Raw genomic sequence first — 72,089 nt, 5'->3', positions numbered from 1 at the left:
GATTCAAATCAGGAAACTCTGTGCAGAGACAGGGCACTAGACCACTGCCTATCACATGCACCTTCACACTCAATGCTGTCCCCTAGTGTTTTTGAAGTATTATTTTGTATGTTAGCCTCAAAGTGTAACTGCAGTGGTCTTGGGACTCAAACATACTTACTCAAATATAACTTTGTGCTGAGAGTCTGAGAATTAGACCACAATACCATCACACTCAAAATGTCAACTAGTAGGTTTTAAGTGTTGTTTTGAATGTTTGCCTCGGGTCTTCCATTTTCAGAGACAGAGCACTAGACCACTGGACTGTAACACAGTCAAGTGTCCCATAGCGTTTCTGAATTGTTCTTTTTTGTAAGTTAAAATCACAAACACTGATGAAGGGTGACTAGCTGAAACGTGTCCGTTTGTGCTTGTCCCAGTGAGGCAAATACAATTAATAAAGGACATAGTTGAGTGCTGGCTTCTTCCTTTTGTGATACTGTTTGGCCATGACCCCTAAGCCTCTTTAACCATGAGTGTTGAGTACACTGGTTTCTCTCATTTTGTAAGTTAGTCTCAACATTTAACAGCCAACCGGGACTTGACATGGAAACTCTGTACTGAGAAGCTGCACACTAGAGACTGTCTCCGAGTCCTTTTGAAGTGTTGTTTGCCTTCAAAATGTTGAAGTACTCCAGCATTTAGCGATAGGAGGCCCGGGACTAAAACAAGGAATCCCTGTGCTGAAAGACGGAGCACTACTGGACCTCTAGACCACAGCACCGTAACACTACACAATGTCACCTAATGTCACCTACTGTATTAGTTTTGCATTTAATTTTAAATGAAAAAAAAAAAGACATTTACATTACTTTTATATGTTAAAGGTAGGGTAAGTGATTTGCTTTGGTTAAAATAAGTGTTAAATAGCTCTATATTCTGATAGTACTTGCTATAGAGTTTGTTCAGTAAAAGGAGTCTCCTTGTCTCTCCAGCTCTTTATTAAACAGAAAATGCATTTTCGTTTCAGTTTCAGTTTCATTTCCAATTTTATCCAACCAGGACAGAGAACTCAATCAGGATACAGATTACACAAGTGAAATTGAAAGTGATTACACTAAGAAATTAGCAGACAAAATTGGAACTGGAACACTATACAAATTAAGCTTAAAAATGGGTACTTTCTCCTGATTGGCTGAGATTTTGACACCTACCGAAAAATGTATTTTCTGTTTATTAAAGAGCTGGAGAGACAGGGAGACATCTGTTGCTGAACAAACACTATATATCAATGATTACTATCAGAATGTAGTGCTTTAACCTTTTAACAAAATACTTTTTGTTTTAACCAAAAAATATCACTTACCCTACCTTTAATTACTTTTATGTTATAGTCTCAAAAGTCAACTGCATGAAAAGATGGACTCCTGCAATGCAAATAATGCTATGAAGAGAATAATGATCTGTCTAATATGTCTAAGGTTCGGGCGACTCTCTATTTACTATACTGACCATACAGACATGATATTGACCACATATAGAACACGCATACAGTATTCATACATACAAACAGACATGGACATAAAAACTGAACGCCCATAAATTGACTCTAAATGGCAGAATTATAGCTGTCCATCAGTATGATATCAACTTTGAATGTCGTATAGCCAGACTCTGTCATTATGTTGTCACCCATCTCACATGCCACAACAAAACACATCACATCAGCAACACCATCTACGCACGCACGCATGCGCACACGCACGCACGCACGCACACGCACACGCACACGCACACGCACACGCACACGCACACACACACAATACCAAGCTGATAGATAATATCCTTGTTTAACTGACTTGTAGCGGCTTTATCAGATATTCCTGTCATATGCCCTGAGCTTTTACAGGATGGTAACACAAGCCTGTCACTCACTTCCTGATAGCCATGATTGACTGCTGAGATACACTATCAGTAGACAATTGACAGTCCCGAGACACAGCAACGCCGGACAGAGGCTCCCGGTAAACTGAGGGGGAGGAGGGTTGTCATGGCTGGGTACATTTGAGAGAGTGCACAGGCTTCTGAATGTCCTCTGAAAAGGTACCCGTCTAAATGTGACATGTGTCGTACATTGAGCCGATCATGCAACACTGAACATAATTAGTCCTGTCAGTCAGTTGCAGAGATGCATGCAGTACAGGTTGCCCATTGCAGCTCTGCAAACTCTTCACGTTAAAGCCTCTGACTGCTGTTACTAATTCCAGCTATAATGAAGTCCTGTCGCTTAGAGCTACAGCAATCCTAGGATCATTGTTTACGACGGCAAACCATGAATTTTTCCAATCACTTTCCAACATTCCTTGCATCAAATCCACAGGAAATGATCAGGAATATTATGAGGCGGGTGGACCGCCGCTCGGCTCGGCAATAACATAGGTGGAACACGAAGAATGATTGATGGCAGTTATGCGAGGCCCCAGGAGTGTGGGCGTTGGCTGTCTGGTTACATTAGTCTCGGTCTATGTGTGGGACAGCTAGTGCTGAGGAGAGTAGTGGAAGGTGATGGAGAGTTTTGTTGGAGCCCAGGGCCACAGACTTATAAGTTCCTTTCCCCGTCTATCTGCTCGTCAATCTGACCTGGCTTGCACTGCAGGGCCAGAGATAGCCTACTTCTGCTCTAGAAAACAACGGGTCTCCTTTGTCCGTTGTGTATGTGTGTTTTTACTTCATTGTTGTTTACTTAAGCATAATGCTGGTTGGTAACAGAGAGATGTTGAAGGCAGCATGCCACACAATAAGATTTAGGGCCTATGTTGACAGACTAATGCCAGGGAAATCACCAGCTCATGTTCACAGCTATGCCTTGTCTTGCACCTGCGACCAGGTGTGAAAACCCCACAGGCTGTGTGCGTTGTAGTCAATGTGATATTCCCCTCCAGTATCAACAGTATGACAACATGCAGTGCAGTAACACTGGCAGAGCCCACAGGGGGCGACGTAGACCTCCAGTTAACACTTTCAACCAGGGTCCCTATTTTGGGCATATCAATATGGCCTACATTTATTTGAATATTTGCCTATAATAAGCTTTAAATAGCAAATATAGGAGATCTACCAGCACAATGCAACACACTGTTTGTAGATTGGCTATTTTTGCCACACAATAGCAGGGCACATCAAAGTATGAAATATAGCTTAAAACTAGTCCTCCAGAAAACATGTGTGAGCATATTCTCCTCAGACTGATCTGCCCTGTGACAAAGAGAGACACGGTTCAAACTCCTTGACGTTAATGAAACAGTCAGATCCCCAAAACGTCCCTCAGATCCCCCACAGGCATGAGCTGGAGTTAAGACAACACATAATAACGACAAAAGTGATCCATCACACTGACTGGAAGGGTGAGGAGTGGAGCACCATCTATCCATCAGTGCAGTGCGTGTGTGTGTGTGTGTGTGTGTGTGTGTGTGTGTGTGTGTGTGTGTGTGCGTGCTGCGTGCTGCGTGCGTGCGTGCGTGTGAGAGAGAGAAAGTGTGTGTGTGTGTGTGTGTGTGTGTGTGTGTGTGTGTGTGTGTGTGTGTGTGTGTGTGTGTGTGTGTGTGTGTGTGTGTGTGTGTGCACGCGTGTGCGCGTGTGTGTGTGTGTGTGTGTGTGTGTGTGTGTGAAGGAAGTGACAGTTATTCGTTGTTGCCTACATTCATCAATCTCAGTGTTGTGTCAAACTGTGACTTTCTGTTGGCTGATCCATATGTGTCTCTGTCGATGGGTGTCCAAACTGTCCATGGGATCAGGGTGGTCTCTGGAGCATGTCATAAAGGTTAGTAGAAGAAGAAGAAACCCCGCCAGGCCGGCTTGCCTACCAAGGGCTCGCCTGCAAACTTGGAAGGCAGTCATAGCCATTGGAATGGAATCCGCTAAATATCACTGATACATCTTTATCACATGACTCCAGACATAATGTGTACCGTTGTTGTCACAGGGCAGCCGCAGCTCGTTCCCTATAGACACTAACAGACACTGCACACACAAGTTAACATGGCAGCTTCCAATTAATGACCAACAAGCCGGCTTGGAAGTGACTTTTATTATAAGTGGAGGCATTTGTGTTGTACCACTCCTGTGGTGTTTAGCTGATTAATAGCACAACACTGATGAAGGCTTAACGCCGAAACACGTCCGTTGCTAACTGTTCTGCAGCTTACTACCATGCTTAAAATGCTTAAAATATATAAATAAAAGTACCTTAAAAGGACTGTTCCTTGAGTGCTGGTATTCTCTTATTGCAATAGCTGATTAATAGGACATGTGTGTAGATTAGTTAATTGATTGCTAATCTGTGTACTGGGTGTGGCTCACCCGTTATAAAATGAGACTCCAGATGGAAAGTCTCAATTAGTAACACCACCAAGGGTGGAAAGCATAGCTTGTTTGCAGTTTCTCAAGTGTGTTGTGTTTCTTGTTTCCTTAGTTAGGTAGTGTTAATTTCTTATTTCCAATTTTTTTGGAACATTATTTTTGGCCAGCTTCATTTTTGGTCAAGTTGTCATCTCGTCTCGCTCTGTGAAGACTGCACTGATTTTTAGTGGTGTTTGTGGAGGTAAATAAATATACAAATCCCTGCATTCCTGGACTTGACCATTCTTGGAGTCTTGACCATCCGGCCAACTGTTACAGTATCATGGTCAGTATCATGTCCGTATCATGGTCAGTATGAAGTCAGCATCATGGTTAGTATCATGGTCAGTATCATGGTCAGTATCCCGTCAGTCGCGATCAGTATCATGGTCAGTGTCATGGTCAGTGGCGATTTGAGTGAGTTTTGGACAAACCTTGTTGGAGTAGTAGCTAAAGAGGCCAAACCAAAGTCCAGGTTTAATTCCGGGCAAAAGGTAGCCAGGCAGTGGCAGGCACTCCAGTGACCACTTTTACAATGTTCACGGGAGGGAATCCAGCACTGGACTATTGTTGCTGCACTAGCACACCCCACTGGTTGGTCCTTGCACATTCAACAGGAGGGGGAACAGGGGGACATAGCTTGAACCTAGTCGACTCTGGGATAAACTTTTTTGTTGTTGTTTTCTGATCCAGTCTAGAGATAATCAGCAGATATGGTCATAGCACTCTGTGCTCCCCAAAATAGTTCCCCGGAATAATGTCATAGTGGTAGGGCCTATCCCTAAACCCATGAAATTGTTAGAATCAAGAAAGTTTATTCATACTTCTTGGTATACTTTGTTTGTATGTCCATGTTTTATTCTAATTTGTGGCGACTGGCAAGACAAGGCTACTCGATTCAGCATTTATGTGGGGGAACAATAACATTGCAGCGCCCAACCATACACAGATATTAGTAGGCGGTCTCTATAGCAGTAGCCTCGGTACCCAGGACCCAAACTAGTGAAAATAGCAGATGTTCTTAAACTTTTTTATTATTATTATTATTAATGGAAATTATTAAAATGTTTTCATTGTCTCCGCCAGTATGGTGGAGAGTATGTTTTCGTCTCCGTCCGTCCGTGTGTGTGTCCGTCTCAGCCAAGCTAACATTGGTCAAGCTTCACGTGACACGTGACAATATGCTGTCACCAATGCTTTGATTGGCTAGCGAGACGCATGATGAAATAGAAACCTATAAATAGCACCACGCACTTCAAAAAATCATTTATATTTTTTGAAGTGAGCTTCCATCACTGTGATGACCACTGTTGTTAGCGGCGGTAGTCGCTCTATACCTTTAGGTATAGAGCGACTACTCTATACCTTTAGGTATAGAGCGGATCCTGCTCTATACCTGACTTTGTCCGTGTTCACCGTCAACGTTCTGATTGGTCAGACCCGTCAACGTTCTGATTGGTCAGACCCGTCAACGTTCTGATTGGTCAGACCCGTCAACGTTCTGATTGGTCAGACCCGTCAACGTTCTGATTGGTCAGACCCGTCAACAAAGTGATTGGTCAAGCTTCACGTGACACATGGGTGGACTTAGTACATTTCACCATTGTGTCACTACCGAAACGAAAGTTGGTCACTACCGAAACGAAAGTTAAATCCGAAAAAAACACTAAGTGTGGAGGCCAAAATCGTCCCCCCAAAAACCTGTTAGGAGTCGTTTCAGGCAATTTAGAGTTGATTGGTAGTACTTTCTAGTGACGATTTTTTTGGTCCCTAACATTCATCGAGCTCAGTCTGGACTTAGTACATTTCACCATTGTGTCACTACCGAAACGAAAGTTGGTCACTACCGAAACGAAAGTTAAATCCGAAAAAATCACTAAGTGTGGAGGCCAAAATCGTCCCCCCAAAAACCTGTTAGGAGTACGTTTCAGGCAATTTAGAGTTGATTGGTAGTACTTTGTAGTGACGATTTTTTTGGTCCCTAACATTCATCGAGCTCTGGACTTAGTACATTTCACCATTGTGTCACTACCGAAACGAAAGTTGGTCACTACCGAAACGAAAGTTAAATCCGAAAAAATCACTAAGTGTGGAGGCCAAAATCGTCCCCCCAAAAACCTGTTAGGAGTACGTTTCAGGCAATTTAGAGTTGATTGGTAGTACTTTGTAGGGACGATTTTTTTGGTCCCTAACATTCATCGAGCTCAGTCTGGACTTAGTACATTTCACCATTGTGTCACTACCGAAACGAAAGTTGGTCACTACCGAAACGAAAGTTAAATCCGAAAAAATCCCTAAGTGTGGAGGCCAAAATCGTCCCCCCAAAAACCTGTTAGGAGGACGTTTCAGGCAATTTAGAGTTGATTGGTAGTACTTTGTAGTGACGATTTTTTTGGTCCCTAACATTCATCGAGCTCTACATGGCTATAAACACATTATAAACACATATCGATGACATAATGTATCAAAGGCGCCGCTACCTTCACACAGGGTGTGATTTTTTCTAAATATTTTTTTTTTCTCCGCCAGGAGAGTTTTACCCTCCGTGTGTATGTCCGTCTCAGCCAAGCTAACATTGGTCAAGTGACACGTGACAATTATGTAATATAAATAGGTAAGACAGGATTAATCAGGAACAGTACTGGCGGAGACCTGTGCTCCGAGGAGAACATTTTCTAGTTTTAATTATGAAATACTTGAAAAATACTTTTAATTGTAGATAACATAAAAAATATATTTACTCGCGACTCATAAAAATTGGTCCACGACCCACTGTTTGGGAGCTAGTATGCAGGTTTACACAGGTTGAAATCACAAACACTGAAGGTTGAAAGCATAAAGCAATGCATTCCTCCACAGTGGAAAGCCTGGTGACGCGAGGTCAGCGTGAAGTGTGTGTGAAAAGAAGGAGGCTGGTGACTCCATATGCATTTTAGGACAGTGGTTCTCAACCTGTGGATGTTTTTGGAGGGGGGTTCCCAGATGACAGTGAAAGTTTAGGGACTTTTAAGACCTTTTTAATACTTAAAAAAAGAAAAACTTAAGTACTGCATCAAAAGTAATCAACAATTTATCAGGGTGGGGGTTCCCCAGTTCAAATATGATTATTTGAGGGGGGGGGGGGGGGGGGGGGGGGGGGGGGGGGGGGGGGGCACGGCCCTCTCAACCTGGAAAGGTTGATGAGAACCACTGCTTTTAGGAGACTGTGTGACTGTCTACACCCTCCCTAGGAGGGAAAAATGCAATATATGATTATAAAAACACATACTGAACCCGTATTCCAGCAGGGCGCTACAGCAGTACAGAGCCTGGGAGCCCCTGACAGATAAAGTATAGTTTCTCCTCCCACTATCAGCAAATGATTCATCTCTGAGTTAGCAGCACACTTGTCATAAAAATGTTCATTTGTCACAGCCCTTGTCAACGCACATCTTTGTTAGCTGAACCCCCATCCACCCCTTGAAAAAGAAAAATGATAACATTTATCATGACATGTCTTGGCTGAGCTTTACAAGACAAGCCTGTTCTCATGCAGAAAGAGAGAAAGTGAACCTCCATAATCACCCTCAGTTGAATAACACTGTCAAAGATTGTTTTGTGTGTCTTTGACAGTCACAGAAATGTTAACCAATTAAGCCCTATATGATTTAGATTGCTGTATGTCAAACAGTGAAAATAGCCAAATCACAAGCTCACAATGCATTGGGATGTGCTATACTATCGCCTTGCTATGCTATGCTATGCTATCGCCTCGTAGAACGGCTATTTTAAAAAGTTTCCAAAAATGTTTAGAAAAGTTTAGATATGTATTTTTCTTCAGTTATGTATTATTTTATTATTATCATTTAATTGATATGCCCAAATTGGGACATCAGGTTTAAATAGGCATTGTATCCATCTTTCAAAACACAAGGGCAGTATAACATTTTACTAGTAAAGTAATGAAGGACACACAACAATAGCAGTTGAGTTATATCAACATGATCTATATTTGTTTGAACAGAAGAAGAGGAAACGGTTCCATTATTGTGTTTTCCTCTGTGCTGTAGCTATTTGCTACAGTAAATGAATGCACATGCCGCACAGGATACATTTGTTTCCTTTGTATTGAATTTCATCATTTATATGGTCCATAAATTCATAAATATTACAGAGCTGGAATGTTATCGTATCTGGTGAAAAAACTAAGATGACATGATAAAAGCAGCTAATTGAATTACATCAAAGAACATGGAAAACAGATATTTCACATCATGTGAATACAATAGAATTACAATATTATTCTCTTACAAATACAATAACAAAGAGGGGGAAATAAGAAAAGAACCCAGTCAGTTGCTTTTTAACCAGCTATGGACAAAGACAGACATAGGTGAAACGATTCTTCCGAGAAAGACAACACGATATTATGAGACTTGACAGCTTGTCATGATAAAAGACTCATAGCTCTTCCTAAAAATTGAATTACACGCTAATAATTCACAAATGTCTGACTGTTTTAATGCTGGGAGTATTACTCTGGAATGAACCAAGTGGGAGGACAAGTTTGCTCTAGAAAGATGAAATGATTTCAAAGGTCATTGGTCCTTCATGAGATCCCATGAATGGTTAACCCCATGAACCCTAGTGTCCCTATTCTAGGGCGAATATAGGCAGTTCAAGCTTGCAGTGCATAGCAACGCACAGCTTGTAGATCGGCTATTTTCGGTGAAGAGATTTGGTGTTGAGGGAAATACTAGCGGACCTAGTATACTGTAGAACCCTGGGGAACCCCAGTCAAGTAAGGATATGGGTTTTAAGTTGTTAATGCTCAAAAATAAATAAAGCGAAAAGCTATGACCCTAACCAACCATTGTTTGGTCAATGCAGCTATATCTGCAGCTGCAATCGGGCCATGCGTTGAGCGGTACCAGGGCAATTACACTGTGTGTATACCGAACAATTCATCACACAATTATCCATTATGCATTCAGCCGAGCAGGATGTGCTGCCTGCGCGTTATTGTGTCTCATGGTCCTATAAATGACTGAAATCTGGGGAGCCAGATAAGACCATTGGCCGTGACTAACGGCATCGTCCATTCACAAAATGCTCTAATGAGGTCATTCAGCTGCTGGACATTAAGGGGGGAGAATCAGGAGGCTATCAGGAGAGCTCAGGATGTTGTTTTTACTCCCTGGTAGTAACGTGGTTCCTTCCTCCCCCCCCCAAAAAACAAGTGACAGGCTAAGAAAATGTCAAGGAAAAAGAGAAAGGACATGAGGAGCAGGGGTTTGCATGCTTCTTCAGGGTGTGCGTGCGTGCGTGCGTGCGTGCGTGCGTGCGTTTGTGCGTGCGTGTACTTGTATATTACTATACTTATGAGGGCCAAATGTCCCTGCACAAGGACAGTAGAATTTGAGAAATAGACATTGTCAGTACCATTTTCCTGGTTCTCACAAGATAAATGGTTGTTTGATGAGAAAGGTTTTTAGAGTTACCATTAGGATCAGGTTGGGGTTATGGTTATAATCAGACATTTAGAGGTTAGGTTTAGGGGTTATGGTTGGAGTTATGCCTGATTTATACTTAGTTGGGCCCCAGTGTTATGCACCGAAAATAGCTCCTAAGACACGCTGTGAGCTTGTAAATCGGCAATTTCCAGCTTTAAGTTTTTTTTAAATGTAATTCACAAATTCGCCTTTCTAAAACGTTGATGTCCTCAGAAGTATTGCATTACAAGTGTGTGTGTGTGTGTGTGTGTGTGTGTGTGTGTGTGTGTGTGTGTGTGTGTGTGTGTGTGTGTGTTGAAGGGGGGTGTTTCATGCTCATGCACGAGTACTGCAGGTGTGTATGCGTGTGTGTCTTGTGTAAATAATTGACCACACAGTGCGTATTGTTGTTGTGTGGCTCACAGCTGTGCAGGAAGGAGACCCTCTTTAGGTTATCAGCGGTCTGGCCGGACACTCGACTCGACACGTCACACTGTCCCAAGTACAGCACAGATGTGTAGCTGCGAGGTCGGAGTGTGTTTTCCCTGCCTCCGGAGGGAGAACCCAACAGGAAAAGGCGCCAAAAGGACAGGGACGTGACACAGTAGAAAAGAAGCAAATAAATAAAGACTCTTTCATGTTATGTTAACTCTGGCCTGGGAAACAATTCCTCAAAACCGCAGCTTTTAAGTGAAAACCACAAAGCGACTGAAGTTCATTTGACGGAGCAGGTCAGTGCAGTGGAGGAAAAGTAACTAAGTACATGAATACTGTACTTAAGTACAATTTCGAGGTACTTTTGCATTACTTTTTTATATTTCTACTCCACTACATCATACTGTAGAGGCAAATATTGTACTACTTTTTACTCCTCTACAATTATTTGACAGTTTCAGTTAGGCTACACGTTAATTTGAAAACTTACATTAACCAATTAAGCCTTATACAGTACTTAGGCTATTTTCAAAGATTTAGACAAATGTTGGAAAAATAATAACAACAACAATAATAATAATACTTGTGAAATGGTACACTCTGTACGTACGTACTGACTACTTTTACTTTTGGTACTTTAAGTAAATGTTGAATGTAGGCCTTATACTTGAGAGAGTATTTTACATTGTGGAATTGATACTTTTACTTAAGTAAAAAAGTGGAGTACTTCTTCCACCACTGCTGGATGGAGCAGGGCAGTGCAACATGCTTGTCGGCCCAGCCCTCCCTGCAGGGCAGAAAACAGAAAGTCTGTTGGGCTTCACAGTAGCGAGAGTCACTGTAGGTTGCTAGAACACACTCCAAAGCAATTACGTGTGGATAGAAAACGAGAAAGAAACTCCTAGGCAGTTATATTGTTGAGGCAACCGTAACTAAGGGGAAGTCATACATCGGCATACAATACACAATATAACTGACCATATTAGATATTAGATTTTTATTTTGTGAATTCATCCTTAAAATATGAATACCACCCCTGAAGAGTGTGTGTGTGTGTGCGCGCGCGCGTGCGTGCGTGTGTGCATGCGTGTCTATCTGTTAATACACAATTTTTTGAGAAAGTTGTACATAGACAGCTCGGTGACTATGAAAATCAACAACCTACTTGAAAATGACAAGTTAGGTTTTCAGCCATGCCACAGCACAGAAACAGCTCTAAAGAAAGTCAGTAATGACATTCTTTTAGCAACTGATACAGGACAATAATCCATATTGTTCCTCCTTGAACTTTGTGCTACAGATACAAATGATCATGCCATCCTTATTGACCACCTTAAAGGTTTTGTAGGCATATCAGGCATATCTAAAGTAGTTTGCTTCTTACTTATTTGATTTGTCACAGTGTTTAGTAAGTAGGTAATTCAGTTTCCACCTGAATCTGACAATGATCTATTTTAGGCCCTATATTATTCTCACTCTACATGCATCCACTAGGCAACAGTAAACACGTCATCAATTTCCACTGTTATGCTGATGACACACAACTCTACCTGTCCATTAACTCAGGATTCTGGTTGCCTAACAACGCTCAAAGCCTATTTAGATGATTTACACTGTTGGATGGCTCAAAACATTTTACAGCTAATAATAGCACATCAGAAGTAATTCTAGGCAAGAAACATCTCTAAAATGAAGTATTTTGTAACTCCTGCTGTTCTGCAAAACGTTATCCAAGCATTTAACCCATCTACATTATTGGCACTCTATATACTCAGGCTTCAAAAAGAAAAAACAATCCAGTGTTTACGTTTAATCATTAAACGTAAAGACTGGAAAGACTGGCATTAAACTTTAATGCATGACTTCCTACAGCATAGACCTTTTAACCCCATAAAAGCAGGAGCACAGCCTGAAGTCCTCCGGCAGGGCCCTTCTGGTTGTTCCAAAGTCTAGACTGAAGACAATGCGGTCAGGCCTTTTGCAACCAGGACCCCTAGACTTTGGATTGGCCTGCCTGAGGAGAACAGGCTGGCAAGTTCACAGTTCTCTTTTAAACCACTTCTCAAAACACATTTTCATAGCCTTGCTTTTACAAAATGTACCTGATTAGTTTGTTTTTGTGATATCTTTTTATGCTCTTCTATCATCTTTGATGCAGTGTCAAGCGCTTTGTAACTCTGTTATAGTGCTATATAAATAAAATGTATTATTAGTATACACACACATCATCGAGGGTTCACATTTTATCCACATTTAGATAAGGAATTGCATCTGCAAAGCAAGTAAAATCTACAACAACAAAATGTCTTTGTGTTTGCTTTTTGTGTGTGTGCTTATTTGTGGTTAAGGGTGTGCATAGGCCTACTGTATATGAGAGAGAGAGAGAGAGAGAGAGAGAGAGAGAGAGAGAGAAAGAAAGAGAGAGAAAGAGAGAAAGAGAGAAAGAGAGAGAGAGAGAGAGAGAGAGAGACAGAGAGAGAGAGAATGTGTTTATTTAGTTGCTGTAAACAGCAATTCATAACTCAGTTTGAAAGGGAAGTTGGAGTCACATCCTTACTCTCAAAAATGCAGAATGAAGACAAAGGATGTTTGCTAGATCCTACTGGACTGGGAGAGATAACGTCTCCCTGTGCAGAATGCAAGGAGGAACATCAATCAGGAATTAGGACATGGAGAGTGAATGAAATGAAAATGAAGCGGTGTGCCTCCTCACTGTCAAAACATCAAAGAGCTTCCGCCTCTCGGTAGTGAACTTTTGTGAATGTATCATTTTATTTGTGAATCCTTTAAATCAACACCCTGTGAGATGAAGGTCTTCACGCGTGAAAATTATTATAATATTTGGCAGGAAATAGCTGGCTGTGTTCAGGTGTTGAAATCTTTGTGGTGTTGAAAGCTATGCCCCCGATTACACAGCATCTTAAACACTGTCACAAGCTTGTTATTTAGTGTGAAGGCTCACAAAGTGTAAAGCTTAATTTACACTCTGTCGTACGACAAAGCATAAACCAGGATGAAAGACAAGACAACGGTAGAATTTCGGTTGTCAAAGGCCAAAGGTACTGTATGTCTTTGGCTCAAGACCTTCAGGCATCCTTTGAAGTTTGAACTAGCTGTTAAAACTGTGGTAACAAAGAATAAAAAGTGTTATTCTACAGTTTGTAACCACAGATCTGACTGTAGGGTTGGCAGGACCAATAAAACAATAATACATAGCGCATGTTGTAGCCTACCACTGACAGTGTCACGCTATGCAACGCAAACACAGTAATCATTTTACAGCTTTATGCGACCTGAAATAAGTTCAACAGCATGGAGAGCTGGGGTTTTGGGGGATGTCACAGAGCTCCAGCTGGTATTAACCTGAAACTCCTGCGCCGTAAATTTCAGATCACAGAGACTCTATTAAACAAATGCATCTGGGGGGGGGGGGTGTAAGCCATGCCCACATCAACATTTATTGTTTCACCTCCCCTATGACCTTGACCTTTCTGACCCTAAATTGAATCATCTCTTCAGGGCAGCCTTCTGATCATCCCCACTAAGTTTCATGAATATCTGGCCATCTGTTATCGATTTTGACCCTGAACCTGACTGTGACCTTGACCGTTGAACTTTATGACCCAAAAGTCTGTTTGGGGCAGCTAGTACTGATCATTCTCTGCAACTTTCATGAACATCTCCCAAGTAGTCTTATAGCACGCAAACAAACACAAACATAAACAGACATACGGTATTACAATAATATCCTGCCACACATTGCTGCATGGGCAGGACAGGCATCTCCTCATATCTCCAGGCGCAACTTTGCAAGCTTCCAACATTGTGTCAACACTCTGTCAATCATTGTCATATAATATACTGCCAATAGCTTTGGTTTAAGACTGTACACTAAATCCCAAATTAATGACTTGAACCCTGACTCCCAGCAAACAGATGCACTCCTTCTGGCCACGAAAGAGCTGTAATAAAAATGTAGAATGTCCCTGGAGCAAAGCAAAAAGTATGGATGAGTGTTCAAAATATTGGGCGTTCGGGCGATGCAGAGGTATGTACCTCTACATGTACCTGTCCACCACCACAGAGTTTGAATCCACCACAGTGTAAAAACATAAAAAGAATCCATGACCCAAACATAACAAAGAACACAATGAGTTTTTATTACACACTAAACAAGGCAGATGTTGCTCCGTGGCTGATCTAACAATACAGGACCCCTGCTGCTCTGTATGTGCACATATGGACTTGCTACAGGCATGTACTGTACTATCCACATGAGCATTTAACTACGGTACGATTCAGCTCTCAGTGTGGTAACTGATGATTAGGAATATAATTCATTAAAGTTTGCGTTGAACCTTTATTCCCTCGCAAGTCAGTCTTTGATAAAGCTTTCTCATAAAGAAAAAATCACACCCTGTGTGAAGGAAGCGGTGCCTTTGATTGAGTGGCCTCCTTGGTGGCGCTATAATAGGGCAATGTTGAAATGGTTGCATTTGTGGCCTCAACGTAGTGCAAATATGCGTGCAAAGTTTCACCCTAATCGGACGCTGCATTCATGATTTGCAACATTTTGTTCCAAATGGGTGACTTTGGCATTCTGCAAACTGGAATAATGGCTGTTTAAAGCCCAGCCAATGGGAAGACAGAGGGGACGGGGCTTATGGGAAGACAGAGGGGACGGGGCTTAAGTCAGTTCGTCCCTATTGGTGGTTTTACTCCATGTACAAAATGTGTACTCCGTAGCATGCTGCGAACTGGAGTTATGGCTGTTTAAAGGCCAGCCAATAGGAAGACAGAGGGGGGACCCCTCTTTGATAACCAGTGGTACGTGTGGCCAATGAGAGGAGAGATGGAATAGCCGATCTCCAAGTCCGTGTGTGTGTGTGTGTGTGTGTGTGTGCGTGTGTTTGTATGTGTTGCTTCTTTGCCGTGCTTATACGGACGGACGGACAGACATAACATACGGACGGACGGACACACACACAGACACGGTCAAATGTAGAGCGGTTGGCACCGCTAAAAAGATGTTCAACACTAGTGAGCATCAGTAAATGTGAGAGCTATTGGTTGGTAGGATGTGTTCATATTGAAATAGTTACGCTCAGGGTATAACCATATGTAACTAAGTAACTGTTGCTCAGAGTAGTCTTTAAAAACTACCTTTGTACTTAAAAGTACAAAATATGTGATTTATTATAATTAAAGCTCTGTATTCCGATAATAATCATATAGAGTGTTCATTCAGTAACAGGGGTCTACATGTCATTCCAGCTTTTTAGTAAACAGAAAATACATTTTCAGGTCGGCACACCAATTTGATCCAATCAGGAGAGCGAACCCCACAAAGATCATTATCACAGTGTTCCAGTTCCAAATTCTTTTATTTTCTTTTTATTGTATTTGTTTCATCACTTACAATCTCACTTGTTTGACCTATATCCTGTATGAGTTCTCTCTCCTGAAAATGTTTGGTTAAGAGCTGGAGAGATGGGGAGACCCCATACTGAACAAAAACTATGCAGCAATGATTGCTATCAGAAAATAGAGCTATTTAGCATCTACAAACAAAACAAATATCACTTATCACAAGTATTCTAACTTCTACTCGGTTAACGTTTAAGTCAAATGATAATACTTCTACTTGTGAACGCCTGCTCAGTTGTTCTCCATCTTTTTTGGCTTTGTCTAAGAGGTTGGATGGACAGTCAGTGACAGGCGAGTCTATCCTTATCAGTCAACACCAACTTGTTCAGAAGTAGTCAACCCAGAGAGGCTGCCCAGAGGCTAGCATTAGCCTCTGCATGGGGCCCCATCGCTCTTCACATACTGTAGGTCACTACAAGTGCTTAAAGGGAAGATTACCGGTGATGATACTCATCATCATTATTGTCATCACTCATTGCTCCCACCACCAAAAACAAGCAAACTTCCTGCAGACTGTTAATAATACCCAGTCATAGTTTAAATGTTTTGACAGTATACTAGTCGGGGGTAAAGGTTTATGAGGAAAATACTTCTCTGACACCTCTCTCTACCCCATGCCCTGTTTACCAAAGAACATGAATAATAAATGGTTTACATGCTCAGGAACCACTGCAGAAGAGGAATTCCATTTAAAAGGTGAGGGGAGAGTTTACTGCTGGGAGTGGGATGGCACAGATGTCAACCCAGCGGCTATGTGGATTTACTATGGAGAGAATGACATGAAAACAAGCTGTCTTGTGTGACAGCGTCGGGCCAACATCCTGTAGGCTAAACATAAAGGACGGCTGTTCGGAGCGCACCTCTTTTTTTGTGCCAGAAATTTCCACCCATATGGAGAGATATGGATAAGAAGTGAAAGAGTTTAATTAGTTTATGCATCGAAGGATTAATTCAACCGCACAAATACATTATGTCCATGAGTCTGTTGTGAAATTGGGTTTACAGTATGGTGGTGAATCAATTGGCAGCTGGTCCGGTACTGTATATTGTCCGTCCAAATCCCTCAACAACCTGGTCACATTAGTCATGGGTTTCGGGTTACACATAATACTGTATGTGTGGCTGCCCCAACATGGCTGCTCAGGCCTCACACTCGTGGTTTTCCACGATGACCTCTTCAGCCCGGTCATGCATGCTCTGTGAGGCCATCTCCCCCTGTACACGTGTGTGTGTGTGTGTGTGTGTGTGTGTGTGTGTGTGTGTGTGTGTGTGTGTGTGTGTGTGTGTGTGTGTGTGTGTGTGTGTGTGTGTGTGTGTGTGTGTGTGTGTGTCTGTGTGTGTGTGTGTGTGTGTGTGACCAGTGTGTGTGTGTGTGTGTGTGTGTGTGTGTGTGTGTGTGTGTGTGTGTGTGTGTGTGTGTGTGTGTGTGTGTGTGTGTGTGTGTGTGTGTGTGTGTGTGTGTGTGTGTGTGTGTGTGTCCTTGTGTTACTGTACTCTTTTGGAACAAACATGGGCCTCATGGACTGTTTAGCAAAATTTGTGAGGAGACTTTTTTTTTTTCGTTTTTTTGTGAGACAAGAAAAAAAAATGTTATGGTTAAAAAAGATTTGGGGAGCTAGGCTTACAATTAGGAATTTTTCAGACTGGGGTAAGGGTTATGCATTTTATTTAGAGGTTAGGTTTAGGGGTCGGGTTAGAGTTATATTATGGCCGATGTATACTTAATTGCGTGGCGGTGCACCGAATTAGCCGATCTACAAGCTCACAACAGGTCACAGTGCGATCTGTTGTGAGCTTGTAGATCACAATTGCTGTCCTAAATAAAAATTGCTGTCCTAAAACTTTGATGTCCTCACAAATATAGTAATAAAAATGTGCACGTGCGTGCGTGCGTGCGTGCGTGCGTGCGTGCGTGCGTGTGTGTGTGTGTGTTTCTCATTTACACCATGTGAAGGGGTTAAGGGACTATCAGAACCAGCTTGTATGAATTCCAGAGTTGAGTGCACACATCACTCGTGCCCTGTAAAAACATACAGCAGTGACGCCTATCGCAGCACATCAATAGACCTGAGAAATACTAGAAGGAAAGTAGGTTATCGTTCTTCAGTGTCTAAATACATTGGATTTACCACTCACCCAGAAGTGAAAGTGCTGGATCATTCTTCAGAATTCCAAGATGATTATGTTGTTTATTCAAGCCCTCAAGGTTCAGGGGTTCAAGGTTAGTAAGGCTTCCTTCCCTACTGAGGGAAGAAGAAGAAGAAGAAGAAGAAGAAGAAGAAGAAGAAGAAGAAGAAGAAGAAGAAGAAGAAGAAGAAGAAGAAGAAGAAGAAGAAGAAGAAGAAGAAGAAGAAGAAGAAGAAGAAGAAGAACAACAACAACAACAACAACATGATGTTGTTTTGCTGTTGTTGTTTTTAAATATATATATATTTACCTATGATGGTATGCCAACAATAGGGACACCAGGTTGAAAGTGGTTAAGGGGTGCTTTATAAATGAATAAGAACATGTGTTGAACCTTATCATAAAAGATAAACTGATGCGTGCCATATAGCTATCACCAATGATAAACCACAGCGCTGAGTGGCTAACTGTATCTAAAGGTTTTCAGGTGGAAACTGCTGAATGACCATAAATTATGTCTCAATAGTCTAAAACCGAGACAAATATAGCTTATACTCTTCCTCCTCAACATAGGAAAGCAGGGTTTGTTTCTATACAAAAAGCTAAGTTTAAAATGTAGCCTTTATTTAGTAAGATTGTTAACAAGAGTCTTGCCATTTGATTAGTTAGTCAGTCAGTCCACTTTCCACAGTCTGTTTGCACTCTTCAGACATTCTCCACAAATTTTCCACAGACGTTTACCATTGCACAAGAACTTTTCCATATGGGCACAAAAGGGAAACAGACAGACAGACAGACAGACAGACAGACAGACAGACAGACAGACAGACAGACAGACAGACGGTTACAGCAGGTACTCTGACAACGGGTATAACGGGTATTGCATAACAGGGTGGGGCATGCATTCGCAGCATTCTCTATTTGCATCGTTCCCAAGTAGGCCGGTACCCCACGGGCACCAGTCTAGTGTATGCAAATGCCCAGATGCTTATGAGGGACTCTACAAATCATGATATGTACTGTAATCAATGTTCTGAGCCCTAGAGAACAGTATTCAGGTAGTCTTATCAGTGTTAAACACCAATTTCAAATCCATGAGTTGCAATGTTTAAAGGGAGCAGTGTTGTTGGCCGCGCTCTGTCGGAAGACCTCTTGACTACAGACCAGAAGGTCATGGGATCGAATCTCAGCACAGGGATCTCGGCATCCGAGCAATCTGACTCCCACGACGGGTCTAATAACTTTTTTCGCCTTTAAATGGCCACTACCATTGACAATGCATTGTGCGCTTAAAGTTAAATATTTCAAAAACTACACATGATTTCAAAGTAAAGCATGCATGTCCACAGTAAGGTGGAAACTTTTAAATTGTGAATCAAGTTTATAGGTTAAAGTATGAAGGAACAGCGAGGTGCCAAAGTTTTCAGATGTACGTTTTAAAAGTTAAATATCTCAAAAACTACAAAACATTTCAAAGTAAAAAGTTAAAGTATTTGTGTCCACAGTAAGATGAATTATAAAAAGTGTGAATGAAGTTGTGCTCCTTTAGTTTCTAGTAAGTTTAGATCATATTTACCAGTTCCCTTTTGAGGACATAGGCAGTCTTCCATGTTCAGGGAATTATGCGATGTGAGAGTGCGGACTAGCCAACACCAACTCAGGGCTCCTGGATTGCTGCCCTCCACTCCCTCTGGTCTAGCATCAGGGTCTCACTGCAGACTAGACTCAGCTGTCTACGTAGCTTCCTACAAAATATTATTCCTTATTATTTCAAACAATAACATTTTTTGTTTCAGAACTGAACAATCTTCAACATGATCTAAATATATTAAAAGACATGGTGAACTTATAATGATGAATTGTACTTGTTACAATGTACAATGTTGTAGCCTACGGTCTGTACTTCTTAAATCACAATTTGTTTATTTTAGCCATTTTATCTTGACATTTACTCTTAGCTGTATACATATCCTGTGTTTCACTCTTACTGCTGTTGCTGCTATGACACCTGAATTCCCCCACGGGAATCAATAAAGGTTTATATTATCTTTGTATGCAAACTCTAGGGCTATGCAAACTAAGGCACTTTATTTAAATGCAATGACCTTTGTTAGCAAGGCATTTATTCCTACATTGTTTGAAGGCTGATGGAATGTCCTAAACAGTATGAATTGCAGACTTTGTGCTAAAGATTGTGATCTGCGTTCCACATCCGAGGACACTGGAGATTAAAACGAAACCGAACACCTTGTTCTTTGTGACCCCTCACACCAGCAGCTGAATCTTTGATGACTGGACAGGTGATATGATATCCCAAGCCTAGTGCAACGCACAATTAGACTTTATGCGTTGCCTCACAGAGCAATGCAGAGTTTGAAAGGGCTTCATGGTTCCAAACATTTATGGATGTTTATTTTAAGGTTTATCTTTATTTGCTCAATCAGTCGATTGTGTTCCGGCTTGGATTAATGGAACTATCGGTATCACAATGGAAACTTTTTTTAAAGAAAAAAATACCATGATATATTTTTTAAACATCCATCTTTTAATATTAATGTTATATTAACATAAAAATAAATACAAGTTTTGCCAATTATTTGGGGGCCCACTTGCAATATCCTCATGGCCCACCAGTGGTCCCCGGCCCACAGGTTGTGAGTCGTTGGTGTAGCCTATTCACCTGTTTCCTAGGCTTTTCACTGTGTTCCACTTCCTGTCTTTTGATCCAATGAAATCCAATGAAACCGGTCAGATGACTAATGATATCCAATGAAATCCGACAGGAAGTGGAAAACACAAGCCTAGGAAACAGGTGAATACACCCTAGCTGGGAAATAATTATTATGTAGAGTGATCTCTGCCGATACTTCCCCTTAATGTTGCACTACTGTTTTATACTCTTACTGTACTATTTACATTATTGGGAGTACATATGTACGGACATTCCAACATTGTAAACGCAATATCTCAGGAATGCCTTGAGGGGATTTCATTGCATTTGGCACAAACAGTGCTGATGTTTGACTCATAAACTTACAACTGCTCACTGTAATGTTTTGGACCGTGAAGATGACACACATCTCATATGAAAGAATGATGAATTACCCACCTGTCAAAACTATTACCCTACCTGTGTTCAAGTGAGCCTTTAATCCAAGCTTGCCTCCATACTGAAATATGAAGCGATACCAAAATAAAGCTAGTTTCCAGTTTCCATGGTGCTCTGATGAGTTGAGTATGCAAATAATCTCTGTCTGTCAGAGTGCGAGGTCAGATGTGGAGCAGTGATTATTACTAGGGCCTACATCACATATCTCCTTTCATCACTGCTAATGAAGGCTAGTGAAAACAATCCTCCTGTTAAGACTTGACACGGGAGATCAGGTCCTTGAGTCTTGCCACTATCGCTTATCCAAAACACTACGTTCGGCCGTATGCATGAATTCAAGGTTAGGCAATTACACAGCTATTTATGTAAGCTCCACAGACCACCGCAAACCGTAAAGAGATCCAGCACACGGTTCTTATATTACTTCAATCCTTCGACACAATGGACTTACATTAAACTACCACTGGTATATGTACATATCGCGTTCATGTTAAACAATGTAAAAACAAAATCACCATTGAACTGTATAAGTGACCACCAAACAGCAAACACTTAACCATTTTCAACTTGGCATCCCTATTTTGTCCCTATTTATTATGTAGATCGGACATATTCGCTATTCTTCTACGAGTGTGACAACATAAGGTTACAGGTGACACCGCATTAGCCACTTGAACCCTAGCATCCCTATTCAAAGGGCAAACATTCAGCGAAAATAGCCGATCTAAAAGCTCACAACGTATCTCAACGTGAAGAGATTTGGTGTAGAGGGAAAAACTAGAGGACCTAGTGTAGTGCCCTGGGGGACTCCAGTCAACTAAGAACATGATTTAAGTAGTATTTTAATATGAAAAACATGTTATTTTCAGGATTTATAGCTCCCATGTGTCTTTCCTGCCTGAAGAATCACGAAGGGGACTCCAAAGTCGGACACAAGGACCACACGAGGAAGTGCGTGTTCCTTTAGATAAAACGGTGCCTGTCCTTCCGCCTCGCATCCTCGGTACACCACCAACCCTCCCCTCCCATACCCGCACCCACCGAACCCCCGCTAGCCCTGCCATCCAGTTGTGGTCTCGATATCTCTGAGCTCCTGACTGCCAGGTCGTGGTGGCACCCCCTCTTTGGCCCTGGGTGCACCTCGCTGCCAGCCCCCCACAACGGGGGGCACGCTTCCTGAGCAGCCGCTGAAGAGCAGGAAGTGGTGGTGTCCCCGTAAACTAGTCAATGCATGGCACCCACCTTTCAACGTCTACTGTAACTGTTTGAAAGTGAGCAGGGACTTGTACAATAAGTGAGAACATCTCTGGTACTGTACATCTGCCACAACAAGGCACATTCTATGCACTGTTCATGTACGGTATATGTACGATACATCATTTATGAAACGCTCTACCTGCTGAATAATTCATCTGAGGTAATCTAAGGTAGGGTATGCGTAGTGGTGGAATGTAACTACTTTAAGTACAATATGGAGGTCATTTTCGTGAGTATTTCCATTTTTCAATACATTGTATTTCTACACTTCTTTTGTTTTTACTTTTGCTTCACTGCAATTATTTGACAACTTTCATTACTTTGCAGATTTTGATTATTAGCACAAAACATCCATTAACTGATAAATAAAGACGTATCATTATTGGCTAAGCTACTCAACAGCACATATAGTCATTAAATCAGCCCAACCTTTATCATCTGCAACATACAAAGTACAGTCCAATGATATGACTGCAGATCGGCTATATTCTGCGAAGAGATTTAGTGTCCAGGGGGAAAAGGAGGGGTACAGAATACAGACCCCTGGGGGACCACGGTCAACTAAGTACGGTGTATAGGTTTTAAGTGGTTAAAGTCAGAGCAAACTCTGAGTACTTCTTCCATGCATGGTATTAGGTACACTCCCCTGGATATTCAGTATAGGACAGAGCATTTATTCATTCATTCACAACTCTGAGGGGGACTGAAGGACTGGCCTTCATGGTATGTTAACAATCACAATATGTTATGGGAGCGACCTTCAGACTACAGGGCTGATCCTAATTGATTACATTGTACCAAAAAAAAAGAAAACAAGCAAAGCATGACTCATGGCATCACATGTTACAGCATAAAACACCACTTGGTGCTGGGAAAGGACACTCTATCTGGGTTTCGTAAGGTAATGGGATAGACACCCTGAGCGCACCGTTGAGTGTTCCTTATCTCTGAAACGACGTGTGCTGTGCATGATGACCTCACAGACACACCACAGGCAATTGTGCTTGCGGTTAAGTGTGTGCTCCAATTCTTCACAAGCACTTTTATCAGACAACAAAATAAAAGGCTTCCCTTTAATCTTGATCCCAAAGCACCCTTTATTCTGCCTTTCTTCCTTGTGTGATTAAAAAAAAAAGATGGAGAAAAAAAAAGAAAAACTACGTTGTTTCACATGAAACTGCCAAAATCACCACAAACGCAGTGCCATAGGAAGGAAGGTACTGCCTCATGAAGGCTCATCACACTTGTAACCTCAGTCGGCTTCACCACACTGGGTTGAGCAACGGTAGACATCAAGCTCTGACACTGGTGCTGTTGCTCAAAACCAGCTTCAAATACACAGACATCAAGTAAAGCTGGATATGGGTGAAACATACAGTGGATTTGAACCACTTAAGCCCCATATACTTTGTCACATCAGAATGGTCATCAGAGAAAACGTTGTCGCTGCACGTTTCAGCAAATTACACAACAAATTGACCATTGACCCTCTAAATTCTAATGAGTTCATCCTTCAGCCCAAGGGGACGTTTGTGCCAGATGTCATTCAATTCCCTCCAGGGGTTCTTTTACGTTCATGAGAATGGGACAGATGCGCCGTCACAGACACCTTGACCTTTGACCACCCAAATCTTCACTTCATCATGTTATGCCATCATGCATACATATTTCTTTTTTTTTTTTTAATAATTTTTATCCCACGATTTTGTAACCCACATTTTTTCACCCAGTGCCAATTGCCTATGTAATCCTGGGCACTACCTACCCTCTGCCAGCCTAGGGAGAGCCCAAGCTGAAGCTCATGCCTCCTTCAATGCATGAGGAGCAAGCAGGCCGCTTCTTATCACCCGACAGGGGGGAGTTTCCCTGGTTGGACATAGCGCGTGGAAGGAACACGTTATTCCAACCAGTTCCCTTCTCCTCCATCAGGCGCCCCGGCTGACCAGGGGGAGGCAGTATAGTGACCAGGATTACTACATGTTTTTGTGAGGGTATTAACTACCCTAGGAGACACGGGGAGAACATGCAAACTCCACACAGAGTAGGCCCTTTCGCCAACCCCACCTAGGGTACATGCATACATATTTCATAATAAGTGAATGTGTCTTGAGTTATGGCAAAAAAAAACTGTTTTGTTGTGAGGTCACCGTGACCGTGACCTTTGACCTTTTACCACCAACATGGAATCAGTTAATCCTTGACTCAAAGTGGTTGTTTATGCCAATTTAGAAGAAATTCCCGAGGGCAGGGGGGGGGGGGGCGGAGATCTAGCGCGCGTGCACCGAAATTGAACAATTGCATAGTAACACACATAGTCAACCCAACTTACCGTAATGATTCTGCAGAAAAATCATACTAGTCGCAACCACACATCTCACCTGCTCTCAATCACTCCTCATCGGTGGCCTCATCTAGAGATAGGCTCTATTCACAGCAGCCATATTATCACTTCCTTCCCAGGTGTTACCAATGATACTAATGAAGGCTCTGTTCCATTTAGTGTAGCTCAGTGGTTTCCACGACCCCTCATAACTCTGAGAGTGTACAAATGGAACCAAATGGACCCTTACGGGTCCATTTGGTTCCATTTGTACACTCTCAGAGTTACACACCTGTAAGGGGCCATTTGGAAGGTTTCCAGTGAGCCAACATGCACAATATCAGCACCCTGACTCTGTTTGACCAGAATGGAACAGAGCCTTCATTAGTATCATTGGTAACACCTGTGAATGTCTTCATAATATGGCTGCTGTGAATAGGGCCTATTGTGCTGCCTCTCGACTTCATGTCTGGTTTGGCAGCAGAAACAAATTCACTTGAGAGCCCTGATAAGGCTGATAAGGCCCTTATTATCAGTCAAAATATAATACATAACAAAATATGTCTACGTTGCTGGCTTTTTGTCTGTTTTAGCAGTTATACTGTTAAATACCGCATTTTGCTGGATACATGCGCAGGACGCAAGCTAATTAGACTATGTCTGCATGTAGAAGGAGCAACAACATACATGAACTGTGGATGTACGTATACAAACTAAAGGTGGCATACATAGCATGTTGTTACCTGACTGACGACAAGATTCTGGAAAACCGTGAATGCATTTGCACTAGCTACCCTACCTCGACAATTTTGCATAATTGAGAGAAATCTGTAAGGCCATCATACCAAAGTACAGAGCCCCATGAAGTGAAGGATCTTGTCATCAACTTGTACCAAACACACGTGTTTTGTTTTGAGAGCATTTGACTGCAAATCGAACAAAAACAACCCTTATCTACAGCCAAGACAGAAAGGGGAAACATTTGTTTGAACGTACAAGTGTGTCTATAGGTACTGACTGTCAAATATCAAATATGATATATGCGCTTTCAGGCGTGTAGTATGGACAGAGATTATTTCTGCCTAAATGCTTTTGTGGATGGAGATCGTTTTATCTGCTCAAAAAGGGGTGACACAAACTGAAAGGTATCTTGTCAACATACTTATTGCATGTATGAAAGAAATGAGGAGTAATTGAAGTCTGTGGGCACTTAAAAAAAAGAGAAATGGGTTAGTGGTGCACTGACTTGCAATCAGCAACCATAGACTACTTGAGTAGCCTCGTTAACCCTACAAATAGGCTAACCCAGTGGTTCTCAAAGTGTGGTCCAGGGACCCCAGGGGTCCTTGAGGATCTTCCAGGAGGTCCCCAGCTAAATTAGTTAACATAGCATCAAAATCAGTTAATCAGTTTAACCACTTTAACTCACAAGCTCACAAGTGTGTTGCAATGTGTCGCGTTGTGAGCTAGTAGATCGTCAATTTTAAAGAAAATCTAGAAAAATTTGGAATATTTTTTTACATTGAAAAAATCTTTTCAGGTGGGGGTCCATCATGGCCAAAAACATATCAATTTGGGGGTCCTTGATATGAAAATGTTTGAGAACCACTGGACTAACCTATGGGTAACCCATTATTTCTCCATGGCTTTTTCCCTGAAGGCGTCCTACAGCACTCGGATTGACTCAAAGACCTTGCATTCAACCGCTCCGCTCCGGGATTTCCTGCTTGTGTCTTATCAGTTAGATGCTGAAACAATGAACTCGGCCCACGCTAAGACACGCACCGGCCCTCACTGAGAACCATCCTCACGGCTTTCCCCCCACATATGACCAGATGTCCCCTGGCTGGACCAGAGCCAAACGACACACAACGAAGAGGTGGGAAGTGTGACCCACTCTTGAGCCTGATTTGTACTTCATTGCATAGCGGTGTTGCGCGCCTGAAATATCCGATCTACAAGCGCGTCGCTACGTAACGCGTTGTGAGCTTGTAGATCGTACTGTACATCTTCGGCACGCAACACCGTCATGCAACAAAGTATATCCTCGCCAAGCCTCGGTACAGTGAAGGTCTGTGTGAGTGAACAGGAATCTTTCACGACAGCCGCCCGAGGGGACAGCCTCGAACACAGATGGCTGACAGTGTGCCGCTTATGAGCTATAATTGATACGTCATATGTCAGAGAAAAGTCTCCAGAAGCTGTCTGTGCATCGCCAGATAGAATCAAGAGAAGGAATTATGTGATGTCATAGTGTATTAGTTCAAAACAACAGCACGATGACGAGTGTGTCAAAACAAGGAGGGAAGGAAGGTGTAATTCACTGGGAATTCCTTATACTGTACACAATTTTATTTACATTGACACATGGAATAGCAACACATATCAGATTTACACGATAACACTATAGCCTCAGGTGTAATAAATATATACTTTAGCAAAATGCACAAAACAAACCGCTCTTTAGATTTAAAGGGAACATTGAAATGTCAAAATTGAAAACAGAGCCTGTATCAATGCAGAGAAAATGGTTCCAGTTCAACTTGTAACGCGGTGATACCTATATTATGTCATATGTATTAATGATCCTGTCTGGAGAACACAGCATGCGTTTGAAGGGATGAGTTTCCGAAGACATTAGCCATCGATTGGCTAATCTCTTCATGTTACAGCAGGTTACCATGGCTGCAGGAATACAAGCGACGTTTCCAGTTTCATCTAGAGAATGCAATCTGTGTGCACATCTGAAAATTACAGCATAATACAATTTCGCATCAGAGTACCATATCTTCATTAAGATAGAACACTGTCGACGGCGCCGACACTTCTTTACAACATAACGCACGCACGTACATATTTACAGTACAAACAACAAGACTGGGCTAAGAAGGCTGGGATTCGCTGTTCCGTTAGCCTATCCAATTTGATGAGTCTTTAACCACATGAACCCTAGCGTCCCTGTTCTGAACCAAAAATAGGCCAACATTCGGCGTAAATGGGCGAACATGCGTCTATTTCCGCTTGACGTACAATGAAGTCTATAGGGTTTAAGTGGTTAACAGTGGCACCTCTTTATAGTATTTTGTTTTAATATACATACATGCACAGAAATGCAGGTACTGTAGACAGGCATGCGTGTGCACACGCACTCACGCGCACGCGCACGCGCGCACACACACACACACACACACACACACACACACACACACACACACACACACACACACACACACACACACACACACACACACACACACACACACACACACACACACACACACACACACACACACACACACACACACACACACACACGCATGCCGAGAGACAAACAGGACACTTTCTTGGTCCTCTTCACAACAACATCCCGGTGTGGGAAGAGGGAAGTCATAATGCTGAAAGCAGTGAGTGGGAGTACTGGCTGAGAGCTACTGGAAGTCCCACGTTTGATGGAGGAAACAGCTGGAAACAAAGATGAGATGAGTGCTAGGATGGGAAGTCAGCTACTGGCCAGAGAGTGCTAGCCTTTGACCGACAGTGCAGGGAAGTGAGACACTGCACTGTTTACCCAGCATGGACACCTGGATGGCGGGCTCTTAGAGCCTTTCTTACCCTAGAAACTTTGTTTCTACTGCAGAGTTGGCCCGACAGAGCGGGGCCTTCAAAATCCCCAACAGTCTGTCTGCAATCGCGCAACTGAGAACTGAGCGTGACCGAGGGATTCTAGTGTCGGTCAGACAAATCAGCAGGGTTCCCAAACGTCCACCGGGGTTGTTTTTTGGTTTATCTTATCTGTGAGCAAAGGCTGTACAGCGGGTAGATCGAGTGGTGACAAGGGGCAGAGTGAGCGCTGTCCGCCGTCTGTCAGGCTAATCACCACCATTCCCGTCAACTGATCTCTAAGACAGCGGGAGAGCAGGTCAGGGTGTGGAGGAAATGTATCTCTGAAATGGCTGTACCTGTCTGATGATAGTAAACAAAGATTCCACAGCGGAGCTAGCAGGGGCTCAAACCAGCTATTTACACATTTACACGCTGTCACGCTCCCAGCGTGACACCATCCACCAACATTCACCTGTTTGTTTGTTTTTTACAGCACTACTAAAACTAAAAGCTAAGGGGCTGTGTCTACAGAAGGCGCTCCATGAGCGGAGGAGAGCTTTGGATATCATGTCCAGAGTGCTCGCACGCAGAATTTACGGTTGTTATGCTCGAACGTCCTGTCATCATGCATTATTAGCACAAATAGCCTCGCTGAAATAACAGTGTCAGTCTGTCAGAGCATTTGCAGCGTCCTTCAGCAATGTGTCGAAAACGCTGTCTGCCAGCTGCATCTTGACAAACAGATCATCTTTGTCGTAGTTGACTCCTCATGGAGCTCCTGAACCAGTATCGGTCTTGTTTCTTCCTGCCAAATGTGACCATTTCTGTGATCATTGTCAGACTTATAATTTAGTGGAGGTCTTTCTTCAGACCATGAAGCTTCAGTACTTCTGTTACAACTAATTCCTGGACTTTGGATAACAGTAAACATTAGGTCATAAATGACCCGGTTGTCAGACACAGCCAGGAGGAACAAACGTGACATTTATGAGCAGTGCTTCTCAGCAAAAGTTGTTTTGCTGAGACAGAAAACTATTTTCTATTCGAAACTCACTGCACACCACCAAACACAGGATGTTGGGCGATAGAGGAGTGATCCAGCACGTCTTTACCATAGAAATACATGGCAAACCCATATTGCAGCTCATAAAATGCTTTCTGTGGACCTGATGCCTAATTCAAGAGTTACAGATTTCCAAAGATGCCATGTCTTAAAAAATGTGTAACAATGTGGCAGTGCCACCCGTCTCGCCATAAAATTGCAGCTACCGCTAACGTTTCTGATACTATATAGATATATACACATGTACAGTGAGCAAGCACATAAACGTAAATAAGTACCATTATCTGAGGAGAAATTCCAAAGAGACAGCCCTCTACAATACAATAATGAGTGTAGAAGAATAATGGGCTGATACACTGCATTCATTTCACAGATATAGCTTGTGTGTCAAATGGATTTGGTGAAGTTAATTAATCTCTTGGGCACTAGTTACTTGCAACTAGAGCAGCAGACCAAAACTACTGCAGGTTTTCATTCTAACTGTCTAATCAAGGACTAATGTAGACCTTGGACACCAGGTAAACCTATTTCTCTGCCTGATAGAATAGAAATCAACAGTGGTCTGGGTCTGCAGAAAACAGTTCAGCATGTGAGTAATGTGAAGAGGAATGGTAATGGTCTCTAGCAGTGATCTCAACATGTCGTCTAGCTTATATTTACCAGTATCCCCGTTTAAATTGGCCCCTGTGAGTTTCTCCTTCATATAACCAGAGGACCTGTACATGTGGAAATAATACTGACAGTGTAACAAAAGTGTAAAAAAAATAATCATAATAAGAACGGGCATGGAACGTTGTGAAGTTCAAGTGCCTTGAGTGCCTCTCATCAAACCTTCGCTCTGGCAGTGCTCCAAAGCGTAAAAAAATTGCTACATAACCTTTCACCAGAGAGGAATGAAATGTTGAACACTAAATACATCAAATGGTAAGAACCAAAAGGGTAACAGTGACATGTCGAGCGGCAACGTTCAAGAAGGTAGTGTAGAAAAAAACTAAGAAAAACAAAAAAAACACACATACACAAGTGTGTAGTGAATGACGGTGAGTTAATACGACTGTATGACAGTTGAAGTTGTAGCATAAAAGGTTGATGTCCCTTCACACCCCAGCGTGAGTGTGTGTGTGTGTGTGTGTGTGTGTGTGTGTGAGTGTATGTGTAAGTCCCGTGAAAGCAAGAGGGAGAGAGGATTTGTCCAGTCTGTCCTCCAGTGTGGTCAGAAGCAGTCCCTCCTATTACTGGTAATAAAACAGATGGTAGCCACATTACCACATTGTCCAAGAGCAAATCCAAACCAATCCAAGTGGTGCTGGGGCGGAGGGGCGTCGGGTTGGTGGAGGAACTTTACAGGCACTTAACGGGGCAGCCGAGCGTTAGCGGGGTGGGGTCCTTTACACCGGGTGGGCCCGGCGGCTCATGCCCTCCAGGAAGACCTCGTCGTGCGCCAACAAAGGTTGGGACGGGGTCGGTGGGCTGTTGCTGCCGGCGGAGCTGAGGCGCTGCAACGCTGCATTCTGGGGGTTGTGGTCCTCCCTGGTCCCCGCCTTCAGCTTGGAGCTGAAGTTCAAATAGATCTAGAAAGGATAGATACAGTAAATAGATGGACACACAATATGTGTGAGAGAGAGACAGTTACAGAGGGAGAGGGGGGGGGTGCTTCCCTGTTCTCTTCCGTTCTATGGGAGCAAAGCAGTGGAGGGTTTACGTGTGCGTAGGGCTGGGACCCGGAACCAGGGGAACCGGAGGAACCGGATCCAACATTGAGGAACTGGAATCGGTTCCATCACATTTGGAACCGTTTCCGGAACTGGTTTTATCACACTGTCAGAGCTGGTTATTTGGACTTCATGTCTGCTATACAATTACAATACTGGTGGTTCTAAAACGTTTTCATTTCAAGGACCACCATAACTCTCAGAGTTACAGTCCTGTAATGTTCCATTTGGAACCCCCTATAGGAATCGTTAAGAGGGAATCAACCGTTAAGAGGGAACCGTTAAGCACCCGGAATCGTTAAAATCCTAAAGGATCCCAACCCTACGTGTGTGAATTACAATACGTCTGAAGCTTGGAGTTCAATATTGGCGAACATTGATTGGGCATCAACCAAGGAAAAAGCCCACTTGGCAACCATTTTGCTTGTAGTTTTATTTCAGTGAGCCAACAACTCCAACGTAAGTGAAACAAACTACACGCCAGAAAAACATTGCCCACAACCCACAAGACAACGTGGGAAATTGACGTGCCTGAAGTCTCAACTTGCCTTGGCTACAATGCTCTTCCTGACACAGATGTGTGGCTGTACTCTAACTCAGTGGTTCTCAAAATGGGTTCCGGGTAAGCCCAGGGGCCCTTGGGTGGGTTCCAGGGGGACCCCAGAAAAATTAGTAACAGTTTAACCACTTTAACCCTATTTTATACTTCGGCTATTCAAAAACATTTGGAAAAATCGTGAACATTTGTGCCAAATGCCTTCACTTGTGGGGGGTCCCTGGTACAAAATATTTTCAGATGGGGGGTTTGCCCAAATACATATCAATTTGGGGGTCCTTGACATGAACATGTTCGAGAACCACTACCATAACTCAGGCGCTACGCTCCAGTTTGCACCGCGAGCAACTGTATATGATCAAAACAGATGACAGCATTACACCCGATATGCGCGGGGGACAGGTGTGACGTGAGAAGCCCCCTGCTGTGACTGAGTGCTGGGGATGCCTTGTCACTTCCTGTCTGCTCCTTCCCCACCAGAGAGGAAGTGACAATCCTTCCCTTTCAGAGCAACAGTATATCATATTTTACACACTCTACATTTAGTAAGGGTCTTGGTCAATTACAGTCGATATAATTAGCCTCTGAATGAAAATCAACAATGCGGTTGTCGCTCACATGGACATTAACATAATAAAGAAGATTACAAAACAGTAATTACACAAACAGCCATTCCAGTGTACAGTACCAAGTAGCCACATGGCCATGTACGGTAGAGGCCTTCAGTACTGTATGTGAATGAGTGATTATGCTGTTGTCACTGAAAATGAGTTAGTAGCAACATTAATCAAAGGTTAACAGCAACATTTTTATTATAGCGGTTCTGTGGCTGACCATGGTATACAGGACATAATTGTCTTTCTTGAGAATTTGGGGTTAGTATATTGACAATGGTAAACTCTTTATTGACCATGGTCAACAGAGCCAGCCCCATGTGCCAAACCAACCGCAGCACTATCATGTTACCTAATCACTCTGGTGAATGGCCTGTCAATGCTGTTGTCTCTCATTCTTTAGGACGGAGAGGATAAGTGCTTTGACAGCTACATGTACCGGTACTACTTATTTTCCACTGGTTTCTGAGGAGAATTAGCTGTACACAAGAGTGTTCTCTACTGTTATGTTCCACCTGAGAGAATTTATTTATATGTTGAGACACGTAAATAAATAAATCAATGAATGTAAAGAAATGCAAAACTTCACAAAATTTTAATATAACAAATCTAAACAATTCCCCCAAATTCCCCAAAAATCTAATAATTCTATTTATTTTTTTGTTGTTGAAAAAACAACACATTTACAAGCTTGCAGATTGGCAATTTAAACTTTTTTTAAACAGGGGTTACAGTAAGTGGTTAAATATCACAGTGTACAAACCAACGTAGCCGCAACTTACGTGCTTGGTGGCGTCTGACAGCTGCTGTTCAATCCTCTCCACCACTTTCCTGAAGGGCGGTCTCTTAAAGGGGTCCGCATCCCAGCAAGATCTCATAATCTCATACCTGTACAGGAATGTCATGTCAGTAGTGTCACAATTACAAACCATCACACGCATGCAATTTAAGTCTGTTATTACACAGCAGGTCTATCATTACAGTATTCTTTAATTCAACTGAGAGTTCACATCTCGTGTCACCACCTCATACACTGTGCCCCCCCCCCCCCACACACACACACACACACGCCCGTTCTCCACCACAGTAACTTTTACAACATTCTCTTTTACAACTCTCAACAGTCACGCAAACAGAACAGCCCGTCCGACGCCAGATTTTTTGTCCAATTACAATATTGTGACGGATATTTTGTCACAAACTAAAAAGTGCAACATTTTAGATTTACGAACATTTAACTTATAAGCAAACAAGTAAAAACAAACACAAATACCTTCTTAATAGATTTTAAAAAAAAAATGATATATTAGTATGAAAAGAACATACATTTTAAGTTCATTAAACTTGAATAATATATTGAACAAACAAGTAAATATGAAATACACACAAACACAACTTTATTTTATGTAACCACTTATTTTGTAACAATTTTACAAATCGGGGCACATTGGCTGAATAATTGACTCACATATCACTGGGTGCGAATTCTGGAGCATCCATTCTGTAGCCCTCTTTTATGAGCTTGTAGAACTTGGAGTCCACAGGCATACCAGGATATGGACTGTTACCTACAGCGCCAAGATGGAGACCATCAGAGAGACCAAGACACAACATACAACGTGTTCTAAATATCAGACGCAGGCCATGCACCCCCCCCCCCCCCACACACACACACACACACACACACACACAAACATGCTCACAGCACATGCACAAAGGTACACACAAACACATACCTAAACGCAAACAAGCCTACAAAACAAATATACCCCCACCCACACACACACACCGAAACACAAACAAACCTGCCCACACAACACACATATCTACTGAGACAAGCAAATAATCAGACAAGTAAACAAACACGGACACATGTGCGCGAGCACACAAACACACGCCCGCCCGCCCGCCCGCCCACCCACCCACCCACCCACCCACCCACCCACCCACCCACACACACACACACACACACACACACACACACACACACACACACACACACACACACACACACACACACACACACACACACGGTGTGGGTAAACATACCTAGAGAGAATATTTCCCAGAGTAAGATACCGTAGGACCACACATCGCTCTCAAAGGTGTACACACACTCGAAGATACTTTCTGGGGACATCCATTTGACAGGCAGACGCGCCTAAAGGAGAGAGAACACACACACCACCACCCATCATGACCATTTCCACAAAACCATGAAGCACATCACACGTGTGTGTGTGTGTGTGTGTGTGTGTGTGTGTGTGTGTGTGTGTGTGTGTGTGTATATATATATATATATATATATATACACACATATACATATACATATATACATTTGTATGCTGCACAGCACTTTGATCAACGCTGGTTGTTCTTAAACATACTTCATAAATAAAATTAGCTTGACTTGACTTTGAGCCGCAAACCACACACAGGCGTACAGGGGTTTCCCCCGATTATGTTGATTAAGTTAACCACTTGAGCCCATAATTTATTAAATAAAATAAATTGTCCATCCGCAGATAGGCAGGCTCACAATGCGTTGTGAAACTTTCTGAAAATGTATTCACAATTTTAGATTACCCGTGGATTAACTGAAACAGAGTTTCCCCTGAGGATGTGAATAACTTTAACATTCCTGAGAACAACAGCCGATCTACACCTAAACCTGAGATGGATGAAAGTTTGCAGGCGACCACACACACACACACACACACACACACACACACATGTAACCATATGACAGCGCGTCGGCTGCCAGACATATTTTTACAGAGGACACCTTGGTCTTGTCTGTGGAACATACCAGTGCCTACACGCCTGGGGCATCAACAGCACCTTACAGGTGTAAAATAAGAGTCCCATTGTGAGGCTTGTTATTATTAGGACATCTCAGACAGACAACATGCAAATATTGAAGCGGGCACTGCAAATGTATGCCCTTTAAGGTGCTGTACTTAGATAAGTGGAAGGGTAGGTGAAGCAATAATGTGATTATAATTTTTGTTCTCTTTTGGCAGTTTCTCACACAGGTTTCTCTGTGCGATTATGTGGTTTACAAAACAGATTCAAGATTCAAAGTATTTATTTATCTATTTTCGGTAGAGAGATTTGTTGTGGAGGGGAAAAAAGTATAGTAAGTAAGTATAGACCCCTGGGGCTGGGGGACTATAGGTTTTTACGAGAACAATAACTTGAGGAAGTCTATTAAGTGTGTGTCAGTGTGGAAATTGTAGAGAATTTTGCTAACCCTTACAATGTGTGCAAAAACATCAATACTGTACAGACACTTTAGGATTGTCAGCTGTAGAAGGAAGAATCAAAGTTTTGCCGATTGTGTGTGCGCTTTTTTACATTTGGCAAATGCGTTGTGACACTTGATAGGAAGCCTTGAGCACTTTCTCAGAAATGGTTGTACTTCGAGTCAACACAGTTGTTGCTGTTTGAGATTTGCCAATATTCATCTCAAAATATTCAACTGGTTTTCCAGCGACTCTTGAATTCTTAGTTTCTAAGTGCCGTTATAAAAGGCCGGTTTCATACATTTATTGGAAAGCTCCTCCAGGCAGATAACACACTTGGTGGTCCTTGGACCCACCGTTGAGAACCAGTGAGTGCCCGCTGAACTGCCGGTTTGCCCTGGTCATGGCGTATAGTTTTAGGTTTTTGTAAAGCTCCCATCTTTGTACCTGACCAAGTAAAACTGAGCTCTTGCTTTGATCCAGAAACAAAGCAATACAGGTCATGGTGAATAGCATGAAGAATGACAGCCAGATGGCACGCACGCATGCACACACCAGCACCAGTACCCTTGCTAAAATGTTCTACCAGCTCACAACTATTTCAGAAAATAGGTAACCACAATAAACTGGCTTCCCTATATTGGGCATGTCATTATTGGCGAAAAGGTTTTTTTTCTTCGATTTTTGGAAAACTGGTAGATTTCATATACAGTATACTGTATATATAATTTCTGAAGAATTTAGACTTTTTGGGGGGAAATGGTAGCCTGGAATCCAGACTGATTCGCTACGTTCGTCTTTTTCTCAGGGAGAAAAGGAGCGGGCGTAGTAGTATAGACCCCTTTGGGTTTCTGACTAGGGAAATGTTTGAAATATGTTGAAATAATTTAATAAATAAAAAAATGTGTAGGAAACGGGATTCATAATAATGTGTGACCCCAAAATGGGTCCTGATCCAATGTTTACAGTGTACTGTAGTGAACTGTGCTGAGCCGATCCAGATGGAAGCATGACGAAGGAATTCATAGAATGTAGGTAACTCATGTGCTGTCAGTGCATACTTACGTTGCCTTTGACCACATAGTTGGAGTCAGTGGTGATGTCCCGCGCCAGGCCAAAGTCACAGATCTTTGCCACTCTTCCTTGAGTCAGGAGGATATTTCGGGCTGCCAGGTCTCTGTGGATGCACTGAAAATGAGGCACATGGTTATCCGACTTATCCTGTATACATTTTCATGCGCGGGGAAAACGCTGACATCTTTGCGCAACGCAACGTAACACATTATCGGGTTTCCTCACTGGAATCTGTAGCGCACGCCGCACAGACGCTGACACTGATACACAGGGCTGGCTGTGCAGCAATGTCTGCAGCTGATCAATATTTCAACAGCATTCTCCAACATACTTTTTAGGTCTGTTGACCAGGCGTGGAAACAGGATCCATGCTGGGCGCTTGAAAGAAAAAAAGAAAAACAAGAAAAAAAAGAAAACAAGAGAAAAAGGAAGACAAGAAAAAAAAGAAAACAAGAAGAGTAAAACAGAATGGAGGAAGCGGATGGAGGTCAACCCATTCAAAGAAGGGTTACCGTTTCGGTATCAGGTCTGTTGATCTAACATTGGTGTGTTTTGTCCATATGGTATAGAATCTTAACGGTCAAATGGGATTTAATAGTAAGAGCAGGCAAATGGCTTTTACTGCCAGGGGCATAAAATGTTTACAGCATGATCAACAGAGGGAGAAGTGGGTCTTTTTGGCAGATGAGTACAATCCAAACAAGGTGCTCTATGGTGTAAGGGTGATCAAGTTGACACACAAAAAAGTTAGCGACGAAGGCACTCTGGTGGAAAAATAAAAAGATTAAAGATTAAAAACGCAACAATGCATTAAGGCAAACTCTAAAAACTGTCTCAGAATGCCTATAAATCTACTTGTTTCACTGCTTTGTGTGTGACTATTGCTCTTTGACAGTGAAACTAATGTATTGTCTATGTGTTGTATTGTATTGCACAACTGCACATCTGCAACCCTCAAACTGTTTCAAACTGTAGTAACTGCCGTGATTGTTTTATTTTTTTCAGCTTGCGATTGATTGAAAGGAGCACGGCTCATGCAATCTAAGCAAACTTGATTAAGCATAGAAGACTTTCTTGTTAAAGGACAACTTTGTTTTTTTACAACCAAGGTTTATATTTTAGCTTGTAATTAAAGTAAATAAAAGATGAGTGTTATTTTTTTTCATTTACTGCTTTCTATAGTTTTAGCAATTTTCGCGATATGTTTTACAGTGGGCGGGGGCATTCTGTCCGGTGGCTTAATATGTGGTCTTTGATGGCCAGATGTGAGTTATTGGGGGCTAGAAGAGCTACTGTAAATAATAATAAAGAAAACGCCGGGTTATTGTGTAAAAAAAAGACATATTTAGCCACCGGACAGAATGCCCCCGCCCACTGTAAAAAATATCGCGCAAATTGCTAAAACTATAGAAAGTACATTTAAAAATTTTAACACTCATCTTTTATTTACTTTAATTACAATCTAAAACATAAACCTTGGTTGTAAAAAAAACTAAGTTGTCCTTTAAGCCTCATGGGTCAACTGAGCACCTATGATGTGTCATGTCACAAGTCATCCACTAAATTAATCGCATTCAGCCCCTGTGACCCGTGTTCCTCAAGAGAGAAATCACATGTAGGCTGATAAACAAGTCCCGAAACAAGTTGTGTGATAATTGATGATTTATGCGCCACACCCTCTTGAGGGTTGCAAAGCCTACATGTTGGCAAATCGTAGGTATATGATAATCACTAGCAGAAAATGCACATGTGTACATTCAAGTAAGAAGAGTGTATAAATCAAACCAAATGGACCCGAAATGCTTGATTTATACTTGGTTGATGAACAGGTTGGTGACTTGCATGGCTTCCTCCACGGTTGGAGTGTGAACGTGTGTGTGAATATGTGTGTGAATGTGTGAGTGCAATGCACTTCGTAAAGAGCTTTGAATAAAGTTCCAGGGACCTCCAGAAGCAAAGATTTGAGATTCAAATGTTCGCTTTAAAAATATAAAAAGGAAATAGCCAAAGAAATCTAAAATGACAGAGATGCGTTCCCGGTTTTAATGGGTTAATCCTGCCTATGCATTAGCCATACAAATAGAGGCTTTTGCTTTCCTTCCATAAGAGTGCCTTGGTCGCTATTGTTTTGTTTACTGCATGTGTCTGTGATGAAGGAAAAGAATGCTCACATTTTTGGAGGCCAGGAAGTCCATGCCTTTGGCCACCTGGTAGGAGAAGCTGAGAAGATCTTCGGTGTCCAGAGAGAGGCCGTCCTCTTGAAGCATTTCACTCACAACGTCCGCGTCAGCACATGAGCCACCTGACACACAAAACCAGGGCAACGTTCCCGTTTACTGGACAGTGAACCTCGACGGAAGGGCTGCAAAGATCCATTATCTTCTTAGCGATAATTCTATTCTATTCTATTCTTCGTTTATATTCCAAAAATTGACAAATCAAATACATTATCTAAAATGTACTAAATCGATAAGTCTGATCAACCACTTACGACCTATCGTTGCACAAGCAAAAACAGCGATCTGCAAGCTCACAACATTGTCGCATCACACCTGTTGTGAGCTCATCAATCTGCTATTTTTGAAAATCGATTATTGTATTACAAAAGTTTTTATTTCTTACCTTGGCGGATGGAGCGTCTCTTCTCGGAGGACGAGCTGACTAGCGGGCCGCCGGCGCCAGAAGGCCTCATGGTCATGTAGCCGGTCCTGCTGTCCCTGTGGAGAGGAGAAGGAGCAGTCTGGTCTCAGAACACAGAGAGCCACACAGAGGAGCATGCTGTCCTTCCAGCACAATACTCCTACGTACTGTACAGTACGTCCTGGGCACTGAAGCTCAATTCATGCTCCTCATGTTACATTGTACTTCCTCAGACGGTGTCGTGCTAAAATAAATCATTAAAATAGCATGGGCCATATTTTCACCGGTTACCCATTATCTTCATTGCCATTTTTTACTATTTTTTAAAACATTTTCAAATAGTTCAACTAGCCGATCTACATCAACACGTTGTGAGCATGTAGATTGGCTATTTTAACTATTTGAAAATGTTTTTAAAATTTGTAAAAAATGGCAAAGAAGTTTAGGGATAATGCGTCCCACTATATTTTCACTGGCGAAAATAGGGCCCCACCCAAATCTGCAAACTCACAATGTGTCACATCAGGACACATTTTTTTAAGCTTTTCACCTATATTGACATGCCAGAAATAGGGATAGGAAAGTTTTATATAAACGATTAAATCTATTAGTTTGATTAGCTGTTGCACCCCTAGTTGCTTTGCCTTTTAGAACTGATCTCCAAGGTAACAACGTGCTTGTAGATTAGTTCAAGAAAGCGAGCAGCACCCTCGTACTAGAGTATAAATTAGGCTGTAAGGCAACGATGTTGCTTTCCGGACGTTTGGGACAGCTCTCAGCTTTCACAATGACTTAACGTCAGCTGTTCTGTTAACCACTTAAGCCATAGCTTTATAGTTTCAGATCTACAAGCGTGTGAGCTATTCGATCTGCTATGATTTTTAATAAGAAAAGAAAGAATATGTTTTCGCCCAAAATGACATGCCAAAAAATAGGGACCGTTATTATGGTTACAGCAAGGAAAGGGAATAATAGCTCGGCACGCAACATGCTCCTAACACATTTATTCCTACACGCACAACCTGCTCTGGCTTAATTTCTTGCAGACAGTCATTTGTGCATTGCAGGAAGAGAGATGCAATAAACACGCCTCCCCTTGTCTAAAGTTTTTCCATTTAGCAGAACGACGATTTTGTTGAACTCTAGTCAATAAACTGATAAAATCACATACATACAGTAGAGTGCAGAGAATCTAAACTCTAAACAACATCTAAGAATCAAAAAACATGAGAACAAGTAACCAAGATAATAGTCTGCATACTGTATAGTAGCCAATTTTGGTCAATCTTTGTCTATAATCTATATTGAAAAAATCACACCCTGTGTGAAGGTAGCCGCGCCTTTGATACATTTTGTCATCGATATGTGTTTATAATGTGTTTATAGCCATGTGTCATGTGAAGCTTGACCAATCACTTTGTTGACGGGTCTGACCAATCAGAGCATTGACGGGTCTGACCAATCAGAGCGTTGACGGGTCTGACCAATCAGAGCGTTGACGGGTCTGACCAATCAGAGCGTTGACGGTGAACACGGACAAAGTCAGGTATAGAGCAGGATCCGCTCTATACCAAAAGGTATAGAGCGGCTAGCGCCGCTAAAAAGGGGACATTTACTCGCGACCCATAAAAACACAGTGTTTGGGAAACGGTGGCCTAGCTAATGCATAGTGAACTGGGTGTTGTTGAAATGAAGGAGTTTGAGAATCACTGCTATATAAACCCAGACACTGACCCGGCAGTGTCTCGCTGCTGCAGTATATTCCTATAGTAGCAATGTTCTTCCATCTTGGAGCAGATGAAGCATTCTCTCTTCCTGCGCAGAAAGTTGAGTAGGTCACCGAAGCAGCAGTACTCAGTGATCACCAGCGTGGGGCCTGCAGACAGAGAGAATTGTTTATACATTTGAAATATTCTGGAGAGTCTTTGTGTCTCTACCGGATACAATAGCATCTTTATTATTATCATCAAATTATTGGCTCAGGAATGCGACAAAAACAAAAACCTCTCCATGAATTCAATGCTTCATGGGGTGTGTAATTGCTAGGAAATAATTCTTTTTTTTGGAACTACTCCTTTAACCCATTCAATCCGGGAACACATCTGTGTCATTTTTAAGATTTCTGTGGGCTATTCAAAAATACCAGATATACAAGCTCATGGCGCGACACAGAGTGCAGATCCACAAGCACGAAACGCGGCCCAATGAAAAGTATTAACAATAGCTGTGACTAAAAAGCTACGTTGGATCCATCGGAACATCGTTTATTCTTTTCTTGCTCAACATTTTGGAGCATTTGTTATTTTATATAATCATATTTCTAATGACATGGCCAATATAGAGATGCCAGGTTGAAAGTGGTTAATTCAGTGGTTCTCAAATGGGAGCCCAGGGACCCTCAAGATTCCTTGAGGGGGTTCCAAATGGACCCTAAAAGGTCTATAACTCTGAGAGTGTACACAAGTACACTGTCAAGAGATATTGGGGTCCTTGAAATTGCCATGTTTGAGAACCGCTGGTTTATATATTTCCAATGACATGCCCAAAATAGGTATGCCAGGTTGAAAGGCGTCAATTAACACATGCCAGCTCCTCTCACCTCCAACAGTACAAGCTCCCAGTAGGTTGACGATGTTCATGTGGTTTCCCAGGTAACTGAGAACTTTGAGTTCAGACATGAGTGCTTCTTTCTCTGTAGCATGGGCACTGGCTGCAGAAATGAAATTGGAGCAGAATGATTGTCAGGAAGCAACCAAAAACACACCTGGGATGAACCAAACTCAAGTCTCAATCTGCCTATTACAGTTTATTGTGTGTGGTATTTTGCTGGATAATTTGCTGCTTAATTAAAATGTCAGGGACAAGTACAGGGCAAATGTTTAAGTCTATATAACATTTTCTCAGGTCTAATGCAATCTAAAAAGAGATCTCTGCACTTAAGCTGCTAATTACATTCACACACGCCCTTGACAGCGCACATCCATTCTGTCACATCACCTTGCCAAACAGATATAATCACTGAAAGTAATTTTAATCTCTTTTTATCTTCTTTTCACTTGCATCATATGCGTGTCATCCACGTTTATGGCTTAACATACGTTTGAGCATTTTCACAGCGACCGTCATGACCGAGTCCGCCTTGGACAGCCCGTAGGCGGTGGCCTCCACCACCTTCCCGAACGCCCCGGAGCCCAGCGTCTTGCCTGTGGTGGAATATGAGAAGGCACAAGGAGACAAGACACAAGGGCTGTTATTCGCGGTCCTGTTTTCACTGGCGTGGGGCCAGGGCTCCTAGGAAAAACTTGAGCTTGAGCCTCGAGGGAGGCACAGGTATAGTACCTACCCGGACACGCCAGATCCTGTTGGAGAGGTGGTTAAAAATAACACCCAGTGAGTGTCAACAATAGCATGTTTGCAGTGAGGGAGTGGGGGGGTGGGGAGGGGGGTTTCATCATTAACGGGCCATGGTAACGGCTTAGCCTGGAATGACCAGAGACAAATAGTCACCACCATGACCAGACAGCAAACAAGCAGCGTCTATCAATCATCACAAAAGGCCCTCAGGCCAGTCCTTTGCGGTTGCACTGTTCCATTACCGGGACACACCACACTTGACTCTGCAACTGACTTCTAAGATCCTGCTGGGTGCAATTGTACCCTGTGTGCCAACTATCAAACGGTATACAGTTCATTCCAGGTGCTCCTGCAATGCACACTTGTCCTGGTGTTGCATTAATGCCCATAACGTTGTCTTTACTCTGGCATTAGCTACTTAACCCTGCAGCACTGAACAAACGTTTAATCTTGCGTTTGACTTCATGAGCACCTCTTAAACCACTTGGACTGGAATTGTCACCTTATGAACTCTAAATGAGAGCACATAAGCACAACTTTTTTCTTTGATCTATTGAAAAGTTATATCTTATATCTTATGACAACGTAAATGAAAAATCCTTTTCAGAGCCTTGCAAGTCAGAATGCATAATAATTCCTGGCGTGGCCATAGCTTCAGTTCAGAGCCCCGGCCTGGCCCAGTCTAAGTGTCGAAGTGTCCCTGAGCAAGGCAGTTAACCCCTAACTGTGGTGGGGGTGGTGATGGTAGGGGCCGGGGGGTCATTACGGGATACTCACCAAAACGCAGCTTGTCTCGAGGAAACTCCCACTGGTGATCGTACGGTAGCTGGGTGGGGTCAATATACACATAGTTGTTCCCATGGATGCCCTCGATGACCTTCCACTGAATCTGGTACTTGGGTTTCTGACAGAAAGGCAAGGAGGGACGACACGGGTCACCACAGACGCCGATGAAAGGGAGTTCCACATGGAACATGTTGATGTGCAGTGATGTATGGTGGGAACACGTCTTACCTGCATGTACTTGTAGAACAACACGATAAGGATGAGACAGAGGAGCGCTGCTGCCGACACAGATCCAATCAGCAATGGAGTGAACAACTCATGGGTAACAGTCCTCTCTGAATGGCAGGGTAATGCAGACATAATAGAAAGAATATAAAGAAAAAAAAAATTGAGGGCTCTGAGGAAACAGATGATATCTTCAAGGCACCGGATAGGCACCAGATTTTACTATATGTAAATGTAGATACATTGTTGTTGTTTTTTATGTATCTTTCTCTCTCTTCCCCTTACCCCCCCTCCCCCCTTTCTCTTTTTATGGAAATGACAAAAACGATGGAGCTTGCACAAAGAATTTCACCCACTGTTTTACACCTGTAAACCAGTGATGTGACAATAAATAAAGTGATTGATTAATTCTGATTCTGAAGGCACAGTGACAGAAACATAAACAAGTCATCCTATCAAAGAAGGAGCGGTTTAGGTTTAGGTTTTTATTTCCATCACCTAGGGTGCGGCTTGGAATTCTGTGTTCCATGATGATGTGTGTGTATCTCACTTGACTTGACACAGCATATTAAACCAGAATATTCTAAACCATGACTGGAAAAAACTGGTTGATGCTACGTTCCTTTGATTAACTATGGGGATCTGCTGTACATACATGCCTCTGCCAAATGCTTGCACTGGCTGGATACTGTGTAGACTAGAGTGTACTGCACTGTTGTGAGGTTTATCACAGGCTGCGAAGATCTCACCCGATCTGCCAGAGTTGGTCGAAAAAACAGCCGATCTACATGTTTCATGGGATCTCGCCCCCCTCTCTCCACCAATCAGATTGCCCCTGCCTCCCTACCTGCCATTCCTTGTAAATTAATTACTAGGCGCGTACGGTGTGAAAAGATCTTACTTCAGGTGTTGAGGGAATACCTGAGGGCCAATTTGTAACACTTCATGTGTTTCAAGTGTTGACATGACACTTAGATAGAATAAATCTTTAAAGGCCCTCTGCTGACTTTCGCTAATCACAACAAATCTGGTTGTTTGTGTGCAATATTTTCTTTCTGTTTTTGTTTCTGGCCTTTTTCTTCCCCACTCCTCTGTTTTGTTTATCATTTTCCCCCACACAACTAACCAATGTAATGCTTTAATATTCCATCCGATGACAGACTGCATTTTACTGCGGCACTGTTGCAACCTTTAGCTGTGGGCGAAGGAATAATTACATCAGCGTTGTGTCTGGTTGTATGGTGATGATGCTTTATTGTTTTGCTCCTCGGTACAGTGGGGTGATGCCTTATTGTTTTGCTCCTCGGTACAGTGGGGTCTAAATAAGCTCTTTAGCGATAAGAAGCTTTCTCTCCTCTTCAGAATGTGAGAATGCAGAGTCTGCAGGAACTAATCCCCTGTAAACCTGTCAGTGGCTCCTAAAACCCTCCCTCTCCATTCTCTCCGCTACAGCTCACTGACACCAAAGCCCCCCACCCCGCCACCCACCCTCACCACCGCCGCCACTCCACGGCAGCTCACGGCACTGCCGGGGCTCCCCGCCGCGCACCGTAACTTTCTACGCCTCCTCCGCCCACTGACGGGAAAAAAAAGAAAAGAAAAAAATCCCTGGACACTTTTTCCCACAGGCCTGCCATGCCTGGCTGTGCCCGCTCCTGGCTGTGCCCACTCTGCTTGTAATACTCGCCCACATGCCCGCTGTCCTCCCCCGCCCCCCCCATCCCATGCTCTACCACACACACACACACACACACACACACACACAAACAACTCCCCCCACTTGTCTCCGGGCCTGGCTGCAAACACACAAAGTTTTCTCTGCCGTTTGGGTTTGTGCAGCGCGCCGGGGTGTCGCGCAGCAGATGGAGGAGCCGTTGTGTTGTAATGCTGGGGAGGATTATCTTTTTTTACTGGTCATAATGTAAACAAAGACCTGATGTTGACCCCTTTCTCTAAAGTGATAACCATCACATCCAATGAGGTTTAGTAGTATCTCTCCTGGCTCATGTGTACACAACAGATTATTTGGAATAAGCTATGCGACCTCCTCTGAGCGCCTCTATCTCTATCTGGCAAGATGGAAGAAGTACTCACATGTTTGACTTAGGTAAAAGTATCAATACTGCAATGTAGATATACTCTGTTACAAGTAGGAGTCCCGTATTCAAAATGTACTTGAATACAAGTAAGAGTACTCATTATGCAGAAAGTACAAAATGTATAAAAGAATCTTTTGAATAGCTGATCTACAAGCTCACAATGCGTCACATAGCTTGTATATCTGCAGCTATTTTCAAATATATATCATATAAAGGGCTGAAGTGGTTAGTGTGTTTTGTAATAATAATCAAAGTCTACAAAGTAGAGTAAAAGTACAATATTTTCCTCTGAGATGTAGTGGGGTAGAAATAAGTATTGAACATTTTAGATACTGAAGAAAGTAAAAATGCCTCAAACTTTTACTTAAGTACAGAACTTGAGTAAATGGACAAGAGTTACTTTACACCCCTGCCTAAAAGTGGAACCAACAGTACTTTTCTATTATGACACTAATGGCTAATTCATACTTTGTGTCGTAGGACAATGTTGGTGTTGAAAACAAAGTGTAGGCGTGAAACGCATCAATGCTTTTTTCATTTGAGAATACGTATGAATTTGCCCAAATACACTTACCTAGCCTAAGGCTAAATAAGAGAACACTTTGTTCACATTTTGTTCAACTGACAGTTGATACTCACTTAATTCTAATCCCATGATGGTGATATGTGGGGGATTAAGGTTAAAGGCAAGCACAGTATATCAGCCTGGAAACAAAACTTGAGACAAGCCGACGCCAGGACACACCTGTTCACCCTATTTGTACTGTATAATAGTGTTTCCCTCTTTCTGTGTCTGCTCCTGTGTGTGTGTGTGTGTGTGTGTGTGTGTGTGTGTGTGTGTGTGTGTGTGTGTGTGTGTGTGTGTGTGTGTGTGTGTGTGTGTGTGTGTGTGTGTGCGTGCATGCATGTCTCACTCTCAAGTGGCATATGATTTAACGTGCAGGGTGTTCCCTATAGAACTCCCACAACGTGTGAAATAGAACTTGTGGGAGGCATGTGCTGTCATGTGTGTGATGAGATGACGGAATGCAGACCTTATTCAGAACCAGGCAATGTTGCCATTAAAAGTTAAAACGTTAAAAAGGAGGCAGGCAGGCGCGCCATCAGAAGCGGGCTTGAGCCCAGTGAGGCACTTTCGAGTGACCGTCTGAGTTGGATACCGACGGATGGGAATCTGTTATGATCATTCCGTTATGGTCAACATGGTATGTGAACAAAAAATCTCGCCTGCCCTAAATGTAATTCCTGTGGACGCCACTGATACACATTTTAATATGAATGCAGTCACTAAAAACATAAACTATTCAAATGAATGCTGAAGCTTATTTTCCACAAATGTCCAGAGCCTCCTTAATTTAGTTGTCACTTCAACCATCTGTTATTTAACGCGCGCACACACACACACACACACACACACACACACACACACACACACACACACACACACACACACACACACACACACACACACACACACACGCACAGAGTAATTCTGTTTTCTACAAAAAGTATTTGAGTTGGGTGTGGATCATTTTACCGCTGGGAGGAGAAACGTGACTCACCACTGATGGAGAACAAGGTGTATGCCTGCTCTCCTTCCACAGTGGCCACACACTCCAGCGTATGGAACCTCCCCCTGCTGACGTTCAGTCTGCTCTCCACCTCCGTCTTCCCGAACATGGGACTGAGCACTGTCACCGTGATCACGTCCTGCTCCTCCTGGGTGGCATTCAGCTGCTGGGAGCACCTGAGCAGAACAAACATACACTGTTACCTTAGATGTTGTCATGTCACAATGTCCCTGGCACACCACCAGAGATTTTGTGATAGATATGATGCATTTGATACTGTAATTTGTCTTTTGTTGTTGTTTTACCCCCATTTTCACGCGAATTTCCCATTACGTACTGTGGTCCCTGTCGTTGCCAAACCTGCCAAGCATTTGATTCTGTAACTTTTCTTCTTTTTTTGGGTGCATTTTTCGCGATTTCCTCCCGAATTTTTCCGTTGCCAACTCCCCATTTCGCTGCCAAGACTGCCACCCAACCCCCATTCTACTGTTTGCCTGGGGAGAGTGTAAGACAACCACATGCCTCCTCTTGATACACTTGCAATCACCAGCCGCTGACAGCGAGGAGATTCGCAGAGACAGCGTAACACACACGGAGGTTCACGGCTACTCTATCGCCCCTGAATACCCTCCCTACCGATCAAGCGCCCCATCCAAGTGTGCTTCCCACCACCCGTGAACACTGACAATTGTGTCTGTCAGAGCCCCCGGCAAAGGCGGATGCTCTCCTGCCCGGAATTGAACCCCAGTTTCTGTGGGGGTGGATGAGTGTTTCACATGCAAGCCACACCGATGCCTCATCAAGTTATTCTTTAATTGTCTCTGTCAAACGACTACTGAATCTTTGGCATCAACTTGAAATTAATCAACCTACTGTATACATTCCTTAGGTTGTGAAAACACTGTGCTAGCTGTTTACCTGTACAGACAGTCAGGTGCGGTCGTGTTCCGTCACACGTCAGTGGGTTGTCTCTTTAGACTCGACACAGGTCTATTCAAGTCGCTAATGCGTGACACACAACCGGCATTCAACGCACAAAGCCGTTAGCTGGTGACAATGAGTGTTTGCGTCACCTACTTTCCACTGCACTAAACAATGATACCGCTACATCTGATCTGTGAAATGCCAGTGAAATAGCAAAGCACCTCTATTCCAGTATCTTCAAGTTACAGTGCAATACCATAAGTTATGCTGGTCTCGCCACAGATGTCATAAGAGCAGGGGAATTTTTACACTGACAAAGGGGGCGATGGTGGGGGGTTGATGAGTAAAATTACCCGAGAGGACCCCAGGGCTCTACATTTGACAGAACTGTACCAAGTCATGGCATTTCCCAGGTCACACTCTGAAGCACACCCACAGCTGCCTCTACAGTATGTACTACACCAGATTTACGACTTAGTTACACACCAGTGTCACACACCGAAGATAGCAGATCTACAAGGTCACAAGGTGTCCCGATGTGACGCCTTGTGAGCTTGTAGATCGGCTATTGGCGGTGTGCAACATCTGCGTGCAACCCACATATAAATCAGGCATTTCTATGCATGTAATCAGACACGTCTGGCTGCAGTACTTTGCCAAACTGATTTGTATCGTTTAACTTCCCATCGTTCTCGTGTCACAGTAGTACATCACGTCATTGTGCCATCAGGGGTAATCCGCCATGTGTTTGAGTTTGTAAGTCTCATAAGCAGTCAGATGAGTCATCCTCACTCATCGCCAGTGCTGGCACGGGATTGGGTGTTAGTGCCGTAAGCCAACCAAGGTGCCCCTCCCACCGTACCGTATCCTTTACGTTTGACACAAGATGTTCCGTGTCCGTCCGATTGGTTCTCTCTCGGCGGTGCGTGCCACCTCCTGCGTGCCACCAAGCACAAGTCACCTCTTCTCCAATCCCTGGTCACGTGAGAGTCATCTGATCGCAGTCAGCCAATCACTTGCCAGCCCACTCAAAATCCCACAACCCATCATTCCACCCATCCTCATGGTTGCTCGTTCCAGTGTGTTCTCTCGTCAGTGTGACCTACAGTTCCTTTAGGCTGCTGTGAGAAGTTACAGTATATGTTCGCATGTAGGTTCCGCTGTGTCCTGTGACACTAGTGAATAGAATTAGTGACAGCCTAGAAAGATCAATCACTACTTACTAAGAATGGTAAATGGTGAAAACCGTTGCAAAGCACCAACTTGCTCATGTTCAGTGTCTTGCTCAAGGACACTTCAACAGTAACACAGGGGGAGCTCGGGATCGAACAGGGAACCTTCCGATTCCCAAGCGGTCTCTCTACCTCCTGAGCCACTACCGCCACTTTACTTAAAAAGATGAAAGTTTGTACTCAAAGTAATTTAAATTTACCGTGAGTTTTTTCACCGTGTCATTTGTCAATACACAACCTTAACTTTGGGCTCAGGGCTCAGAACGTTAAGTCAATGCTATTGTGTTGTGTCCGGGAGGCAGACTTTATGGGGCAACTCTGTGGGTGTGTTACGACCAAGCCTTAAATCAAGTCAGGTCTTTAAACTCACCTCATGTACGGCTGCTCACAGTAGTACCAGGTGATCTGGGGGGCGGGGGACCCTTCGGCTACGCAGCGCACCTGTCCGTCCACAGGACCCTCGTGGGACACGATTTCCGGTTTACCTGGCACGGGGACATGGTCAAAGTTAGCATGTGTTGACACTGCATGACAAGTACAAGGGAATGTGCCTCATTCTACTGTATATTATGCAAACAGGATCAGAATCAGAATCTATCAGAAACTATCTCAACTATGTTCAGGCACCTAACGCCAGACTTCAATAGGATGTGTGTAGACGACCACAGGGTTGGAGGGGGGGTCGAAATCCATTTGTAAATGTCACTTAGTGAAGATTAATGATGACTTTAATGCTACAGTAGATGCTGTAATGGAATTCATTCTGTGGCTTGAGGGAACAAGGAACCTTTAACTTCTTAAGCCCTGTTTTAATACGTTGGCTATTCAATAAGAACAACACAAGCTCTACAAGCTCACAACGCGGAGTTGCTATTTCTTACATGTGTTGAAGATTTCATTTTTTTAATCTTTGTGAAAATTGTTGCCCATAATGACATGCCCAAAATAGAGACGCCAGATTGAAAGTGGTTAAAGGTAGTCTCTCAGGACAGACTTGTTGTAATTTTCAATTACAGTCTGTAAGGAAGCTCTGAAAATGAGTAGAAAATAAAGCGGATGTCACATTATCTCCCCACTTCCATTTTGTTTTTGTGAACACTGCGTCGTGATCGGTCAAATAACCTTCTGGCTTGAAGAGCAGACGACAGCTTCCTGTTCTCAACTTTTATAACATAATTACAGACTGTGTAGCATTCAAAGATTGTGACAGAGACAGTGTGGCTTGAGAGGCTAATATGTCAAAGGTTGATTCTATATTGTGACTTACTGATCACAAAGACCCTGAAGGATTGATTGACTGTTGCGTCCCCATTGGAGGCGTGGAAGGTATAGACTCCGCCCTCTGTCATTTTCAGTCGCACCAGCCTCAGCTCGCTGCTGTACCTGCGGATGGAATCAACGGAACATCTCACCAGCGATCAATAACACATATTGACCATACATTTGTGTTGTGAAAGGGGTTTTCGACCGATTGACCTTCAGAAAATGGTCAAACGTTCAATGCGGCTATCTGCAAACCAAATAGCTTTATCAGAATGTGAAATGTCAAGTAATTGATTTCCTGTAGTTTGCAGCTCATAACAGCCTTGATGTAAATACACAAATCATGATGCCTAACGTGTAATGTCAGTAAATGCAGATTACCAGACAGTAAAATCCTCAGTTTTAATTGAACTCCAAGAGTGTAAAAATGGACCCAAATGGACCTGTATTTGGGTAAATGTTTTACATACTCTGACTTAAATTAACAGAGGATTTTTCTCTGCATTATTACAGACCAAACTGACAGGGCGGCCATAGCTGAATGGGTAGAGAGGCCGTCTGGGACACAGAGGGTCCCCAGTTCGCTTCCTGGCCCCGGCCATCTGTCGAAGTGTCCCTGAGCAAGACACTTAACCCCCAACTGCCCCCCCTCGAGTGCTCACCATAACCATCTGAGCAACCATTAGCTGGGTGAAGCTGAAACTGACTCTCTCTCCTTTTCAATTCCTTTATCATGAAGTAATGCTACTTAACGTTAATTTATTTCACAGATTTTAAAAATGTATTAACATGAACTATAACATAATCCCAAACATGTAGCGGTGGCATAATGATAATAATAATAATACAAATAAATATTGATGTGTGAGACATAGCGGCTATACTGCTGATGTTTCATGGTAATTGTAGCCCTCTGATGCAATGATAGCTTTCCATTTGGAAAAGAGCAGAAAGCCCATTTGAGTGCGAGGCCCTCGGGGCCTTAATGAATTTCCAATGAATTTCTCCAGCAGCAGATTGTGGATCATGTGATGATTGCAGCGCGGTGCGGCTGCCTGTCACACTGCTGTGTAATCACCTCCACTGACCTGGGGCCAGCTGGAAACTAAAAGTGTTACATTTCACTGAGAGGCTGTAATGAACACATTCTTCAATATGGTAGGCTAAGGGCAAGAAGACACACACATGTGAGCGTGTGTGTGCGTGTGTGTGTGTGTGTCTGTGTCTGTGTCTGTGTCTGTGTGTGTGTGTGTGTGTGTGTGTGTGTGTGTGTGTGTGTGTGTGTGTGTGTGTGTGTGTGCATGCGTGTGTGTGTGTGTGTGTGCGAGCGTGCGTGCGCGCGTGTGTGGGTCTGTGTTGTGTGTGCCTGCATGCGTGAGTGTTTGTGTGCGTGTGACGTGTGTGCAGGCGTGTGTGTTTGTGTGTGTGAATGTACGTGCATGCTTGTGTGTGTGTGTGTGTGTGTGTGTGTGTGTGCGTGTGTGCGTGCGTGCGTGCGTGCGTGCGTGCGTGCGTGCGTGCGTGCGTGCGTGTGTGTGCGTGTGTGTGCGTGTTTGCCTGTGCGTGCAGACAGAGTGTGTACCTGTGTGAGCTGTTGTGTTTTGTGATGACGTGGTCCGTGGCGTTCCTCAGCTCGTGGCCCATGAAGCTCCAGGTGGCGCTGTGCGGTTCGGGGTACGCCTCCATCTCCACGCTCAGAGACAGGCTCTCCCCCGAACGCACGCGGATGGTGTTGTTCTCCGGCGGGGTGAGGTGGATGAAGCCCTGGGCTGTCAAATGAAAAGGTTGACAGCTTTTTAATTAAGCGGGAAAATAGCCGATCTACAAGCTCACAACACATCACATTTGCGACATGTTTGATCTTATATATGGGCTATTTTAGCTATTTTCGAAACATTTCGACAACAAGGCTTCTAGTCCTTATAATCTTTAATCATGTTATTCAAACAAGCACACAGCAAAAGTGTGTGTCATACACAAAGTGTCTGTGTGATAAAGTCTCTGTCACACACACACTTAACATATATTTGATCTTTTTACTCTTACTTTCACTCTTATTCTTATACCCACTCTTTTACAACTGGTGTAAACTCGTGATATGACATTAAACTGAAGATGTGTTGAGTGAGTTGAGAGTTCATTAAGTTCAGAGACAGCTCAATATTATTGTACTGTATTATGTATGCACTATGTACAATATTGTACTGGCAAGTACTGTAAATGCAAATACAGCAAGCACAATAATCTTGGTGCATGTCGACGGCTCGGGAAAAAACAGATGAGGATAACAGGAACTCATCTAGGCTGCAAACATTCCATTGCATGACAGCAATACAATACCATACGCTTCTAAATGTATACATCCATCATTCCATATCTCTGTGCATCAGGGGAGCTTGATTTCCAGGATTTGTATCTCACCGTAAACATCCAGCCACACCGACTCCACGGTGGTGCCCTTCTCGTTCTGCGCCTCGCAGCTGTAGCGGCCGGAGTCGTAGCCGATGACGGAGTCAATGCGGAGCCTGCCGCTGCGCACGTGAGTGAAGGGCTCCGTCAGGATGCGCGAGTTGCTGTCAACCTTTGCTGGTTGCTGTGGATACCAGACGGCACCCTGTCAACGCCCAGAGATCTCTAGAGATTAACCCTGTCTGCGTGCCCGCCCTGGCCAAGTACTTTCAGCAGAACACAAACATGCTGGGGTGTGGGGGCACACACACACACACACATGGCATGCATACATACATACGGCGACATGAACTCTGACTGAGCTATCGCAATTCTGGGTCAGGAGAGAGATAAACTTTCATGCATAGCTCTGCATATGACTGCAGTGCATTCCTATAGCAGTGATTCTCAAACTGACCCCCAGTTATATGCATTAGGCAGGATGCTTTAGTTTTTTTAAAATCTCTGGGACCCCAATCTACACTGTAACATCCTCAGTTTTAATCTGAGAGTGTACAAATGGAACCAAATGGACCCGTAACAACCTGTAACTTTTCCATTTGTCTCTCTCTACATCGTCCTCTGACGAGCCCTCCATCGGCTTTTCCAGTCATCTCCATTCTCCATACGTTTGTGCACAAAGAGTTACAGACCTATAAGGGTTCATTTTGTTCCTAAATGTCAATTATTTAGCTGGGGACAACCAGGACCCCTCTCAAGGACCCCTGGGGGTCCGTGGACCCCACGTTGAGAAGCAGTGACTTACAGTACAGACAATCAGCTGTCACGGCTCTGTACTGTGCTGTCACTCCAGGTCACTGTACTGAAGCCCCCTGAAACTCCCCTGGCTGGGAGAGGATATCAATATCTGATGTCACAATAAGTATCCATTAACAGCAGTTAGTGGTACTTTTGTTTATTTGTTTATATGCCAAAAACCTTTGATCCAAATCAATGGATCAAAAAACTTGGCACTAGCGCTCACAAAATAATTGCAGGAAATAATGCAAAATGTTTGTTTGCGGCTTTGATGCAGGATTTTTTGTAAGTATTAGTACATTAAGGCGTTATGCATATTAAGGAAAATATAAAGTATATCTGGAAATGATTTGATGGAATATAACTTTATGCTGTGCTGAGCCACTCAAAGTGCTTGCCAGTGTGAACGTTGTGACATCTCACTTGGTCTGGAAAGTTCATGATCATGTGAGTTTCGACAGTCTGTTAACCACTTTAACCTTGCCATCCCAATCTTGGACATGTCATTATAGGCAAACATTTCCTTTTTAAATAGCGGAAACAGCTGTACAAGTATAAATTATAAGTATTACATATCAGAGAATTGGGGGTTATGAAAGCTTGGGGCTTAAGTGGTTTAAGAGCAGACCAAAAAGTATTTGAGTTTCAAAAGAGCTTTGATAGTTTCTCCCAGCGTGTGCTAATAGTTTGTCTCAAATGTACAACATGATTTTCCCCTTTAACCGTGACCCAATACCATGCTCCCTGCCTGGATATCTCCTAAATGCATTGGGAGTTTGATTTACATATTTGACTTTGTGTCCAGGCAAAAAGACTAGCCTGTGGATGAAATCACATGGAAGAATATGCAGTTCAAAAAGTGAAAACCTTCACTTTTTGACTAATATCTCTATATCCCATAACCCCCAGGCATTCCTGTTCAAATCTTTCACAATGACTCCCACTGTAGGATTTTCCTGTGGCGTTTTTGTTTTGAAATAAAAAAATGATTCACTGTAAACTTTGTGTCCTAATCTTTCACCGGTATCTTTGGATATTGTTTATCTCTCAGCGACTAGCCTCTGACGCAGACGAACCTGGATCTCAACCCTTTAGGCCCTAGAAACTTTGTTGTACCACAAATAGCTAATTATTTTTATGACGTTTAACCCATTAAGACCTCGAGGCTGATTCTAATGCCTTCTAAATCAGTAGTTCTCAAACTTTTTCATGTCAAGGACCCCCAAATTGATTTGGCCGCGGACCCCACCTGAAAATGTAGCAGATGTGCAAGCTCGCAGACGCACTGAGCTTGTAGATCTGCTATTTTTGAATAACCAATGTGTAAATGGATAAAGTGTTTAAAATTATGTTTTAAACACTATGTTAACTGCTTTTGCTGGGGACCCCCTGGAACACCCTCCCCCCCAAGGACCCCACTTTGAGAACCACTGCTATAAACTTTGTTTAAACAGAGGAAAAAGCCGATCTATGTAGATGTGGCTGAGGGCCAGCGTAGAGGGAAAGGAGAAAAGGTTCTCACCGAGCCAGGAGGGACAGAAAACGTCAGCTTGATTTCACCGTTGACGTTGGCGGTGCTGCAGGCAATGGAGAGTCTCTGGCCCTCCGTCAGGATCAGCCTTTTGGGGGCCTGTAACTCAAGGACAGGTGGGCCATCGGGTACTGTCAGGGGAAAATGTATATTTCCCATCAGTCCAGTGCACACAGGGTACATCAGAGGGCTAATTATACAGTATTACCTTTATCCAAAGCGTTTTTTACAGTGTGCATTATATTCACCCATACACACACACACACACACACACACACACACACACACACACACACACACACACACACACACACACACACACACACACACACACACACACACACACACAGTGGAGGAAACCATGCAAGGCACCAACCTGCTCATCAGGAGCAGTTAGGGGTTCAGTGTCTTGCTCAAGGACACTTCGACAATAACCCAGGGCAGGGCATCAAACCGGGAACCTTCTGATTGACAAGCAGCCAATCTATATCCTGAGACACTGCCGCGGCCCCAGATGCACACACACGCACACGCACCCACACACACAAGCACCCACACACACACGCACACACACAAAACATACACTTTTACCTGGTCTCACTGTCAGTTCGTAGGGGTGTGATTTGACATGGGTCCCTCCCAGCTTGGCCGTGCACACATAACAACCCTCGTAGGACTTTTGCGTGTGGTGGATAACGATGCCTTTCTCCAGGCTGGCAGTGTACTGCAGACCGGCGGCCAGGGCTCCGCCCTTACACGTCTCCAGGCGCAGGTTGACTAGACCTGGGTCGGTTGCCAGGCATGAAATGGAAGCGCCGTCTCCTACTCGAGCCAAGATGCTGGTCACCATTGATTTTCTGAAGGCATTGTCGGGATCTGCCAAAAAGATTGTTTATTGTTTTTTAAACCTAACATCAAATGTTGCATGTTGTGAAGACACATAAAACACAATGTGTGCAGGATAATGTTACATAATTAGCATACGAAATGGGATAATTTGCCAAAACGCAATAACTCCCTTACAGTGCCGTATTTCCTTGGACATGACTTGATTTAATTTTGACTTCCAGAAAGAGAATTGTGCAAATCAGTGCTTCTCAAAGTGGGGTCTGGGGACCCCCAGGGGTACTTGAGGGGCTTCCAGGATGTCAATAGCTAAATTAATTTATAAAAGCATCAAAGATAGTTTAACCACCATATTTTATACTTCTGTGATTTGAAAATAGCCGATCTACAAGCTCACAACACGTCACAATTCAATGCGTTTTGAGCTTGTAGATCTGCTAGTTTAGGGGAAAAAAATATTTCGCAAAGATCTCTTCAGAAGGGGGTTCGTGGCCAAATACAAATCAATTTGGGGGTCCTTGACATGAAAACATTTGAGAACCATTGGTGTAATTCACAATAAAACAGGGTTTACCTGAGTGCCTTTGTTAATTATCTCTCTCTGTCTCTCTGTCTCTCTCTCTGTCTCTCTCTCTCTCATTAACTCATTCACTGCCAGAATTATTTCTGGCCGCGTTTGAACACTGCCAAGATTTTTCATTGAAAAAAAAAAGTACTCAGGAGCCGAGATACAGAATTTTTAAGTTTTAAGTTAACAAGGAAGTGGATGGGAGTCTATATCTTCGAAAAATCATATCTCCTTGGTCTTTGGGTCAAAAATTTTTTTTTTTTTTTTTTTTTTTTTTTTTAATTTTTTAAAAAGTCGTTTTAGTCGTTCTTGGCAGGTATGGCTTATGGACAGAAGTCGTTTTAGTCGTTCTAGGCAGGAAATGAGTTAAGACACAGGCTAGGAGCTGTATCAACCAGTGTGCATTCATCAAGGTGGGGGTGCGACTAGAAATCCTAAGACCCCTGAGATCTGGACTCCTGGTCCCTCTAATAATATTAGTTATTATTTCACATTAGGTGTGCCTCTTCTCTGGACACTTTAAAATCCAGACTCAAAACACACCACGGCCTTTGAAGCCTTTTAAACCATTTTCCATGCCATGCATGCATGTACAGTATCTTGTTTACATTTGAACTTTAATGTTTTAACCTGTTATTTTCTGTTATATTTCATATTTGTATACTGCACAGCACTCTGGACAACAGAAATAAAATTGTGATATTAGTTCAACTGAAACATGAAAAATGGGGTGCACCGATAGCACGAGTACCAGCATTACCAATAGTACTGCTATGTTCTTTTCAGTTTCTAAAATGCAACAATTGCAACATTTGCATTTTAGGTTAAATGTATACTGAGCAGGATTAGCGCCTTTGAAGTGGCAGAGTCATATTATCCTAACATTATACTACTCAAGCATTACTTAAGGCCTAGTAGTTGTTTAACAACCAAATAGATTACAATGCACCCATCCCTTCAGGTTATTGGAATGATGTCACTTGTAAACACAGGACTTTGCACGTTGTTTTTACTGGTGAGGCTGAATGCCACACTGTGTGCACCTTTAAAATACTCACATACTCTATTACAAAATCTTCAACATTTTGGGCACAAGGAACTGAATCAAGGTGTGCATTCAAGACAAATAAAGTGGCTTTAGCCTGATGTCTCTGGTGTGCTCCGGGGCCAGTGTCTAGATCTTGGCACTCTGAACCGTTCAGGGTTTTTCCCCACTTAACGGCGCACCTGCAACAAGGTAGCCTACAGTTATGGCATTTGGCCAAAGACATCTGGTGACAGAGAGAAAAAACATGAGGAACCTCAATCAATTATTAAGCCTATTTCAGTCCAGATACTCACAATGAGACAAACCCGTTTTATAACAGATTTAGGGCACGGTCACACATACGATTAAGTAGCGTCAGCGTCCCGCTCACCCCCTTCCATTCTATAGGAGCAAGGGGGCACGTGGAGCGTCCGATTTCGGCATTTTGATGTGACGCTTTCAATGTGTCTGAAGTGTGGAGTTCAAACTGCAGTTCAACAATAAGAATGAAGCGCCGTGGGGTCCTCAGTTGGACCCACTTAGCAGGCACGTCGCATGAGGTTTTCTTTTAGTCAGCCAACCAATCCAACCTAAATAAAAAAAAACTACACACCAGAAAACATGGCACTGCCCAAAACCTGCAAAACATGGTTAATTGACGCGTCTGCCTCAGCATGTGGTCTGAATTAGCGCTTACCGGCTGTAATACACCATGTAAGACACACATCTTTGTCTGCAACGACACCTCAGTGGACTACAGCAGCCATTACTATTCACTGCCTCTGACAAATGACAGCGCAGCTTGTCTGCGTTTCCCTGCAGTCTGTTCCATCAACCTTCAATTCTTATTCTGTTTTTCTCTTGTCTCACACTCGCACGCACGCACGCACGCACACACGCACGCACACACGCACACGCACACGCACACGCACACGCACAGTCTTGATTATGCCCTATTTCACAAATAGCAAAAATAGCCAATCCACAAGCTCACAGTGCCTCACGACTCAAGTGTTTTTTTTAATATTACCTTTTTCTTCCACTAAATGTTCTGCATGTTTTTGTATTTATTTTTTAAATGATTACACTTACAAGGACATGCCCAAATAAATTGGGAATGTCAGGTTAAAATTCAACCCAATTCAACCATGTGGGCAGAGAAGAGCGGAGCGTGCCCCGAGAAAGCAAAACGCGTCGCTTAAACTAGTGGTTCTCCCCAGAAGAATTTATTAATACAGCATCACAATAATTTTAACCACTTTATCCATATGATTTTATACATTGGATATTAAAAAATTGCTGATATACAAGCTGACAGCGCGTCACTTCGTGCTGCGCTGCGAGCTTGTACATCTGCTATTTTTGAACATTTAAAAATAATATTGGAACATTTTGACTTTTGTACACAAAACCTTTTTGTGCCAGGGACTTCTGGGGGTTCCTGGCACAAAACATTTTCAGGTGGGGTCCTCCTTGGCATGGAGACGTTTGAGAACCATAGGTTAAACTGTACCTTTGACGTAGACGTAGACGGAGCTCTGCTCCCTGGAGCTCTCCTCCAGGCAGATGTAACGGCCCATGTGGACGGGCTGGGCCCGGTGGATGTGCATCACCGACAGCCCGGCGCTCCGCTGCTCCCCGCGCACCTTCAGCTTGTCCTCCCGCAGCCATTGCACCGCCTGCTGGCCCAGGCAGCGCAGGGTCACCGGGCCGTTGAGCGGGATGACCAGGTGGGGCCCGCTGGGCACGATACTGGGCCTGGTGCTGCCTGCAACGTGACCATGAATACAAAGAATACCATCAGAGCCTGTTTTGATCAGTATTTTGTTAAAAAAAAGTGTTGGAAGCTATTTGAAAAATGTATAAATGAATAGCAAAAGAAAACATAAATAGATACACAAACCACTTTTTTTTACCACCTAAGCCCTATTTAAATTCAGTCTTTTCAAAAATTGCAGATCTACAAGCTCACACAGAGATGCGTTGTGAACTTGAAATTGGGACATACTGTATCAGCTACATAATAATTGCTGATATCGATGTCGGCAAAAAGGCCAAATAATGGCCGATCTCTCAACCCAATTCATCTAGATTACATGCTGGGAAATGGATTTCACCACAACTTCACCACAACACACTTTGCAAACGTATGGCCTAAAAGTGTGGTTCTCAAATGTGGGGTCAAGACCCAAAATCAGCCACAAAAAGCTCTCACAGGGTCGCTGACGAAGGTCCACAGAGGAACATGGTGTTTTTGATATGTTGCTTCCTGACCTCGTGGTCAACACATAACTGTGTGACAGCTGGCCTCAACCATGACAAGCGAGTTATTGCTGGGATTTTAATAAGTAAAATATTTTTACTGCTCTGGACTTTATGCAGCTGAATTGCTTCTGGAAAGGACAAACAATTTATCTTGGCCATGGGATAATTTAATGCGCTCTTCAAAGAAACTGTGCTGAAGCACCAAATGCTTTGGCAACTAAGAAAATACCCAAAACTAACATTCCTTCCAGCCCCTTCGGATTCTAATCGTTCTGGTTAGTGGTTCAAGACAACGAAATATCTTTCAGAAGCAGTGAAACCAGACCAGACAGCTTTGCAACACCAATCTGACGCTTAACAACTCTCAGTGCTCTAATGCAGTGGTTCTCAGACTTTTTCATGTCAAGGACCCCCAAATTTATTTGGCCACAGACCCCCATCTGAAACCTTAAGAGAAGGTTTGTGTTCTTAAAACGTCGCACAATTGTTCGAAGATTTTCAAGATCTTTCGAAAATAACCGATCTAGAAGCTCTCAACGCCTCGCATTATGACATGTTGTGAGCTTGTAGATAGTAGTATAAAATATGGTCAAAGTGGTTAAACTGATGCTGTATTAACTAATTTAGCTGGGGACCCCCTGGAACCCCCTGAAGGACCCCTGGAGGTCCCCTCAGTTTGAGAGCCACTGCTCTTATGAACTGCATGGTGCATAACGCTCATATCTCATGGCTGGTTCAAGCCTAGAAGGATAATTTACAATTTAGGCTTTTATTAGACGCTAAAGGACAACCCTGAACAGGACTTGAGTAGTCTAGAATTGCATTGGGTTTAAGTCTAAATTAACTTGTGCATGATTTACTGTGACAAGCAAACTTGACACATGATCGTAATTGAACCAAGCGGCCAGAGAATTCATGGAAGTTTTGGGGCTTGCATTTAAAACAAAAAATGACTAGTTCATACCTGGGGATGTGTGCAGTGCACCCCAACTACAGTACAGACTTGGATGTGGATGCGTGCACCACAACTCTGCACAGACTTGACAAAAAAATGATAATAATCTGCTTACATTTGGGGACATTCAGCTCCATCAGTCCCTGCCAATGCTAATGCTCAATGCCCATATGCAATTTGGAATCGATTGGCCAACCCATTGCGGAGGAACAATCAAAATGGATGCAGACAGATTCTTCTCTGTTTTATAGAAGGATATTCAACAAGCCAACTGGATGTTTGTCAGTTGGCTTGGGTGTAGCAGCTATTAGCCTAGAGGCTTAGGAGGGGTTGGCTGTACCTGAGCCCCCAGGTGGGACACAGCAAACAATAACCCTCCTCCACCACTTGCTGAGGAGCTTTTTGGCAAGGCACTTAACCCCAATTACTCAACTCAGTTGCTTTATTCAGCAAAGAGATTTGGTATAGAGGGAAAGGGGAGGGGGCCAAGACAAGAATAGACCCCTGGGGTACCCTGGTCAACTTAAGTATATAGGGTTTAAGTGGTTAAAACCACCATTATGTTAATGGAGCTGCTTGTGTCAAAGAGTGCCTAATGTGGTTGTACATGGGAAGTATTGGGCAGATAACAAAGATGTGAGTGTGAATAATCATGTGCAAACAAATTGTCAGTGTTGATTTGACTCTACTAGAGGAAGAATAGACCAAAATGATTTTACTCTGCATGTGAATTGAACAGCTTGTGGTTGGAAAGAGCATGCATGATCAGAGAAGCTTCCCTGGACAGAGAAATGTGTACAAGTTCAAATTAGGTTAAGCATAAGTTAAATGAGATTCAAATTCCCCAAATACACAATGTTTAAATCAAGACAATCTTGATTGGGATTTAAATCTGAACTGGGTGTGACTTATACAGTTCTGGCACATAGGCTACAGTACAGTATAAGTCGAAAATATACTATACAGGCTTTGAAGTTCTCAGACAGTATAGCTTACAGTAGGCTATAGGGCTGCATGTTGAATCATGGATGTAGGAGTTTGACTTAAAGTGAATAGCCTATGACAAAATTATGGCGGAGACTTCTCAATATCTATTTGTTTTCAAATAAAATAAATGGCCACAGCTATTGCTAGGCCAACAGGCCAGTTAATAGTAGTTATAAATTACGTCCCTACATAAACAGGCTTAAGGCAAACTTCGTGAGCCTTGCTGCATCATGTGACAGAGGTAAGCCTGTGTACATAGCCTAGAGAAACACACTCAAATTACCTACTTTGGTAAACAGTCGAAAACCTCAAAATCATCAACAACCTCCATTAATATCTATATTAGAACAGGCTTTGTGTCGCATAATTGCAACAAACCATTGCGAATAATAGAAGAATAATGTCCACCTGCCGTCAAGGGACGAGAGGACCGTTTGCAACGGGAGCGCAGTGGGGCTTCATTTGGTTGGTTATGATTAGATTTGATTAGTTTCTCCTTAATAAATGCATTTCCATTCCATCCATTTAAATGGGGCAAACAAAGTAAATGCATGCTTTTAATTGCAGGCTAGTTGGAATTGGACAAAACATGCATAAAAGGCCATATGAGGACTTTAAACCTATGTGCATCGGCTACTTGAAAACAGCCGATCTACAAGCTCACAACACGTCCCGATGTGACCCGTTGTGAGCTTGTAGATCTGCTATTTTCAAAAACTCTTGCAATAAAACGTATGAATATTTTTGTTTGAAACATCCCATAAGTAGTAGGTCTATGCATTTAAAAAATGTAGACGTTCTTAAAACAGTAGCTGTCTGTCTTGTTGATGGACAGACAGACATATGAATGCATTCTGTTGGTTTTGGTACTTCCAGGTTAGGAAGAACTTGAAGGCTGATGTTAAAAACATGTGGAAGAAAATTGTTTATCTAAGATAGTTTGTCTCATTTGCATGCTTCCAGGGAACGCTCAGTATTTCCATACTGACGGTTGGCTTATCGGCGCATCTTTGAACTGAACCTCGAGGAAAAACCGCAGGAGTTGATGAGCGTAAAAAACAAGTGTGGATGACTCAAAGGCAAAGCAGTGTATAATTAATATATTTTAATGAATTGAAAGTGTTTTTTGGATTACTTTTCGCGTATGCAAGCTCTGAAGTTGCCCTCATAAAGATGAATTATTGAGAGGAGCGCAACTGGGCGCCGGTTCACCAAGATCCAGTTTCCTCTATTAGGTTTCACTGTGGTGGCTGAAGGCTGGCTTGCATGTTAGTCTATAGATTAAGATAAAAGCCAAATAATAATAATAATAATTCGAAATAAACAAATTATGCAGTGAATCCAGCGATACCTTTGCTTTAAAAAAAACGAGCATTGACATCCAGGTCTGTTTTGTCAAATTCAACGAGAAGTTTTTCAAATCAAGGAAAACACGACGAGACATTAATAAATGTCTCAATACGTCTGCAAAGCAACGAATTCTACAACCGATCAGGTCCGATCAATAGCCTATTATTCCCAGGATATTAGAACAAAGTTGAAAGCATGCAACAAGTTCCATAGCCTATTGGTACTCACGCAGCAAGTGTTTTTTTTTATTATTTGTATTACCTGGATGGAAGGTTAACTGCAGAAAAACAGTCAACAGTATCCAGTGGTATTCCATAGTTTATAATTCCATCGGTGTGGCTGTGATGGTGTCGCTATAGTGCCAGATCTCTCATTCATGTGACTGTTGTGAAGTTGACTGAGTGTATTCTGTGGGGCTGCGTTACATCCAAGGTCTTTAAAGGCACAGTGATGATGAGGATGATGATGCTCCTCTCCCCCAGTGGTGGAAAAAGTATTCACATTTACTGTAGGCTACTGCAATATACAAGTACAAGTCCGGAATTCAACATTTACTTGAGTGAAAGTACAAACGTGTTGGTATCAAGATGTACTTAAAGTAACAAAAAGTAAAGTAAAAAAAAACATTACCCACTTCAGCTTTACTATTTACATTTCAGCCATTTGAAAATAGCCGATCTGCTATTATCAAAAGATATACATACATTTTATACATTTGAAAACTTGTGAAATGGGACATTCTGCATAATGAGTAGGCTACTTTTACTTACTTAGTATATTTTGATACCAATACTTTTGTACTCAAGTACATTTTTAATTCCGGACTTTACTTATACTTATACTTTTTAGAGTATTTCTACATTGCGGTATTAATATTCTTACTTGAGTAAAAAATGTGAGTAGCCTACTTTTTCCACCAAATTGGCTTCGGAGAGGGCAGTGAGCCTGAGCGCACCGCGATTGCGTCATCTCAGTCAGCAATTATCATCATCAAGCCACACAAATTGACTTTCCGGCCACTTTTTAAATTGATAACTGAACATTGAGAAGTGACGATAGAATTATGAACAGTTGCTCTTGTTGTTGCTCGTAAATGTACAGTTTAATTATGGGTTTACCATTTGGGTAGGAGGATAGCTGCCTATACAAACTGAAAGATATGGCTGAGGCACATGCATGCGAGAGTTAACTATCTCATAAACTGCAAATGTCAGATATAATAAGTCATCTGATAACACTATCTAATAGACATTTGGACGCATTGTATAATGGTATACTGTACAGTATGCAATATCTGGCCATTGTGACACTTTGGAGCCAAGGAAGGAATTGAATGTGCCATTCCAAATTAATCAGGGTTTTCAAAATATTGAAAATTGTCAATGGTAATGTATATATATATATATATATATATATATATATATATATATATATATATATATATATATATATATATTTAAAAAATCTGTGTGTGTGTGTGTGTGTGTGTGTGTGTGTGTGTGTGTGTGTGTGTTAAAATGGTCAGGTGGGTCAGAAGGGCAGGTGGATTTTATCACCCACATGTGTTTGCATACACCTTCTGGGTAGGCCTACTTCACAAGAATTCCAAAATGCAAATACACAAGTGAGACTGATATGTAAAGTGGACAGACTCACAGAACCTATTTTGTAAACATTTCACCATACAAATGTAAATTGAAGAGAATAATACAGGGTAAAAAGTTCTCTTCAGGATACATCAATGCACTCTCAAACCAATGGAATGCACTCCAGGCTGAACAATCTGTGACTCATTACTTCATCCTACAAGCAGGTTGACTCATACCTGCTGAGGGTGTGTGTGTGTATGTATGTGTGTGTATGTGTATGTGTGTGTGTGTGTGTGTGTGTGTGTGTGTGTGTGTGTGTGTGTGTGTGTGTGTGTGTGTGTGTGTGTGTGCGTGTGCGTGTGCGTGTGCATGTGTATGTGTGTGCGCACGTGCATGCGCATGTGTGAGTGACTGCATGTGCGTGCGTGCGCGTGCATGCATGCATGCACGCTCGCGCACGTGTGTGTAACATGTTTAATTGCAAAATAGTACATTTTATTCAAAATGGGTCGTTTTCAAGTGTTTCATACAACATTGTTTCATACTTTGTTTTGTGCAAATGTGTTTATTATCCAAAATTAATAATCATCCCTAAACACTACACATATTGTCCAGAAACCCCCAAAAGCATAAATGTTTTTATGCACAAATCATGACATGGCAAACTCGAGCCCAACAAGCAAAAACAGATGGGCATACAGATCTGCTAAGTTTAACAATACTCAATAAACTGTTGGAACTGGAAACAGTGGAAAGGGAAGTAAATCTCAATTGTTTCCCAGATTTCCTTTTCTTTCAATTATTGTATTTAGTTTCCCCTTTTTTTCGAGAAGAGAAATGTGTTTTTTGTATTTTTTGTACGAGGGCATTTTCAGTATGCGAAACAGCCATACGTCCCCTAGCATGGGGGGAGCTGGTAGGGGTTAGGTGTCTTGCTCAGGGAACACGTACAGTGGGTGAGCCGGGGGGTCGAACCGGCTATCTTCCAATTGCCAGACAGACTCTACCCACGATTACCGGCATATAACGAGGCGTCAACTGCTATTTTACATACGTACATAGTTACACACACTCACACTCACACACACACACACACACACTTTGGTGGAAGCATTCCCAGGTAAATTAGATCCAAAATCACACAAGCCCACTTTATATCTGTTTCACTTCGGTATGAATCCGTCAAACTGGAAAACTTGTTTTTCGTGCATTCTAACCAACACATGACAATGGTTAAGCGCTTGTATCCAACAAAACGGTTGTGCGTCACGATGCACAGAGAATAAATTATATCGTTTGTCCTTCATAAAAGGCTTACTGATTGGTCAACTACAGTAGATAGATTATTACACATACTGCCAAGTTCTGTTTGGCTCATCGCCGGTCATCATTGGACCATTTCTTAACCATAGCATGTTTTTCATGCATCCTAACCCACACATTACAATATTTAAATTGCTCCAACCATCAAAACTGTTGTGCGTCAGGAACACTCAAGCCCAGCTTTTAACTGACTCCAAGAAATGTGACCACATTCATCCCATTTTAGCATCCCTGCACTGGCTGCCAATCTCTTTAAGAATTGATTTTTAAAATTTGACTCTTCATGTTCGAGGCCAGGTCTGGTCTGGCGCCAATCTACATTTGTGAACTACTCTCCCCTATATGAGAAAATGCGTAGCCTGAGATCTTCAGGCAAAATACTGCCGGTCATCCCAAAGTTTTCCGGTTAAAAACAAAAGGAGACCGTTCAATTAGAGCTCTTTGTGCCCTGCCTGAGGGAATCAGTCTCACTGAATCGCTCCCCTGTTTTAAATCCCTTCTTAAATCAATGCCTAATCCTCCTAATTGTTTTTTTTTACCAATTTGTATCCGTCTCCTTTGCTGTTGTCTACATGTGATTTTATTTCTTGTGTGAAACACTTTGCAATGCTCATTTTGAAAAGTGCTGTACAAATAAAAAATCTTATTATTACTATATTATTATGATGATGCACTTACTACTTACTTCCCTATTATGTCAGCTGGCGCATAGGGCAGCAATAAAGTCCCTCCACTTCTGTCTGTCTTTAGCCATGTTCTCTATGGTCCCCCAGTTCCGATGGTGTTGTTGAAGTTATCTTTATTGTCAGACAACAAGGTATCTACATATTTACACGTAGCATATCCATCCAAATGACATGAGGTTTAGAAATAAGGTGTGTGAGCATAGCAGCTGGTATACTGTTCATGACATAAGTGCAAGAAGCGTATCAGTGCATTGTACATGCGATTAAGGTGCAGAGTGTCGGCAAGTGTCAAGTTCAACCACATAGTCCACAAAAGGTTGCTTTATTTATTTTCTCTATTGTTCTACATCATTTTAGGCCTCCCTTTCCTTCTCCTGCCTTCTGGGGTCCAGTGTAATGCAACTCCTGGGATTGCGTTGATGTCCATCCTGATTATATGGCTAATCCAGGTCCACCTACATCTACTGATTATGGAGTGCATGTCATCTTGCTGAGTTAATTTGAGAAGTTTATTGTTTGAGATGTTCTTGGGCCAGAATATATGCAGGATTGTGTGCAGGCACGATGTGTGGAAGGTGGATTGTTTGTGGATGTAAATGTCTGTTGTTTTCCAGCATTCTGCACTGTACAGCAGTGTTGATAGTACACAGCTTTGGTAGATGCGTGTTTAAAAAAATATATATATATTTTGGGTGCTATATTGGTTGGATTTTCAGATTTGTTTAAGTCTTATGAGGGTTGTGTGGGTTTTGCATGTCTTGCCTTGTTCCCTCATCATGGTTAATGATGCTTCAAGTTAATGTGAATGTATTTGTATTGTCCAACACCTGTTCCTCTATTTCTATTGGGCATTACCTGGTTTTATTGTTGTTATGACCAGTCCAACTTGTTAACCATAGTGTTGGAGTCAGTCTGTCTTAACCTGCAGGTGTATGTGTGTATGTGATAGGAGGGTCCGCAAAGTCAAGGGTCCGCAATCCCTTCTTCTGTGGTTTTCCACATAACCCTATCTCTGGCAAGGCTGATGAGTAGTTAGTCTAATGGTCAACTAGATAGATTATTACATATACTGCCAGGTTCGGTTTAGCTCATCGCCGGACGTCATTGAACTATTTCTTACCCACATGGACCATACGGTGGGCAAGAACTGCTACTGAAAGTGGAAGTACAGGATGTACCGTCCAAGGAAGTTACTTTGTTGTTGTACAGATCTGTTTACATTCCCCGGGTATATTAAAAACATCGTAATTGGTCGAAAAAGAGAGCTTCCGGAGGAAGTCCTGCAAGGAGTCCTGCACTAGAAATACAGCTTTCTGTTGTAGTTCTTTACCAAGCATTTCTCCTTGTGAGATGAGAAAAGGCAGTGAATGAGGTTACATTGACCTAGTATCCCTGGGGATACTAGGTCGAAAAACTAGGCGAAAATAGCATATCTACAAGCTCACAACGTGTTGCATTGTGGCATGTTATGTATGAGCTTTAGGCAAATTCTGTAGAAGATATTCAGTGTATAAGGAAAAAAGGCAGGGGCCTGCCGCTTGGTATTGACCCTTGGGACACTCCATCGGTGGAGAGTAGAGCGGACTGTTGATTGACTTTTTCATTTCATATCCCAGTGTACTGGAAGCATACTCAGAGCGTACAAGTCTCATTTTAGACAACACTTCTCATAAACAGGTCACACAGACAGATACATGGACCACTATACAGTATGTCCATGCAGGCTGACCCTGAGGTGGAGGTCTACACAGCAGTCATTTTGTGAATGTTCATCCTTGTAATTTATTTGGCCAATATGCATTGGGCTTAACTGTGCTTCACACTGACAAATATCTCTCATAGGATCAGTGCAGGGCCGTCAATTGGGTATGGCAGGCTATTGCAGCTGCCATACCCTGGCTCCAGGGGAGAAAAAAGTACTTTTTTGATAATAAATCGGGAAAATCAGGCAAAAATAAGAATTAAATAACATAACCCTAACCTAACCCGAATCCTAACCCTAAAACCGAAATAAAGTAACCAAAAACTGGAAAAAAACAAACCCAACCCGCCCAGAACCGCACAAAAATTTCGCGCGCGCGGGGGTGACCGCACAAAAATTTCGCGCGCGCGGGGGCGACCTCATGCACGCGCGCGCAGCGCGCGTGCATGAGGTCGCGTGCATGCTGCCATACCCTAGCTTTTGCTGAACTGACGCCACTGGATCAGTGCATAATATTATTCTAACATCATTCATTATTCTTAATATTCTATATCCGTTTCAGGTCAGTTGGTATAGATTTGTTGTTGACAACTCTGCACCTTCTGCACAAGGACATTAGTTTCTGAATAACAATTCCAAGGCTTTTCTTGCACGACACCTTTTTGCACTGAGCACAGTTCACTGCATGCTCTTAAGGCTAATGAAAGGCGATCACTTAATTGGTTATGATTGAATCCATCTGCAAGCAACACACCCACTGATAATATATTCAGTCTCTAATCCAACTCAGCTCACCCACATCGCCGCGGGTACTCTTCGCAGATGCCATTCGTTCATCCGGAAAATACCAAACGTCTGTCGCCACATCCCAACCTGAACTGCCATGCTGTTGACTTCATGCCGGTTTGCCTGTTTCCCCAAAATAGTGCCCTAAGAAGAAGCCCAACCGGCCCCTTACACCCAACCGGACCATAGTGCTTTGAACTGACCAAAATGGCATCTTTGAAGCCCCACATTCTCACTAGTGAGGCTAGGGAGTTGTTCTGATAGCATGAATGTGCTAAGGAAATGTCATGGCAATCTGCCCTTTGGATTTTGAGATACAGTACTTTCACAAACAAAGTGGAAAGTGTACATTTTGGCCTAAGGGGGCGCTAGAGCAGTGGTTCCCAACCTTTTCTGGATAAGGGCCCACTTGAAAATCTTGAATGTTAAAGAATGTTAAAGATACGTGTTGGACTCGCCTACATTGCCATCCTTAAAGGCAGGGCTAAGAATAACCGTGCATCTGATTCTGTGCTCGTTGCAGAGTCATCACTTGTTCTCTCCATGTACCTCCATGTTCAATCTCAGCTCATACCACTATGTGCATGATGTCACAATACAGAACAACCTTTGACCATGAAAGCCTGAAATGCCTGGAGAAATAAAAGTGAAAATGCATTTACTCTAAAGCGAAACTTGGGTTGTAAAAGGTTGGTCATCTTTATCTGTTGCTTCTGTGCTCTGTGAATGCAGAAACCTGCATGGCGATAAATGTTTCAAAAATGATACCTTTACATAAATAGATGCAAACAAAGCAGATTCTGCCACTATATAAAAAAAGAGTGATAAAACAGTCATTCACCATGTACTGTGAATGTGAGGAAAATAACACAATGATGATCTTGATTGGTGGAGGAGACCTCTACATGATGTGTTCTTTCATATTGAATGGTTCCTCTTCTGTGGAAAGCAACAAGTCAGATGTAGCGGTCTGTCTCGATTGCTCAAAATCTGGCTACACATTTTTCTGATGTATCTGCAATATAAAGCGGGATGAAACCCTATAGGCTGATTTTGTAATTCATTTTCCAGTTCATTTTAAAAATTACAGCAGGGTAGAAACAGAAACTCCCAGGTTCAATTCCCAGCCCCGGCTACAGTATGTGTTGAGGTGTCCATGAGCAAGACACTCGAGTGCTCAATAAGACCACCTGAGCAGATCAGCTGGGTGAAACATATCATTACATTCCTTTTTGATCAGGTCAGTAGCAAACATAACTCAGTAGAGTGTGACTGTCTAAAATCTGTCATAATACCAAGCCCCCAGAACCGAGAGAGAGCAGGGAAGCGTATTGGACATGGTGGCTGATCATAGGTACTGCAGCTTATTACGGCTGGGGCCACAGATACATGAACTAGCGAAAACGGTTTCAACTAACTCACAAGCTTACGCACTGGGTTGTGCACGGAGGTCACACTACTGCGCATGTGAGACGAAGACCCGTCACATTTCCCAACCCGGAAGAAGGGGTGAAAAGGGAGTATGCGCTGGGTTAGCAACTCCATACAAGTGAATGGGCGGGATTTTCGTTACCTCTCTATTATTTTTAACTCTATGACCACACCATATTCAAAGGCAATGGCCCGTGGCTGAAAAACATTTATCCTGCCATCTAATTCCCCATCTATTCCACAAGCAACTCTGTTGAGTTGAGCACCACAGACCACTCTTAGAGCCTCAGCTAAAGCTACTTGGTTGCACACCAGTGTCATGCACCGAAAACAGCAGATCTACAAGCTCAGAGTCTTGTACATCAGCTATTTTCGGTATGTTAAGTACAGTAAATCACCCTTGAGGGCTCAGATGGCTTGCACACCGTAACCAGATCGGCAATTACATACCTCAAACCATGAACTCCTGCAAAACATCCATTCATTATCACCCATTGATTTTTACATCCGGATTCATTCCCTTTAGTGCGCGAGAAAAAAAAAATGTAGGTGAGATCATATTTTGGCCTCAAATCCACTTGTGAGTTTCCAGCTGAATCATGGAAGGGTTAATCTAACTAATCGATAATACATCGATTAGTATAATAATTAAGAACATGATCGATTAATAATCAATCCCAATCCCAATCCCTTTTGCACGACACAGTTGTGCGACAAAGTATAAAACAATGCTTAAGTGATTAATTGATCTGTTGATCTATATAAACCTCCTGCAAAATGCTAAAGGACCTTTAGTGGGGGATGTGCAACAGGGAATGTATAAAATTGGGAAGGGGGGCTTGATATCAGATATATAGAAACCGAGAAGCCGCTGTAATTGTTGTCGTGGAACACCTATAATATTTCTAGTGAGACTGCCCAAAGGAGAAACAAAGAAAGCTAAGAGGCAATTAGTGTCGCCCCAGAGAGTCACATTTTTAGAGGACTAACCTTCACAAGTCACAAGTATTCTCATACATAGCATAGTCCCCCAAAAAAAAGTATACGAACAAGGAGATACTATCTCCGCAGGACACGCAAGAAACCGGAGAAGCGAGACTAATGGTGTGGTGTCATGGCCCTGAGCTGTTGATTTTTAGAGCACACATAATGTTTGCTTGAACTAAAAGAATTGAAGAGCGTTAGCTGTGCTACTTTACGTGCTCTAAAAATGTCCCCTCGCTGGCAGAACATCACCCTGGGTAGTGTCAGGCACATCTTGTTGTTCTATATCTGTACTACATCAGGGTGTGGGGTGCTGGAACAGAGAATGTGTATGTTCTTCATAAATATAGGGTATAGTGTCCTGGGGC

General features: G+C 42.7%; 1 protein-coding gene across 2 annotated transcripts; it reads right to left on the bottom strand.

Moving 5' to 3' along the window:
• Positions 1–26,863: 26,863 nt before the first annotated feature.
• kita (KIT proto-oncogene, receptor tyrosine kinase a) lies at positions 26,864–63,617 on the bottom strand. Of its 2 annotated transcripts, none has more exons than XM_084067918.1 (21): positions 63,482–63,617; positions 59,177–59,431; positions 55,814–56,098; positions 55,214–55,353; positions 52,906–53,098; positions 52,067–52,253; positions 50,489–50,604; positions 49,592–49,706; positions 47,057–47,241; positions 43,399–43,505; positions 43,162–43,288; positions 42,129–42,233; positions 41,630–41,740; positions 40,765–40,906; positions 39,013–39,107; positions 38,562–38,692; positions 36,382–36,504; positions 34,121–34,232; positions 33,540–33,639; positions 32,854–32,959; positions 26,864–30,760 (listed from the first exon to the last, which is right to left on the bottom strand). In XM_084067918.1, exons 1-21 carry the CDS (start codon positions 63,534–63,536, stop codon positions 30,578–30,580), a joined length of 2,973 nt encoding a protein of 990 aa, XP_083924044.1. In that variant the 5' UTR covers positions 63,537–63,617; the 3' UTR covers positions 26,864–30,577. The 2 variants fall into 2 exon arrangements, with proteins under 2 accessions (XP_083924044.1, XP_083924045.1); XM_084067919.1 differs by having other exon boundaries at positions 52,906–53,077.
• Between the last annotated feature and the right edge of the window lie 8,472 nt (positions 63,618–72,089).

The sequence above is a fragment of the Gymnoscopelus microlampas genome (genome assembly GCF_963454915.1).
Source record: "Gymnoscopelus microlampas genome assembly, chromosome: 9".
Classification (NCBI taxonomy): Eukaryota; Metazoa; Chordata; class Actinopteri; order Myctophiformes; family Myctophidae; genus Gymnoscopelus; species Gymnoscopelus microlampas.
The sequence above is the reverse complement of the archived record's forward strand: the minus strand, read 5'-3'. Positions and strand labels throughout refer to the sequence as shown.

Excerpts from the sequence above, each read along its gene's own strand:
- kita (XM_084067918.1), bottom strand. The coding sequence starts at position 63,536 with ATGGAATACCACTGGATACTGTTGACTGTTTTTCTGCAGTTAACCTTC. Across the intron at positions 49,707-50,488 it reads CTTCAGGGTCTTTGTGATCA|GTAAACCGGAAATCGTGTCC; the intron begins GTAAGTCACAAT and ends TCCCCGTGCCAG. Across the intron at positions 30,761-32,853 it reads TGTCAGACGCCACCAAGCAC|ATCTATTTGAACTTCAGCTC; the intron begins GTAAGTTGCGGC and ends TATCCTTTCTAG.